Raw genomic sequence first — 70979 nt, forward strand, 5'->3', positions numbered from 1 at the left:
GTATTTAGCTTTTCTTTGATGTTAAATTTTTGCTCTCCCATGCAATTTATTTAATCGCTTTATGCTAATTGTTATTTTAATGTTGTGCACTCGTATGATCACTTCACACGTTAATGAATAGGTATAAATCAATTCAAATTGCCTAACAATTTTTTTTAAATGAACAAGATTAGGTACTAAAATGGCACTAATTGGTTAAATAATATAATCAAGTCCCCAAACCTAGGTTGTTTGGTTGCGTAGGAAGGAAGATATACTCTCATACCTTTATAGTCGACTCAATAGACTAGTGATAACTCTTTGTTACAAAATTCCTATGAATCCTCCAATGTCGCACGAGATATGGGCTTGGGAGAGCCGTCATGGGCCATGGCTTGTCTTCTAGACAATGCCCCTAAACTTATTCCTTCTCCGAGGGGTAGGTCGCAACGGGCGGTTTCAAAGCCTATGAAATATAGCCTAAGTGGCCTTCGTATTTAGGCTCGCCAGAAATCCGTAAGCTAATCCAAGACAATGTTCTTGTTGAAAATCTTGGAAGACTTATATCACAATGTCATTTCTATATTTTTAGTGAATACGATGGTTTTCTCCTCCGGTCAGATGGACTGCATACAAAATATCCATTTATTCATATCCTCTTTCTTCCCATAAAAGGAATTTCCAAAAAACTCAAATAATTTTATTGGTATTTGTTTACTTTTTATACCATTGCCATTGAGTTTTCGATAGCTAAGATGCCTCTTATAATTAGCAAAATTATTCAAGGAGAAGCCAAGTATAAATATTTTTGAGGAATGCTTAGTTGTGCAAACCACTACACGTATTAGAAAAATAGTTTTCAAGCCCAACTCAGAACATGTAAGCCTAATTTAGAACTTCATACAATTGTTTTATTTTTCAAGCCATAGATATATGTGTAACCCAATGGAGATACGTGTAAATCTTCGACGGATGCTGGAGTATCCCCAGCTTGTTCCAAATTAAATTTTTACAACACTTCTTTGTAGAATCTCAGCTTATCCTCAATAGTATTAGGAATTACAAAGGATATTGTGCCAACGCAATCAAGTTATTCCACAAGAAGCATGGCCAACAAAAGATGATCCTGTTTCTTGGGATCAATATAATGATTATCATACAACCTGTCCAACAATCGATGCTTGCTTAAGAAAATATTACGGAATGGATGCACCGAGCATTTTTGAGTCGCATTCACAAGATCAAGCTGCATTATTGCAATATCCATGGGGGACCACTGTCATAGGATCTTTTGACCATAGTAAATTACAGCTTGCACTCAGTCTAGGTGAGTCTAGGTGTCGACAGAGAAAGCCCATCACTCCAACTTGGGTATTACCCAACTCGACATTCCAACAAGTTCCATTGATGTTTCGTCAAACTCTCATTAATGCCATCTAAATTAACTACAGAAGTCGCTCCCGCAATTGAAGAAATAGAGAAGCTCCTTGAAGCACTTAGGCAATAGTATCCAGGAAAAAGCATCCCAATCCTCTTGACACTCCATCCAATTCATACTAGCTTCGAGATGATACAGAACTGGACATCTCGAAACTCTAGAGATAAAAAAATCATCTAGGAATACTAGAGGCAGAAAGATGGAGAAGACTCGGGTGATTCATATAATAGTTGCGAGGAGCCTATCCATAGGCATGATAAGTGAAAGAGCTAGAGGTTTTGCCAAGAACTTGTTCAAAACAAACCAAAAGAGTCAAAAGATTCACTAGTTTAGCTCAAAGTATTGTTTATAGTACTATAATGTACTGTTCATGTACTGTTTGGTACTGTAGCAGAAGCAAAAAAAGCAGAATAATGAATGGAAAAGTCACTATGTCAGCAGGAAACTCAATAAATGCAAATAATCTGCCTTTTTTGGCTAAACATAGTATGTAAAATTCTAGTGTATTCTTTAACCTATATAAGGTGAGGTATGTAAACATTAGGTGGTAGAGTTCACTCTCCCTAGAAATAATATTGTGTGATTTATTATGACTCCCTAAACAACTCTCCCCTCTACCTTTCTACTTGGTATCATTCTTTAAAACAAGAAGTGTTCTGATTAATCTTTGTAGTATGCTTTGCACTTGCTACAAATGTGAAATTTGTGCATCAGAATTCTACTACTCTAAAATTTTCTATAATATGAGTCAAGAATGGAAAGAAATTTGGTGACTAACAAGTAGTCCATATTCTAAAACTAAGGAAGGGCCGTATGTGTGGGACAGTATACTTGCCATAAATTCTATTTTCGTTTTCCCTAGCTCGTATAATGGACAAATTTTTTGGTTCTTTAACTTCTCTAGGAGTATGCTTAATAATATACTTAATAGAACCAATAGGTGAAAAAGAGGGTGGTTTAACAATAGCAGAATATGATTTTATAAGTAGAAGGTGAGTTTTAAAATTTTGCTATCTCCAATTGAAGTAGGAGACCTCATATAGTCAATTTTAGAGACATTAGAAGTAATGAAGTTCTAATGGAGGGCTAAGGGAAGTGGGAGCATTTACAGTAGTTGGTGTGGAAATTTTAGAGGATTCTATCATGGTATGAAAAGTCTCCTTGCTACACTGGATATTCAACTTCAAACTGAAAATGTGTTGAAGAATGCTATCTGAATTAAATACAGAAGTTGCTCTAGCAATTGAAGAAGTAGAGAAGCTCCTCTAAGCACTCAAACAACAGTATCCAGAAAAGAGGATCCTCAATTCTCCTGACATTCCATCTAGTTTATACCAGTCTCTAGATGCTACAGAAACTGAACATCTCGAAAATGTAGAGATCGAAAGAATTATTTGGAAATACCCGAGGCAAAAGATGGAGAAGACTCGGATGATTTAGACAATAATTGTGAGGAGCCTATTCATAGGCATAATAAGTGAAGAGCTTAGGGTTCTACCAAGAACTTGTTTAAGACAAACCAAAAGAGTCAAAAGATTCACGTGAAGAAGTTGAAAATTTTAGCTCAAACTATTGTTCATAGTACTTGTAGTGTACTATTTATGTACTGTTCGATATTGTAGCATACTATTCATGTACTGTTTGATACTGTAGCAGAAATAGAAAAAGTAGGATAACGAGTGAAAATGTCAATTTGTCGGCAGGAGGCTCAACCGATGCAAATAATTGGCCTTGTTGGCCAAATGGAGTCTGTAAAATTCTAGTATGTTGTTTTATGCTTATATAAGGCAAGGTATGTAAACGTTACATGGCCGAACTCACCCTCCCTAGAAATAATATTATGTGGTTTGCTATGACTCCCTAAACAGATCTCCTCTCTTCCTTTCTACTTGGTATGATTCTTTAAAACTAGAAATGTTCTAATAAATATTAATAGTATGCTCTGCATTTGAGATAAATGTGAACATGTGTATCAGAATCTGCTACTCTAAAATTTTCTATGATGTGACTCAAAGAATGAAAAGGAATTTAGTGGCTAATATATAGAACTATTTTAAGGTCGAGGAAGGGCTGTGCGTGTGAGATAGCATACTGGCCACAAATTCTGTTTTTTGTATTCCCTAGCCCGTATCATGGACAAATTTATGGTTTCATTTTAAATCCAATCTACCAAAATCATACATAAATTGAAATGAGAGTGTGGGGTGAATGAGTGCGAAATAGTGAATGTGATAAAGAATGAATAGAGGGTTATAGAGATGGGTTGGGTCCAAATAGGTTATAAACCTGTTCATAACCCAATTAACACTTATATTACGTGTAAGTTAATTTATGACCCATTTTGTTAATATAATGAGCCCACTCACATGGGTTAAAAAATAGGTCAATGACCCAATTTGATGGGTCTATAATTTAGGAATGCATCGTACATTTACTAATAGTTTAGAATACTATATTGAACAAATTAAAATTCTAAAGACGACAGTACATTGGATCAAAATTTAGAGATCATTGTGTTATTAAAGCACGTGAAATTGTCCCTAGTGTTGCACAATTTGGTCAAATGGCAGGTTTCAATCGAACGATAGAGTTCAATCCACTCTATGTATTCTTTTGATCTCGACACTCGCTTGTAACTTGTAAAGGGTCAAGGTCACCCAAACCTCCTCCGATTGGAAATGCCCCGAGGCATTCATCTCCAAGTCATTCACGAATTGGAGTACTTTTCACAGCACGCAGGCTCTATCTTCTAATGGTTAATAAAGCACATGAAAATCACCAAGCAAGAAAAGCCAAGCATATTCTCTCCAAGTTGTTGCGAAGAAAGCCCAACGTAAGATAAGAACTCAAAATAAACAACGTCTGCCAAGCAATAAACACATGGATAGGATAGGGAAGGCATATATGCGGCGTGATGGGAAAGGAAACTGGTTTTTCCTCCCGCTACAAAAGGCCTGATCTCCAGACTTTGGTTGCATCTTTTGCCTGCCCCCTCTATTTCGATCGACAAGGACCGACAGAGAAGAATGGAGATTTCGCATTTCAGCCACGAGCATCCGCTGACCCTCTGCACGGCAGAGGATGCTGGCGAGCCATGCAACGGATGCTCGAGACCCATCTTCGATCTCGGTTACGTTTGCTACGACTGTGGCTTCCTCCTCCACAAGAAGTGCGCCAAGTTGCCTCGTAAAGCCCACCACCGCCTTCATCCCAAACACCCTCTCACCCTCCTCTTCAATTCTTCGGAAACATTCCAGTGCAACGTCTGCAAGAAAACTGGCTCCGGGTTTGCCTTCCGATGCTGCGAGTGCCAGTACGTCATGGACGTGACCTGTTTCTTAAAGCATCAGCCTTATCTTGATCCCTTTCCACTAGAAGGGAAAACAAGGAAGCTACAGCATTTCAGCCACAATCACACCTGACGCTTTGCTACCTCACACAGCAGAGTAAAATGAACTGTAAAGGATGTGGACAGCAAATTTCGGGTCCAGCTTGTTGCTGCAAGGAATGCGATCAGCTCACACTCCACAAATCCTGCGCTCAATGGCCACAGCAGAAGGAACATCCTTTCCACCCGTCGCACTCCCTCACACTCTTTACAAAATCCCTTATCCTTCTGGGCGAGTATTGTGTAATGCTCTGTGGGAAGGTCGTCAGTGGTTTTGTGTACCACTGCGACAAATGTTCATTCGACCTCGACTCGGTATGCGCTTCTCTTACACCTTCGCTGAAACATGAGAAGCATAATCACCCCTTACTTTCTTTGAAGAATTGAACATTCAAGTTCCGTGTAATTCCTGCTGCAAACCGTGCAGCAACGATCTTTACCGATGCGTTACCTGCAACTTTAATGTGCACTCCACTTGTCTTCCTTTTCCAAGAACCGTTAAGCACATACACCATTGCCATTCTCTTATACTCAAAGACTCCACTCTCGAGGAGGATCCGAGTGGGATTCTCTGCGCAACATGCAAGAAGAAGATAAGCCCAACGGCCCGGGCTTATTACTGTGCAGAATGCAGCTATGGAGTTCATCTTGAACGTGTGGTCTCCGAGGTAAATTGAGCTCCCCCTACTTCTCAGATTTATATATAACAGACGTAAGGCGCCGAGCCATACAACTTAACTAGCGTGCAATCTTTCAATATACATCCGTTAGTCTCCATGCTACCAAAAAATGATTTAACTTATTTTTGCACATGTATACTAATAAAAATCTCAATATGAGGACGTAACTATAAATCATATCAAATTAAATAAAGTAATTTGATTCGTACAACTTGGCAATTGATTCGTTTTTTGATATATTAATCTTATAGTTGGCTGAAAATAGTTGGTTGTTTCGCGAAATTAATGTAAAAGGTAGTGGAAGGCGGTGGGGGCATGCGGTCTCCACAAAGGTTCATTCTCCTCTCGTTACCTGCAATGCTGCTCCTCTCTAGATATTGCTTCCATCCACACGTTATTCTTGATTTCCATAATTTCTTCCCTTCCCAATACGGCATCTTCCATCCTAGGCAAAGGCAACTAATCAGATGAAGCGACTTAATATAGCTAACTCGACCTTTTTTTTTCCGTGGACAGGAGCAGTCGGATCAAGGGAAACTCCTACAAGACATTGCAAGGGTTCGAGAAGAGCTAGACGCAATTGCCGCTCAGCTGAAACGGGACAAAAAATCAGGATCAACGAAGATACAGGCATGAGCAGGAAAACAGTCCGACATAACACAACAGCAACCTGAGCTAAGAAAAAATTGAAATACCCACCAATAAGGGAAAGTGAGATCCTATAATCTTCGCTCTGTCGAAACCATCATGCCTGAAGCCTAGTGCCACTTGCTGGAGTCAGGTTAGATATTTAGGACTCAGTACTTGTGTTATGCATCTAGATGTATTGCTATAATGTAAAAAGCCTATCCACATGTGCAAAGGAAAGATTGTCATGCTCCTAAATTATCGATAAATGATGCTACTCATAGATAGAATGCTCCCGTTACTTTGCTTCATACGGTGGTGGACTGTGACCATATAAAAAAAAATGCCAAAGGTGCGAATTTACAAAAGGATCGGTGAAGTACCCATACTATCGTAAAATTAATCATCACTGGGAGATTCTCGAAGAAATCAGCAGCCGGAGGAAAAAGCGTAGCAGCTTGAATGCAAAAAGGGACCGATAAGCATTGTAAACAATTTCAAAGAGTTTGCTTCGAGGAAATTTTCTGCGTACCCAGAATCGATAGGCGGTCTGTGATTTGTGTAGATTGCAAGAAATAAGATTTATCACCTGTCCAGCAAGAGAATGCCGCCAAGACCGCAATAAAAATCACAAATCACGTTCAACGTCGGCATACATATCCATCGTTGTAGTAACGCCACAATGCTACACTAGTTGACCGACAGTCGAATAAATTCCTATCTAGATCTCCAAAGAAAATTTACTTTGACTCCCAATCTAAAACACCCAATTCGAGACTCTCCATTAGAAAGAGTCATAACACCGGTTTTGTTCCTCAGCAACGACAAAGAAGACAGCAGCAAAGAGGGCACAATAACGGATAAAAAGGAACATCAAATGTGCACTGCAGGAAATTTTCAATTTTTCTTTTTCACATATCCAAGAATGAAGAATTTGAGCTTTTCCTACATGAAGAGAACCCGAAACAGAAGAGAAAAGCGACTACATCGATACCATCCGAAGAAACTGAAGCAAAGAGCGTAAGCTACGAACATCTGTTCTTTGGCAATCATGCCCAAGCCCCAAAAGAGAATTCATCTTCGCTATACTAAATGCGATCTTCGGCGTGAAGAATCGGTTCACGAAGCTCCCAACTTGAGAGATCCCTAGAATGGTTAATCAGGAAGCCGAGCATTGTACAGAACCCGAACCCCAAGAAGAACGGAGGCTCGTTTTGATGCTTCTCTTCGTTTGGACTTGTTTCAAGCGGAAATCTATGTATTGACTCTCATAAGATGATGGCATTTCATGTCATACCCCAAATCCTATAGGGATGAGAGAATGACATGGCCATCCTTTGCCCAAAGGACGTAGCCTCAACTATACCCAAAATATCCAGTTTCCAGAAGTTCCCAGGATGATGATCTCGCTCTTACGACCACTAACTAAAGCACCTAAAAAACATGGTAAGAAAAAGAAATGAGGTATTATGGCCTAGTAAGTAATACATTTCTTCTAAACATATTAAACAAGTACTATGCATATTTAAAATACAAACATAACTTATTTTCGCCAAATCCAAAATTTAACAAACCTTCAAAGCCAAAAACGGAATATTTAAGATAACAACAAACAAGCACCAATGGCTCAGTCCATTGGCAATACACATTAATGGTTCATTTCATTAATTAATCTTATACCACATATCAATGGTTTATCTCATATAAAACCACATGTCGATGATCCATCCATCAACCAATCCTTTGCTTAATATCAAACTATGGTCATAACACAATTGATAAGATGACCAAGATTCCTTCATTGGCAAGGTCTTCACCTATTATTAGCCGATGGCTCAGCCCATAAAAATATCTTAGACTAGTATGTACATATCCACAAGTTTCTCATTGGGCTTATGGTGATATTGAGCATAAATTGTTAACTCAATCTCCAGTAATCCACAACCAAATCCAAAATCATTTCATATATCACAATGAGTTTCCTAGAACAATTTAGAATCCATTTCATAAATTAGTTCATAACGCAAGCATTTGATATATGGATATCAAAGCACCTTTCAAAACTACATTCATAAATCATAATTTTTTCAAGATTCTTTCATAAAAGGCTTTATAAACCATTTATACGCAATCATTCAAGTTGAAAACAAAAGATGACTTCTCCTTTCAAACAACAAGACAGCAATAAAGGCTCGATCTTGTTTTATACAACAAAAGATGCTATTTATTAACTCATAGCATACTTAATCCATAATGTTTTTCAACACATAAGTTTAAAACACAAAGAAGAAATAGTATTACTCACTTGGGAAAAACCAAAAAGCAACCTATGATGGTTACTTAAGCCCACGTACTCAATTCCTAACAAATAACCCAAAAATGACATTGAAAGACCGAATAAAACGATATTTTAATGAACGACTTGATCACACTATGCCTAATCGTCAATAAAACAATCTACATGCCAACGAAAAGCTCAACCATAGCAGAAACCTTATCTTGTCTACTATGCGCAACACGCACAGTAATCTTCTTCACGCCATAACTTCCTCTACATAAGTCCATTTCAAATAAGTGTACAATCCATAGAACGCCCTTTTGATATAATATTACAACATTAACTCGGCCGTCCCAAAACATCATTGAAAACGGCTGAAATTCAGCTCAAATTTTACTGTTTGGAACCTGACTAGCATGTGCAATGAACTTCAAAAATTCATTTCGGGCAAATCGTATGCTCAAATTCAGATTTGTAAAATGTTATAGCTTCACAATGTTCTCATCTAACATTTCTTGGGATAAGTACACTAATGGTGCCAAAAGTTGTGTACGGTGCTCACTTTGGTGCCAAAAGTTTCCGTCGGATCATTTAAGTGCCAAAAATTTGAAAACGCTCACTTTGGTGCCAACTCCGACAAAATTGGCCGGAAATCCGACGTGGCCTTTTTTATTAATTTTTGACGCCGACGTGGCTCGTCGGAGAGCTGAGTCAGCATCCAAACACCAAAACGACACCGTTTGGTGTCTCCCCCAATTCAAAACCCTAATCTCCGGCCGTCGCCGTCCTTGACGGTCCTTGCGCTCGCGGCCACGGCTTCGACCCCGACCTCGACCCCAACCGCGACGATGGCCACTCAACGGCAGCGGCTCCGACCTCGACCCCGACCCCGACCCGACGATGGCCACTCGGCGGCCGTAGCTCCGACCTCGACCTCGACCCCGACCGCGACGATGGCCACTCGATGGCCGCTGCTCAAACCCCGACCCCGACCCCGACGATGGCCACTCGGCGGCCGTAGCTCCGACCTCGGCCTCGACCCCGACCGCGACGATGGCCACTCGATGGCCGCTGCTCAAACCCCGACCCGACCCGACGATGGCCACTCGACGGCCGTAGCTTCGACCCCGACCTCGACCCCCGACCTTGATGATGGCCACTCGGCGGCCGCAGCTTCAACCCCGACGACGGCCACGGCTTCGACCTCGCCGAAACCCTAATTTCTTCCCCATGTGAGCTAAACGGCGGCGTTTCCATGAAGCCATCCACGTAGGACGGCAAACGACGTCGTTTTCTTAAGGAGGATCGAAAACGACGTCATTTAAAGGCTTATCAATTTTTTTAAAAAAAAAATCATTTTGGCCGGAATCTTTCGCCGGAGGCCGGAATCTTTCGCGGTGGCACCAAAGTGAGCGTTTTTCCTCCGATTTGGCACTTAAGTGATCCGACAGAAACTTTTGGCACCAAAGTGAGCGCCGTACACAACTTTTGGCACCATTAGTGTACTTATCCCACATTTCTTTATAAACTTACCACCCAAAAACTCCCCTATCAAAAATAAGTCAGAATCTACCTAAATCCGAATTTCAAGGCCTAATTGCAATGATTCTTTCAAATAGATGATTAGAGGCTTCGATCACTTATCCGCGTTGCAAAATAGAGTTGGGTCAGCTTGGCGAGTCGTACGAATCGAGAGCGTGCCAAAATTTTCCCGTTTCTCCCTTATTTCCTTTCTCCTTGGTCGCTGGTCTTCTTCTTCTCGTTCGCTCCGCAGGCTTGAGCCTTGAGAGAACAAATATGTAGAAGAAGATTGAGGATGGGCCGGGCTTGGCTTGTTAGGCCATATTATTACATCTCAGGTGTCCATTATCGAAAAATCAGCTAGAACTTGGTGATTCAGTGCCCATCGAGAAATGTCGCATGACGACTTGGAACTCAGCGGGAAACAAACGTTGTTCGACCTTGTTCTGAGTTTGGTAATCTAATGTCATTTGAGGAACGACATATTACACAATGCCCACCACATGAGAGTTCAGCATAATGCCTACCATAGGAAAGTTCAGCATTGGCTCTAGGCTTTGCGATCCTCAGAACGTTCACTCCACAGTACCGTCTCGTTCCACAGTACCGTCTCGTGGATTTTGAAGGCAAAGCGAGATCACCAAGAAAGGGAGGTACTAAACAGGCACATGTCAGGGAGATTTTCGAACTGTCCTCCAGGATCCCACTAAGCTTCCTAATAGCATGCACCATCGCTCGATTATAGAGCTCGACAACCAGTATTTCCACAACATCCTCCAAGGCATGAGTCTCCAACCATCTGATACATGCCTTCGTCAATGACGATCATGAAGGTGCAATTTCAAGGTGTCTTGGAGAAGCTTTCTTCCACGCTTTTTATTACTCCATTGTGCAAGATGGGAAATATCAATGTGCTCACTGTGAAATGGAGATGTTGAGATAGACGTGTTAGTGTTATGTTGAGAAACATGAACGAATTGAGAAACATATATGAATCGTGTTAAATAAATTCTCACATCGAATAATTAGCATGGTATAGTGCAATTAGTATATCACAGTTGGCTTATAATTCATTGATTTAAATTTTTGAATGAAAGTGGATTTGACTAAATACGTTGATTGGTGAATATTTTAAGGATGAAATCTAGTGATGAATGATTGCACATGGAGCTTAATAATATTTGTGTGAAAAAAAAAGAAAAGATTTTGCTACCATATATACATCAGGGGCTTTAACAAAGTTTGGTTCTCTATGAAATCTAGTGACAAATGATTGCACATGGGGCTTAATAATATTTGTTTGAAAAAAATTAGATTTTGCTACCATAGATACATTAGGGGCTTTAACAAAGTTTGCTTCTCCATGATACATTGACGAAACCTTAACTTATGGTAAATATATCATATAAGTTTGAATTTCTTTTTCTTTTCTTTTTTTTTTTGAAAAAGGGCTAAAGTTGAATACAAAAATTTAATGTCGTAAATCTACTATCGTCATTTAATCACCGATAAAATATGAAGTAACTCTGTAGGAGGTAATTGAGAGAAACTAGTATCCAAGCACTTGTCAATTCCAATATTAGCAAGTTAGTCAGCAGAGCAATTTTCTTCGGGAAAGTTATATTGCACTTTTAAACTCAAAGTAAGAGTGCAACAATCTTCTGATATCTTTAATCAAAGCAGGGCCAAGATAATCAATCCTAAGCTCCGAACTAAGAAAATTAGTGATGGCTTTAGAGTCAATCTCAACAATAACCTTCTGAGATCCAAGTTTGAAATTTTTGGCGTCACATAAAAAAATTTAGGGTATATTTGTCACAATTAGCATAATTGAGGATTTTTTTATGGCTTTTTCCTTTTTTTTTTTTACTCTTCACTGCCAAACCAGTCTTTGCTTTTTTTTTTTTTTTTTTTGGTAAATACAAACCACTCTTTGTTGATCCTGATAAAAGACAAACTTAACCAAACTGATAATATAAAACTCACCCAACGTAAATTAATAAAAAAGCTGTAGAGTGCTGTTCATTGCTGCATTACATTGTGTCAAAATCTCTGGAGAGGGCCATGAATCGCCTAATTTCAAAGTAATTCTCCACGAAGTACTTAACAAGAGGTCGAGATCGTGCCACCAGACTAAACAAGTGACCGATCTTGCAAATTCTCCACAGATGGTGGCACTTCATCCCTAGACCATGGTGATCATTCGATGTCGGTCATCCGAGGTTAACTGACTTCCACTTCATCTTTCACCAACCGCCGCTTTTTTTCTTGTCATACTCTTAAATGTTTGGAACCTTGCCAGGCCTCATGGCCGGTTAATCTTGTTAAATATTGTGAAATCCAATGAGAGTACGGTAAACAGTGATAGCAACTATCTAAGAATGCAAAAGATTGCCGTCCAGAAGAAGCAGAAACTTTACCAAAAGGATTCCTACTTTAGCATCCTCAAGCAAACAGACGATCCCCTATTAACGTAACAAGCACGGGATTAAAGATGAGAGTGAAGAGATGTGACAAAAAATGGGGACTAAACAAAGATTGTAAAAGAATATAATTCTTGTCAAAGCTCACAAGTTTCTTACAACACCAAAACCTGGCAAGGCCACGGAACTGCTAGCGGTTCACGTGACAAACGTGGGTGACATTTTCAAGAGACTTCCGCATGCACGCACCTCTATTACTTCTCAATTTTTAACTTGAAAATTTCTAGCAGAAAGGGAACAAGACAAAATAATAGTGGTTTAGAGTATAATTATAGGTTGTGATAATAATACTTATTGTTGAATGAGCAGTGAATGGCTCGTCTTGCTGGTATATACATAAATAAAGGAGACTTTGGACTTAGCACGATGACTTGGAATTTAATCACCCTACCCATGGCACATACAAATGGATCGTAAAGATTTAGCATGACGACTTGGAATTCAAAGGGAAACAGACGTTATCCGACCTCGGTCTACGTTCTATTAAGCCAACGTTGTTTAAGGAACGATGTGTCACGTAATGACCCCTACACGAAAAATCGGCATTGCCTTCTGGCAACTGTTGATGGTAATCACCGAGTGAGTATGAAAATTCGTGGCGGAAGACATGTAATCCTTAGTTTTGGGCAATCTGATCAGTCATTCAGTCATGGCAACGATATTTCCATTTTGCTCTTGGAGCATCAAATGGCAGTGTTTCAATCCGCACGAGAGAGTTCAACCCATCAGCGTACTCTTTCGATCTGGACAATCCGCGTGTAATTTGTGAAGGATCAAGGTCACCCAAACCTCCTCAGATTGGAGATGCCCGAGGCTTTCATCTCCAAGTCATTCGCGAATTGAGTTTATTACACAGGAAGCAGGTTCTATCTTCTAGTGGTGAATAAAGCACATAAAACCATTCGAATTCTCCATGCAAGACAAGGCAAGAATATTCCCGCCAGGGTTTGCGGAGAAAGCCAACGTCGGATAAGAAGTCGAAATAAACAAATCGAAAAGATGGGCAAGGTATATATGCTGTGTGATGGGAAAGGAAACTGGATTTCCTGCCGCCATAAAAGGCCTGACCTCTAGGCAGCTAATCGCACCCCCTTCCCCATTCTGATTGAAAAGGGAGAGAGAGAGAGAGAGAGAGAGAGAGAGAGAGATGCAGATGCAGATTTTGCCATTTCAGCCACGAGCATCCCCTGACCCTCTGTATGATAGAGGAAACCGGTGAACATTGCAATGGATGCTCGAAACCCGTCATCGATGTTGGCTACGTTTGCCACGACTGCGGCTTCCTCCTCCACAAGAAGTGCGTCAAGTTGCCCCGGAAAGTCCTCCATCGTAATCATCAGAAACACCCTCTCACCCTCGAGTTCATTTCATCGGAAACCTTCAAGTGCGCCGTGTGCAAGAAAACTGGCTCAGGGCTCGTCTTCAAATGCGTCGATTGCAAATACAGCATGGACGTGACCTGTTTTTTAACGAATCAGCCATTTCCTGATGCCCTTCCTCAAGATGGTAAAACAAGGAAGCCACCGCATTCTACCGCGACAGTTTGTCTCCTCGCACAGCAGAGTAAAAGGAACTGCGCAGGATATGAACAGCAAATTACAGTTCCAGCTTGTTGCTGCAAGGAATGCGATCTGCTCACACTCCGCAAATCCTGTGCTCAATTGCAACGGCAGAGAGAACATCCTTGCCACCCTTCGCACTCCTTCACACCCCTTAAAGAAGCACGTGCAATCTGTGATGCCGGTCGGAAGAGCACTGGTGATTTTGTCAACCACTGCAACAAATGTTCATTTGACCTCGACTCGGTATGCAGTTGTCTCACACCTTCACTGAAACAGAAGAAGCACAATGATCTCCCTACTTGCTCCCAAGAATCGCATGGTCAAGTTTCATGTGATCCCTGCAGCACACCGTGGAGCAACAATCTTTTCCGATGCGTTAGCTGCAACTCTAATGTGCATTGCACTTGTCTTCCTCTTCCAAGCACCGTTAAGCACAAACACCATCCTCATTCTCTTACACTCAAAGAGCCCTCTCCCGAGGATGATTCAAGTAGGATTTGCTGCGCAACATGCGAGAAGAAGATATGCCCAAAGTCCCGGGCTTATTACTGTGCAGAATGCTGCTATGGAGTTCATCTTGAATGTGGTCCCCGAGGTAAACTCAGCCTTCCCTATCCCCCAGATTTATATAAAGCAGAGCTGTAAGGTGCCTGACCATACAACCTAACTAAGACGCAGTCTTTTCAATATACATCCGTCAGTCTCTGTGCTACCATAAAATGATTTTAACAGCTTCTTTTTGCTCATGTATACAAAATAAAAATTTCAATAAGAGGACTTAACTTCACTATAAATCATAACAAATTAAAATAAAGTAATTTGATTCATTCTTATTAGCAATCGACTTGTTTTTTGATAAACTAATCTTATAGTTGGCAGAAAATAGTTGGTTTGTTTCGCGAAATTAATGTAAAAAGTAATGGAAGGTGGTGGGGGGCGTGTGGCTTACCGCGAAGGTTCATTCTATTCACTTTGCTAATTCCATGATATATTGTCTCATCACCAGCATTGCTGCTAATCTCCAGATATTGTTTACATCTACACGTTATTCTTGATTTCCTCAATTTCATCCCTTCCTAATACAACATCTTCCATCCTAGGCAAAGGCAACTAACCAGATGAAGTGACTTAATATGGCTAACTTGACCTTTTTCCATGAACAGGACCAGCCGGACCGAGGGAAACTCATACAAGACATTGCAAGGGTCCGAGAAGAGCTAGAATCAATTACCGCTCAGCTGAAACAGGACAAATAGGATTGACGAAGATATAAGCATGAATAGGAAACCATTCCAACATAACACGACAGGAACCTGAGCTAAGAAAAAAGTGTGAAATACCCACCACTAAGTGAAAGTGAGACCCCATAGTCTTCGTTCTATTGAAACCATCATGCCTGAAACTCAGTAACGCTTACTGGAGTCAGGTCAGATATTTAGGACTTAGTACTTGTGTCATGCGTCTAAATGTATTACTGGAATGCACAAGCCAATCCACATGTGCAAAGGAAAGATCATCATGCTCCTAAATTATCAATAAATGATGCCACTCATAGATGGAATGCTCACGTCACTTTGTTTCAAATGACGGTGGACTGTGACTATAGAGAAAAAAAAAAAACCGCAAAAAGTACGAATTTACTGATAAGCATTGTAAACAATCCGAAAAGTTTGCTTCAAGGGAATTTTCTGCGTACTCTGAATCGATAGGCAATCTGGATTTGTGCAGATTACAAGAACTAAGATTTATCACTTGTCCAACAGAACACCAAGAAGACTGCAATAAAAATCAGAAATCACATCGGGCATCCCAGGGTGCCCAGTTAGCCTTAATAAGGATTTAACTGGGATTACGGGATAACATCCCCATTGGGCTTTCCCGCCAACCCCTCCAAAGGGAGGGGAGCTCACCTTGAATCCCCGTGAAGCCCTTCTCCTAGCATACTTAGGCTGGGTTCGGGAAATGAAAAGGCCCGGATAGCCCCCACGCGAGAGGGCTACCTGTTGGTGTAGGAACACCACGATGCTACACTAGTGGACTGACAGACGGATGAATCCGTATCTGGACCTCCTCAAGAAATTTACTTTGACTCCCAGTTTGAAAAACCCAATGGGAAACTCTCCATTGGAGAGAGTCATAACACCGGTTTAGTTCCTCAGCATGATCAACTCGACATCAGTCAGAAGTAACGAAGCAAAATTCAACAGTAAAGAGAGTACAACAACGGATAAATAGGAACATCATCTGTGCACAAGTGCAGGATATTTTCATTTATTTTTCTCACATGCCCAAGAGTGAAGAATTTAAGCTTTTCCTACATAAAGAGAACCCAAAGAAGAAGAGAAAAGCGATGACATCAATACCATCCGAATACACTGAAGAAAAGAGCGTAAGCTAAGGATGTCTGTGCTTTGGCGTTCATGCCCGAGGCCCCGAAAGAGAATTCATCTTCACTATACCAAATACGATCTTCAGCACAGAGAATCGGTTCACGAAGCTCCCCATTTGAGAGAACCCGAGGAAAATTAATCAAGAAGCCGACCCTTGTACAGATCAAAACCCGAGAAGAACAGAGGCTCGATTTGATGCTTCTCTTTGGTTGGACTTCTTTCAAACGGAAATCTATGTATTGACTCTCCATCAAATGACGGGATTTCAGGTGTCCATTATCGAAAAATCGGTTTGAACTTGGTGATTCATTGCCCATTGGAAAATGTTGCATGACTACTTGGAATTTGGCGGGAAACAAACACTGTTTGAGCTCCTTGTGATTTTGGTAATCTAATGTCATTTGAGGAACGATGTGTTACACAAGGCCCACCACATGAAAGTTCAGCATTGGCTCTAGGCTTTGCGATCCTTGGGAACATTCATTCCACTGTACGGTCTCGTGGATTTTGAAGACAAAGTGAGAGAGAATGAAAATCAAACTTAGGTATATTGAAAAGACTACGTGTTAATTAGATATACATTCGCGTACTCTTTCAATCTCTACACTCCGCATGTAATTTGTGAAGGATCAAGGTCACCCAAACCTCCTCAGATTGGAGATGCCCAAGGCTTTCATCTCCAAGTCATTCACGAATCGAGTTTACTTCGAGTTTACTTCACAAGAAGCAGATTCCATCTTCTAGTGGTTAATAAAGCACATAAAACCATTTGAATTCTTCATGCAAGACAAGGCAAGCATATTCCCATCAAGGTTTGGGAGAAGGCCAACGTCGGATAAGAACTCAAAAAAGACAGCGAAGGTATAAATGCTGTGTGATGGGAAAGGAAACTGGATATTTTTTCCGCCATAAAAGGCCTGACAAAGGAGAGAGAGAGATAAGGATGCAGATTTGCCATTTCAGCCACCAGCATCCCCTGACCCTCTGTATGATGGAGGAAACTGGCAAGCCTTGCAACAGATGCTCAAGACTTTCGCCAGTTTTGGATCCCGTAACTAAATATTTTGCACCAAGTGTTACATTTTGATTTTATTATAAGAGACTTAGATTCTGTGCTAGTATTGGATAGAGAGAGTCAAATACTAACGGAGATATATATCATAGAGTTCCGAATCTTATAAAATCGCTTAACACTCAAAGACCCTCTCTGTCCAATACCAACACAGAACCTAAGTCAATAGTAACCAATGTCGAAATCCAATCAACAGTTTGATCCTAACTCACTTTAACATACTAATGAAAGCCCATTAAAATCAAAGTGATTTGTACAATGTTGAAGCTAATTCGACAATAGTGCATATTAGCAAAAACACCTAGAAAGCACTGTTTTTAATTGAGTTTGAGGACATAACGTCAGAACCTAATTGACCATGCTAGATAGTGGAAATAACGCCTAGTAGACACTACTCTTTGGCACCCTTTTAAGCATCAACAGTTCCTACCCAAATCTTGTTGTCAATTCCATCTAAACGCTTTGCCTTCAACAGCGTCTCTTGACTTGGACACGTGACAATCAACTACTTTATCATCAAAATATATATCTCTACTTGTAGATCCACCAAAATCTAGCCCAAGGGCTCTCAAAATCCTTGGTCATCCTTCGTTTTCATGACTACCATGGGTTGGGTTGATGTAAATCACAGCCCGCACAGAATGGTGAGAATGATTTCAAAGGCTTTTATCCCTTGTGATTAGCACGTGATAGCAGAGGTATGTTTAGGTAATAACAACTATGTTTGCCACAACGCAACTTCCTCCTCCATAAGAAGTGTGCCAAGTTGCCCTAGAAAGGAAACTACAAACAGTATGAATTTACGAAAGGATTAGTGAAATACCAATACTATTGCAAAAAGCAAGCAATCGAACAATAAAATTGACAAAACAAGAAAATAAATTGGACACTAAATCTACGCAGTTTAATTGTAGCGACTTACGTCCATGGGACACTGATGAGCAGTAACGAATTTCACTAGAGATCATACAATATATGGAGATTACAATCACACTTAAGTCATTTAAATACTCTCAATATTTCCCAAGTTCCAATAACACTCAATAACTCACATAGTGTTCTACCTTACAAATACTCGTGAGATAATCTTTCAATCTCATAAAAGAATTATACACAAATTTTTATCATAAGAATTTAATCGACTTTAACACATAAGCTTTTGATGTAATTACATGAACGAAACCAATGAGATAACCCACTGCCAAGCACTCTCGGTAAAAGGCGCTCCAATATCTCTCTCCCTGATCAACTTGCAGTGAACCTATCTATTTGAAACTCAGCTGGCCGAATATTGGTTTCCAAAGTCCATGTTTTGGACTTTCCAAATTTTTCCCTTTCTTTAATGCCGACTTCAACGAGGAAACGATATTCCGTGTGGTTCGGTCAATAAATCCAAGTTAGGACTTTTCCTCTTTCTTTCCTCCTTGACCGACTTGAATATCGCTGGGCATAATTTCCGTAGATTTCAAAACAAGATTATATCCAATACAAAAGTTCAAACTCATATTACTTTCCATTCTTGACCACATCTTCAACACGAAATAATATCCGTAATCTTTAAGATGCCATTGAACTTTCATGTGTTGAGCACATGATTCAATTTGGTTAAAATCGTTTAACAAGCTCAAACTCAAGACATATTTAAATAGATACTGCCGGAAAATTAACCATCATTGAGAGGTCCTTGAAGAAAACAATCGATGGATGGAGGAAAAAGAAGAACAACTTGAATATAAAAAGAGACTGATGAGCATTAAGCAATTTCAAAAAGTTTGCTTCGAGGAAATTTTCTAAGTACTTTGCATCAATAGGCGGTCTAGTACTAATTTTATCACCTGTTCAGCGGAGAACGCTAAGAAGACTGCAATAAAAATCAGAAATCACACTCATGTCGGCACGCATATCCATCGGTGTAGTATCACCACAATGCTACACTAGTGGACTGGCAGACGGATGAATTCCGAGCAAGGCCTCCCTAAGAAAATTACTTTAGACTCCCACTCTGAAACACCCAATTTGAGAATCTCCTTTAGAGGGAGTCATAACACCAATCTCGTTCCGCAGTATGATCTACTCGACATCACTCACAAGCGATGACACAAAAGACAACAGTAAAGAGTGCACAATAACGGATAATCGGAACATCAGTTAGGCACAGCTGTAGGAAATTTTCCTCTCTTTTTTCTCCCTCACATATCCAAGAGTGAAGAATCTGATCTTGTCCTCCATGAAGAGAACCCAAAAAAAGAAGAGAAAAGCGACGGCATCAATACCATCCGACGACACTGAAGCTAAGCGCGTAAGCTAAGGACATCTGTTCTTCCACGAGTCCTAAAAAGAAAATTCATCTTCGCTATACCAAATACAATCTTCAGTGCGGCGAATCAGTTCACGAAGCTCACGACTTGAAGAACCCAAGAATGGTCCAAACCCTGAGAAGAACAGAGGCTTGATTTGATGCTTCTCTTTGGTCCTAAACATTTTCCATTAGTACTAAGTCAGTCATAAACTTTTCAATTCAACAAATTTAGTCCCAAACATTTTCACATCGGTACCAATTCAATCATTCCAGCTAATTTAAGCCAGAAATTACTTATGTGGTTGTCGGCAATCTTATGTGACGACACGTGGCAAATTTTATAATTTTTTTTATATTTTTCAGATTTTTTTTAAATTATTATTTTCATTTTTTTTTCTATTTTTCTATTTTCTATTTTCTTTTTCTTTTTCCTTTCTCTTTACCCCTTGGTCAACGAGGTCGCTAACCGACCATCGCTAGCCACAGCTGGTCGGGCAAGGTCCCCGCACCCTCACCGGCCACTGGCGAGGGCCCAAACCCATGCCACTTGGCTGACAAGGGCCACCGCGCCCTCGTCGTTGGCCACAAGCGAGGGCCTCTGCACCTTCATTAGCCATAGGCAAGGTGCGAAGGCCCATGCTCGTGGCAGGTGAGAGCCGTGACGCCTCAAGCGAGGCCATCGTAGCCCTCACCTGGATTTGGGCGAAGGCCTAATGCCCTTGCTCATGGCGGGTGAGGGTGCGGTAGCCCTCACCTAGATCTAGGTGAGGGCTACCGCACCCTCATCCACCATGAGTGAGGACCGCGGCGCCCTCACTTGTGGCCAACGAGGCATAGAGGCCCTCACCTGGATTTGAGCGAGGGCCAACGCCCTTGCTTGTGGCCAACAAGGGCACGGTAGCCCTCGCCAATGGCTGGCAAGGTCACAGGGGCCCTCGCCCCGATTAGCCTATGGTCGGTGATGGTCGGTTGATGACCTTGCTTGCCAAGGGATAAGGATAAAGGAAAAGAAAAAGACAGAGAAAAAAAAGTAAAAAAAAATTTTAAAAATCTGAAATATTATAAAATTTGTCCACGCGACGTCACATAAGACCGCCAGTGGTCATGTCAGTAATTTCCGACTTAAATTAGCTAAATAGATTGAACTGGTACCAATGTAAAAAAATTTAGGACTAAATTGGTCCGATTAAATAGTTTAGAATTGAATTGGTATCAATACAAAAAGGTTTAGGACTTTTTTTGTACTTTTCCCAAATCTATGTATTGGCTCTCCATCAAATGAAGGAATTTCAGGTCTCCATAATCGAAGAATCAGCTCGAACTTGGTGATTCAGTGCCCATCGGGAAATGTTGCATGATGACTTGGAATTCAGCGGAAACAAACGTTGTTCGAGCTCGTTCTGATTTTGGTAATCTAATGTCTTTTAAGGAAGGACATATTACACAATGCCCACCACATGAAAGTTCAGCATTGGCTCTAGGCTTTGCGATCCTCGGGAACATTCATTCCACAGTACGGTCTCGTCGATTTTGAAGGCGAAGTGAGATCACCAAGAATGGGAGGTACTTAGCAGGCACATGTTGGGGCGATTTTTGAGCTGTAGATGAGTCACGACTGTCCTTCAGAATCCCAATAAGCTTTCTAAATAGGGTGCGCCATCGCTAGATTACCTGACACCTTTCAGGTTCCGACAACCACTTCCTCAACATTCTCCAAGGGAGAGGTCTCCAACCATTTGATGAATGCCCTTGTCGTTGTCGATGACAATCTTGAAGGCGTAATTTCAAGACGTGTCTGGACTTGACGCCTCGAATGGAGAAACTTTCTTCTGCGCTTTTGAAACTCAGTTATGCAAGATAGAGAACAAAACTCAGTTGTGCAAGATAGAATGTGCTCATTGAAAGTGAATTGTATTGGGAAAATTCCACATCAAACAGTTAGTGCAATGTAGAACAATTAATATATCGTAATTAGTTCATAACTTTTAAATAAATATAAATCCAACTAGATATGTGTCTTCTAGCACCCATGTAGTTAAATTGTTCATTGACAAAACATGAAGTAACTTTACAGGAATCTGTTGTTATCTTTAAACAAAACAGGGCCGGCATTATCAATCATAAGCTCTAAGCTAAGAAGGTTAATGATGAATTTAGAAGCGATCTCAATGATGATCTTATGAAATCCAAATTTGAGATTTTTAAGGTTACAGAGAAAAATTTAAGATAAATGTACTAATGTCGGCAGAACTTGGGATTTTTTGGGATTTTTTGGAGATTTTTTGGAGATTTTTTCGCTTCTTTTATTACTATTTGCTGCCGAACCAGTATTTGTTGATTTCTATAAAGACAAACTTAACCAAATTGATAATAAAAAAAACTGACAAACTTAACCTAACTGATAATCTAATAAAAAACTTACCCAACATAAATTAACAAAATACGTGTACACTGCAGTTCATTGCTGCACTACAATGTATCGGACCTAAAAAGCTCTGGACAGGGCCATGAATCACCAAATTTCAAAGTAATTCTCCACAAAGTACTGAACAGGAGGTCGAGATCATGCCACCAGAATAAACAAGTGACCAATCTTGCAAATTCTCCATAGATGGTGGCACTTCATCCCCGGACTGTGGTGATCATTCGATGTCGCTCATCCGAGGTGATCATTAAATGTTTGTCATGGCGTGTTAATCTTGTCAAATATCGTGAAATCCAATGAGAGTACAGTAAGCAGCGATAGCAACCATCTAAGAATACAAAAGACTGCCGTCCAGAAGAAGCAAAAACTTAACCAAAAGGATTCCTATTCTATCATCCTCAAGCAAACAAACGATACCCTATAACGTAACAAGCACGGGATTAAAGATAAGAGCGAAGAGATGTGACAAAAAATGGGGACCAAACAAAGACCTGAAGAATATATAATTCTTGTCAAAGTCTTCTGATAGCACCCACAAGTTTCTTACAAGAACCAAAGCCTGGCGAGCCTGTGGAACTGCTAGCAGTTAACGTCACAAATGCGGTTGACAATTTCAAGAGACTGCCACATTCACGCACCTCTAGTATTTCTCAAATTTTAACTAGAAAATATCTAGCAGAAAGGGAACAAGACAAAATAAGAGTGGTTCATAGTTATAGATTGTGATGAGAATACTTATTGTTGAATGAGCAGTGAATGGGTCGTCTTGCTAGTATGTACATACATAAGAGGAGACTTTGGGCTTCGAGACCCACTGTGGTTAACCTGGAGTCATGGAGACTGAGGTGCTTTACAGGACTGACCTCGGCGGTTCCCTCCCCTGTCAAAAACGTCCAAGCTCTCGCGTCTGAGGGCCTGAAGGAGGTTCCATCTCGCTATCTACGGCCAGCATCTGAACTTGAAGAAGTGTGTGAGACCGAGTCTCTTGAGATTCCTGTCATAGACATGATCAAGCTCGGTGAAGATCACCCTGATCACAGAGACGAAATCAAGAAGTTCCATTTGGCTTGTAAGGAATGGGGCTTCCTCCAGGTGCACAATCTTGAATCTTTCAAATCAAACCAAATTTATTTCATATCATGTTAATGGCATATTTTCAAAAGTTTCAACTTCCCAGTACTGATATGAAATTGATTCTCATGATGACACAGTTGATAAACCATGGCATATCAGAAGAGTTCATTCATCAAGTGAAGACAAATACAGAGGATTTCTTTAAGCTGCCATTTGAAGAGAAGAATAATTACGAGCAGTTACCTAACTCCATTGAAGGCTACGGCCAAGCTTTTGTTATGTCGGAAGACCAGAAGCTTGACTGGAATGACATGCTCCTCCTTTTTGTACAACCTGCTTCCCAAAGAAACCTCAGGTTTTGGCCAAAGAACCCTGCCTCTTTCAGGTGAGTTGAAACAGATCAATCACATAGTAAAATTTCCTAGGACAGCTATGCACATACAAAGAAACGAAGTAGCAAGAACATAATAATATATCTCCATCATCCAAGAGTCAGAGAAGTACACACACAGTCGCCAAATGAGTCTAGCCAGTTCTTTTTCTTCTCTCTCTTTCTTGGGGATGAACAAAAGATAACATCAAATTCGGTTCTACATCTCAGAGCAACCCTGGAGAGTTACTCTTCAGAATTGGTACGCATTTCGCTTTTCCTCCTAAGGGCTATGGCCAAGAACTTAGGAATTTCTCCGGATGTGCTTGCAAGCATGTTTGAAGAGGGGATACAAGGGATAAGACTAAACTACTATCCACCGTGCAAGCGAGCAAAGGAGGTCCTGGGTCAAACCTCACACTCTGATGCCACCGGAATAACCCTGCTAACACAAGTGAATGATGTAGACGGATTGCAAATCAAGAAAAATGGCAAATGGCTACCTATTGAACCTGTTCCCAGGGCATTCATTGTCAATGTAGGCGATGTCATTGAGGTAGTACCATAATTTCACTACCCCTTCCCCCATGTGTAAAAGTGATCCCATGATCGATCTTCATATCTGCTGCAGATAATGAGCAATGGACAGTACAAGAGCATAGAGCATAGAGCAGTGGTGAATCCAGAAAAGGAACGCCTCTCAATTGCTGCATTTCACAGTCCAAATATAGAAGCTTCGATCTGTCCATTTCCAGATCTTGCTAGAAAGAGCGGTGCACTGTACAAAACAACAAATCACGAGGATTACATGAGGCTGGTTGTCGCGAGCAGAGTCGATGGTAAAAGCCTGTTGGACCAATTCCGACTTTGTGATGTATGAATAGCTTGTATGATGAAGATCATTTAAAACTTGTTGGTGTGTGTACCAAGTTAATCAAGAAAATGGACTGCAGTCTCATAGATGTGGAAAGAAACTAAAGGTTCTGCAATGACCATGTTTTGCTTAAAAATGATGTAAAGATATCCTCAAGCATTCAGATAGAATACAAGGTATTTTATGCAGAGCACCATAACATCAATATAAATTACTCCATCTCCAACCAAAGCATGTCAATGGTTAGATTCTCCAAAAGCATGTGAACGGACTGGTAAGATACTGCTTCTTAGTTCCCATGAACGGTAATGTTAGACCATCCTTTAGAAGTAAATCATCAGGACCAAAAAACATATACTTCTGAAGAAGCTTGCTTGATGACCATTTTAGCATTCTAGACAATTAGGTGGTTACCGAAGCAAACCTAGATCATATGTCGCCCCTTTGGATGCCTTTACCACCATGCTACAATGATCCAAGAACATCGTGAGCATACGATAAAGACATCCAAAGAAGCGTGTGACATCCAGGCTTGATCATGGTAAGAACTGAGGAAATATTGTGCGGCCAAACTATTTGAATGCTTACACTCAACAAATTCTGACGGTATAGCATAGGATGCAAATAACAGTCAAATTGTTATACTGGCAGAGCGACCGGCAAGCATTCTACTTGGGACAACTCAACAAGAGAGACAAATCGCTTTGCTTTTACACTGATTGGCTACATGCGCAACCCAAAGATCGAATTTTTATTTATCCCGACCTCATGGGAGTAGAGAGAATGAAAATCGAACTTAGGACTGTGCAAATAACCACAAGTTCGTACACCTAAGCAAGCACTTGCAGCCAAGTTACCAATGTACAGATACCAACGTAGAAACTTCTATGAAACATGGAATGCCTAACTAAGCAAAAACTGCATGATCCACGATCAGATTGACATCAAATTTATAAATTTCTTCAGGCCAAGGCTTTTGTCATAGAAGAGCACAATATCAACAATAACTACACTGTCCTCATCAATGCTGGAGTTTAGACACCCATTGTGCATTACAGGATTAAGGTTTATTACCTGTCCAGCAGAAAAACGCCAAGCAGACTGCAATAAAAATCAGAAGTCACACTTGATGCCGGCACACATATCAATCAGTTTAGTAACACCACAGTGCTACAACACGGATGAAATCCTCACAAGACCTCCCCAAAAAATTTACTTTTGACTCCCATTCTGAAACACCTAATTCCGGACTCTCTTCGAGAAAGTCACCACACCAATTCCGTTCCTCAGCATGATCTAATAGCAACAGTCAAAAGCAATGGCAAAGAAAACAGAAGTCAACATTATACAGAGAACAAAAGCAAAGAACGCACAATAACGGATAAATAGGGAGATCAGCTGCGCATAATTACGGGAAATTTTCAATTTTTTTTCCCTCATGTATGCAAAAGCGAAGAATTTGAGCTTGTCCAGCATGAAGAGAACCCAGAAAAGAAGAGAAAAGACAAAAGCGACGACACCAGCGCATGGAAGCTAAGAATATATGTGCTATGGCAATCATGCCCGATCGGCCGAAGGAGAAATCATCTTCGCCATACCAAGTTTCGTCATCAGAATCAAGAACCGATTCACGAAGCTCCGGACTTGAGAGAGACCAAGAATGGATAATCAAGAAGCCAGCCGACCCTTGTGCACATCCATCCAGACACCCAGAAGAAGAACCAAGGTTCGATCCGATTCTTCTCTTATGCATAACCATTTTGGGTTTTGCGCTGTCTGTTAATTTAATCTGGAAAAATCAATAAAAATGGTCATCGACAATTTAAAGATTTTGCACGATGACTCGGAATTCAACGGGAAACAAACACTGTTCGACCTCGGTCTAATGTTTCGATAATCCAACGTTGTTTAAGGAAAGATATGTTACGCAATGCCCACCACACGAAATATTGGCATTGCCTTCCAGCAAATGTTGATGGTAATCACCGATCGAGTATGAAATTTTGTGGCGGAAGACATGTAATCCTTAGTTTCGGCAATCTGATCGGTCATTCAATCATGGCAACAATATCTTCAGTTTGCTCTTAGAGCGTCAAATGGTAGTGTTTTAATCCGCACGAGAGAGTTCAACCCATTCACATACTCTTTCAATCTCGACACTCCGCATGTAATTTGCGAATGGTCAAGGTCACCCCAACCTCCTTAGATTGGAGATTCTTAAGGTATTCATCTCCAAGTCATTCGCAGATCGAATCTATTTCACAACAAGCAGGTTATATCTTCTGGTGGTTAGTAAAGCACATGAAACCATTCGAATTCACCAAGCAAGACAAGGCAAGCATATTCCCACCAAGTTTTGCCGAGAAAGATAAGAACTCAGAATGAAGGGAAATGACATCAATAGTCTATTAACTTTAATCTAATGTGTAATGTAATATGAATTTTTAATTTGTTTAATGTGATTTTTGAACTTTAGCTCAATATGCAATATGATTCCTGAACTTTCAATTTGTTTGATAATGTCCTTGGACTTTAGGTACTTGGAAGGCCTTACTCTCATTTCGGCTCTTGTTCAACTTAGTGCCTGAACCATATAAAATTATTCAACATAATCCCTGAATTTTTACTCAATATATAATGTAGTTCCTAAATTTTAGCTTAATATGTAATGTGATTTATGAACTTTTAATTTGTTTGATAATGTCCTTGGACTTTTGGTACATGAGAGGCCCTACTCTCATTTCAACTGTTGTTCAACTTAGTCCTTAAAAAATATAAAAATATTCAATATAGTCATTTCAATTCAAGTTTAGAGAAAACGTTAAATATTTTTATATAGTTTAGGGATTAAGTTGAATGCATACCAAAAGTCCAAAGATCATATCAAATAAATTAAAAATTCATGGATCATATTACATATTGAGCTAAAATTTAAAGATCACACTAAAAAAAATTAAAAGTTCAGTGTTTATATTATATATTGAACGAAAGAACAATTGTGTCATTGTCCCTAGATGAACATCTTTGGCAAGTAATAAAACTGAAAAGATAGGGAAGGTATAAATGCTGTGTGATGGGAAAGGAAACTGGATTTCCTTCCCACCATAAAAGGCCTGACCTCCAGGCTCCAATTCGCCCCCCTCCATTCTGATTGAGAAGGACAGAGAGAGAGAGAGAGAGAAGGATGCAGATTTGCCATTGCAGCCACGAGCATCCCCTGGCCCTCTGTATGATGGAGGACACCGGCGAGCCTTGCAAGGGACGCTCGAGACCCATCTTGGATCTCGGCCACGTCTGCCACCGCTGCGGCTTCCTCCTCCACAAGAAGTGCGAGAAGTTGCCTCGGAAAGTCCTCCTCCGGGTTCATCCCAAACACCCTCTCACCCTTCAATTTTCATCGGAAACCTTCAAGTGCGGCGTCTGCAAGAAAACTGGCTCGGGGCTCACCTTCCAATGCGGCGAGTGCAAATACAACGTGGACGTGACCTGTTTCTTAACAAATTTCCCATGTACTGATTTCCCTCCTCAAGAATGTAAAACAAGGAAGCTACCGCGTTCCACCGCGACACTTTGTCTCTGCGCACAGCAGAGTAAAAGGAAATGTACAGGATGTGAACAGCAAATTTCGGGTTCAGCTTGTTGCTGCAAGGAATGCGATCTGCTCACACTCCACAAATACTGTGCTCAATTACCACGGCAGAGAGAAAATCCTTGCTGCCTTTCGCACTCCCGCGCGCTTCTTAAAGAAACATGTGCAATCTGTGATGCCTGTCGGAAGATCAATGGTGGCTCTGTGTACCATTGCGACAAATGTTCGTTCGACCTCGACTTGGTATGCACTTGTCTCGCACCTTCACTGAAACTGGAGAAGTGTAATGACTTCCCTTCTTGCTTCAAAGAATCGCGTGGTCAAGTTTCATGTAATTCCTGCAGCACTCCGTGGAGCAACAATCTTTACCGATGCGTTAGCTGCAACTTTAATGTGCACTGCACTTGTCTTCCTCTTCCAAGCACCGTTAAGCACAAACACCATCCCCATTCTCTTACGCTCAAAGAACCTACTCCCAAGGATGATTCAAGTAGGATTTGCTGCGCAGCATGCAAGATGAAGATATGCCCAAAGGACCGGGCTTATTACTGTGCAGAATGCTGCTATGGAGTTCATCTTGAATGTGTGGTCCCCGAGGTAAACTCAGCCTTCCCTATCCCTCAGATTTATATAAAACGGAGATGGAAGGTGCCTAACCATACAACCTAACTAAGACGCAGTCTTTTCAATATACATCCGTCAGTCTCTGTGCTACCATAAAATGATTTTAACAGCTTCTTTTTGCTCGTGTATACAAAATAAAAATTTCAATAAGAGGACTTTACTATAAATCATATCAAACTAAAATAAAGTTATTGATTCATACCCATTAGCAGTCGAATCGTTTTTTTATATACTAATCTTATAATTGGCAGAAAAAAGCGTGCGGCTTACCACAAAGGTTCATTCTATCTACTTTGCTAATTAAATGATATATCCTCTCATCACCTACACATTATTCTTGATTTCCTCAATTTCTTCCCTTCCTAATACAACATCTTCCATCCTAGGCAAAGGCAACTAATCAGATGAAGTGACTTAATATAGCTAATTCGATCTTGTTCCATGAATAGGAGCAGCCGGACCGAGGGAAACTCGCGGAAGACATCGCAAGGGTCCTAGAAGCGCTAAATGCAATTGCTGCTCAGCTGTAACGGGACAAAGAATCCGGATAGACGAAGATACAAGCGTGAGTAGGAAAATATTCCAACATAACACAACAGCAACCTGAGCTAATAAAAAAAATGAAATGCCGACAAATAAGTGAAAGTGAGATTCTATGATCTTCGCTCTGTCGATACCATTGTGTCTAAAACTTAGTGACACTTACTTGAATCAAGTAAGATAGTTAGGACTTAGTACTTGTGTCATGCATCTAAATGTTTTACTATAATGTAAAAGCCTATCCACATGTGCAAAGGAAAGATCGTCATGCTCCTAAATTATCCATAAATGATGCTACTCATAGATAGAATGCTCACGTTACTTCGTTTCATACGGTGGTGGACTATGACCATAAAAAAGAAATTACAAAAAGTACAAATTTACAAAAGGATCGGTGAAATACTCATACTATCGTAAAATTAACCATCATCTGGAAATCCTCGAAGAGAACAATCAGCAGATGGACAAAAAAGCAGAACAACTCGAATGCGAAAAGAGACTAATAAGCATTGTAAAAAATTCCAAAAAGTTTGCTTCAAGGAAATTTTCTGAGAACTTTGAATTGATAGGCGATCTGTGATCTGTGCATATTACAAAAACTAATATTTATCACCTGTCCAGTAGAGAATGCTAAGAAGACTACAATTAAAAAATCCGAAATCACATTCAATGTTGTAAGCATACTTATCGAAGTAGTAACACCACAATGCCCACTAGTGGATTAGCAGACGGATGAATTCCTATCAAGGCCTCCCTAAGAAAATTACTTTTGACTCCCAATCTAAAACACCCAATTTGAGATTCTCCATTGGAGAGTCATAACACCAATCTTGTTCCTTAGCATTATCTACTCGACGTTAGTCAAAAGCAACAACACAAAGTAAAGGGAGCAAAATAACGGATAAATGGGAACATCAACTGTGCACAGTTGCAGGAATTTTATTTTTTCCCCTCGCATATCCAAGAGTGAAAATTTGAGCTTGTCCTCCATGAAGAGGACCCAAAAGGAAGAGAAAAGCGACGGCATTAACACCATCCGGCGACACAAAAGCAAAGAGCGTAACCTAAGAACATATGCTCTTTCCCGAGCTCCAAAAAGAAAATTCATCTTCGCTATACCAAATACGATCTTCAGCGCGGAGAAACAGTTCACGAGGCTCCCGACTTGAGCGAACCCAAGAATGGTTCAAGAAGCCCACCCTTGTGCAGATCCAAACCTCGAGAAGAACAGAGGCTTGATTTGATGCTTCTCTTTGGTTGGACTTGTTTCAGGTGGAAATCTGTGTATTGACTTGACTCTCCATCAAATGATGGAATTTCGGGTGCCCATTATCAAAAAATCAGCTCGAACTCGGTGATTCAATGCCCATCAAAAAATGTTGCACAGCGACTTGGAATTCAGCGGGACACAAACGTTGTGGGACATTGTTCTGGGTTTGGTAATCTAATGTCATTTGAGGAACGACACATTACACAATGCCCACCACATGAAAGTTCAGCATTGGCTCTAGGCTTTGCGATCCTCGAGAACATTCATTCCACAATACAGTCTCGTGGAATTTGAAGGCAAAGTGAGATTACCAAGAAGGGAGGTACTTAGCAGGCACATGCTAGGGCGATTTTTGAATTGTAGATGAGTCATGGGCATCCTCCGGAATCCCACTAAGCTTTCTAAATATCGTGCACAATCGCTTGATTACATGACCCTTTCGAGTTCGACAACCACTACCTCCTCAACATCCTCCAAGGCAGGGGGTCTCCTACCATCTGATAAATGCCTTCATCGATGACTATAATGAAGGTGTAATTTTAAGGCATGTCTGGACTTACGCCTTCGGGGAAGAAGCTTTTTCCGCTATTTTTGAAACTCCGTTGTGTGAGATCGGGAACATCAATGTGCTCACCAAAAATGAAATGGAGATGTTGGGATACACAAGTGTTACGCTGAGAAATATGCATGAATTGTCTTCAAGAGGACCTACATCAAACAATGAGTACGGTGTGGATAAGTTAATATATCATAATTAACCCATAACTCAATAGCTTAATTTTTTAGTGAAGTGAGTCAATTGGATATGTTGACAGGGTCGGACTTAGGCGTGAATATCTCAAGGAAAAATGATTATCCATGGGGCTTCCAATCAGATTTTGCCAATGGTTTGCTACCAAAGATACATTAAGGGCTTTAACAAGGATGTCCCTCCTCTAGAATGTGAAACAAGGAAGCTACCGCATTCCACCGTGACAATTTGTCAACTCACACGGCAGGGTAAAAGGAGTTGTGCCGGATGTGAACAGCAAATTCCGGGTCTAGCTTGTTGCTGCAAGAAATGCGATATGCTCACGCTTCACAAATCTTGTGCTCATTTGCCACCGCAGAGAGAACATCCTTGCCACCCTTCGCACTCGTTGGCACTCCTTAAAAAAGCGCGTTTAATCTGTGATGCCTGTCGGAAGATCACCAGTGGTTTTGTGTACCACTGCGACAAATGTTCGTTCGACCTCGACTCGGCGTGCACTTGTCTCCTACCTTCATTAAAACAGGAGAAGCATAATGACCTCCCTACTCGCTTCGAAGAATCGAACGGTCGAGTTCCATGCAATTCCTGTGGCACAGCGTTCAGCAACAACCTTTGCCAAGGCGTAAAGAAGCAAAAGGAGGAGAAGGTAGAAGGCGAGGGCTTAGTCCTCGCCACCACCTCTTTGCCATCACCGACCCTTCTAGCAATGATGGGGGAGGGTCGATCGAGCTCTTCTGTACTAGCCAGGGTCCAACAACCTCTATCGACTAATGGTGAGGACCTGTGAGCCTTCACTAAGATCTAAAGCAAGGGTTGTGACCCTTCCCCAAATCCGGCATGGGTCGTTAGCCCTCGCCCGGTCAAGCCAAGGGCTGTCGCTAGGCCGGGCTAGACCGGCCAAGGCCCAACGACCCCAATCGACACTCCCCCACCATCGTCGGCCCTTCCGACGAGGGCACGGAGGCAGCGATGAGGGCTCAGCCCTCAGCCACCTGCAATCTTTGTCTTCTTCCTTTTTTAAAAATATTTAATTACTATATAAATAAATTTAGTTTTAAATTTAATCTAATTAGTATTTATATTAATTATTTAGCCACGTCAGCAAAATGATGTAGTTTTTGCACTTATCTAGTCATGTCAGCATGCAAAACGATCGTTTTGCACTTATCTCGCTAGAAAATTGCCATGTCAGCATTTTGGCCAGATTTTCTCACTGTTGGTACCTAACTGATCTATTTTGCTCTAATTTTAATACTTAAGTATTATTTTTGTAACTTTTGGCATTTAAGTATCCTCTTATGTCATGTTTTGACACTCTAGATGTTCTTTTGCCAACGAAAAAAACAACAATGAAAAGAGCACAATAACGGATAAATAAGAACATCACTATGCATAATTATAAGAATTTTTTTTTTTTCAATACCATGAAAAACCCAAAATTAATACATTTATAATGAATTTATTCAAACTAATTTTTAGCCATGAAAAACCCCAAACCGGTACATCTATAACAAATTTACCTCAAATGACCACGAAAAAACCCAAACTGATACACTTGTGATAAATTTATCACAAACTATTTTTTTTACCTCAAAAACCTTAAATTAGTATATTTGAGATAAATATATCATCTGTTAAATTATATTCATACGACGAAAAATCACAAAATTAGTACAACTGTGATAAACGAAGAGTAAAATCTTAAATTAGTACATTAGCCAACTATCATGTATTATCAAATTCAGTAATTTGACAGCAAAACTTAACGAAAACTAATAGATCAAAAATTTATCACAAGTATACAAGTTTGGGATTAATAAATTTGTCAAAAGTGTATTAATTTTGAATCTAATGATCAAAAATTAATTTTCGGTAAATTTATCACAAGTATATCGGTTTAGGATTTTTATGGTATTAACCCTCGTTTTCCTCACATTTCCAAGAGTGAAGAATTTGAGCTTGTCCAACATGAAGAGAACGCAATTAAACAAAAAAGGATAAAAGCCACGGAATCAATACCATCTAAACACATTGAAGCAAAGATCATAAGCTAAGAAAACTTGTGCTTTGGCACTCATTCCCTTGCCACAAAAGAGAATTTATCTTCGGATTAATACAATGAAAAATCTCAAACCGGTACACAATAAATTTATCTTAAACTAATTTTTTGACTACAAGAAGCCCAAACTATTACATTTGTGAAAATTTATTTATATTAGTTTCTATAAAATTTTACCTAATTTTAGATTATGCATGACAATTGATGAATGTATCAATTTGAGGTTTCACCCTCCATTCATCGTAGATATACCAAATTGTCATTTTTGGTGATATTAATCTAATTTAACATAAACTCAAGAAAAGTAAATTTATCTACTAGTTTGGGATTTTTAATTGTCAATAAATTAATCTGAGGCAAATTTATCCTAAAAAACTCAAAATTGGTACATGTGTAATAAATTTATCATAAACTATTTTTTTTTATCATGAAAAACACCAAATTAGTACACTTGTGACAAATTTATCCCGACCACCATAAAAACTATAAACTGGTATATTTATGAAAAATTTACCTCAAACTAATTTATTCGATCTCCAAAATCTCAAACCGGTACATTTGTAACAAATATACCTCATGTTAAATTGGTTTAATACCATAAAAAAATTTTAAAAAAAATTATAAACTGTGACAAATGGAGAGTAAAATTTCAAATTTGTACACCAGTCAACTATCACATCCAATTTAATTTAATAATTGACAATAAAATTTAATAGAAACTAACAGAGAGTAAATTTACCACAAGTGTACTAGTTTTTGGTAAATTTGTTACATATATATATCAGTTTTTGGTTTTTAAGGGCATTAACCCATTTATTAAAGACGTTTCAATTTGAAATTTTTCGTGATATTTAACCATTTATCCTCGTTATACCAAATACGATCATCATCACTGAGAATCGGTTCACGAAGCTCCCGACTTAAGAGAGCCCAAGAATGGATAATCAAGAAGCTTGACCCTTGTCCAGGTCCAAACACCAAAAAGAAGAACAGAGCGCTTGCTTTCACCTTTTCTCCCTTTTATTCTCGTAATTATATTTCGACGATATCCCAGATTCAACGGGAAACAAAAGTTGTTCGACCTTGGTCTGCGTTTTCATAATCTAACGTCATTTAAGGAACCACATGTTATGCAATGCTCGCTACACGAAAAAAATCAGCATTGTCTCCAGGCAAATGTTAATGTGATATTTGAAAACATTAGGTTTGCAGGACATCTTCCTGCTCGTCCTATTTTTTCAGCGTGACTGTAATTTTTATTTATACAAATTTACAGATGAATTGCTTTTATCCTTCAGAATTCCACTAACTTTCCAGGCCGATGAGAATATAAATTACGTGTACTGTACAAAATGAATTGTTCGAAAATCCATAATTTACTAACATGTTTACTGAGTTACTAGCGAAATAAAAAAATCTGCGTGAAATTACCGGACGCAAAACTAGAAGTTACCCTTATCTCTCAAAAATCACCTACCGCATATGAAATTGGAAAAATCACATAATGATTTCCAAATTTTAATCAAATATGCAATACCGTCCCTGAACTTTTTATTTATTTAATATGGTCTATGAACTTTTAAACATTTTCTTATAGTCTATGAATTACCTCAAACATTATCGACAGTTCTAAGACCATATTAAATGAATTAAAAGTCTAAATACAATAGTGCACATTTGGCTAAAGTAAAAACCAAGTTGCATAAATTAAAAGTTTCGAGACCACTGGACTAGTGTTTATAGATCAATTGTGCAATTATCCTACGGAAATTTTGTGGCAAAAGCTACGTTATCCTTAGTTTCACGCAATATGATCAGGCATTCAATCATGGCAGTAACATTCTCACTCTACTATTGGAGCGCCAAATGGCAATATTCCAATCAGAACAAGAGAGTTCAACCTATTCACTTAGGGCGTGCATGGAAACGTTTCTAAGAAACGTTTCCGGCACACTTTTGTACGGAAAGTGTGCCCGGGAACAAAAAAGGAACAGAAACGCGTTTGGTTGCGTTTTTGTTCCTTTTTTGTTTTTTTGTTTCTGGAACGAAATAGGAACAGAAAAAAGAAACAAAAAAAAGTTGTTTCTCCAGAAAAGAAACACTTCTCGGAAGAACAAAAGAACAAAACGACTCTTCTCTCTCTTCTTCTTCTCTTCTTCTTTTCTTCTTTTTTTCTTATTTTTCTTTTTTGGTCATTTTCGCCGAGGCCGAGCGTCGCCGCCCCCCGAGGCTCCGTCGCCGGCGTGGGCGAGGCCGAGCGTCGCCGGCCCCCGGCGAGGCTCGGGCTCACCGGATCAGGCGAGCTCGAGCCGCCCGGCCATGGCGAGCTCGGGCTCGCCGGATGCTGGCGAGCCCGAGCTCGCCCGGCCCAAGGCGAGGCTCGGCGTTGCCGCGCCGGCGAGGCCGAGCCTCGCCTTGGCCGGGCGAGCTCGGGCTCGCCCGGATCCGGCGAGCCCGAGCCTCGCCATGGCCGGGGCGAGCTCGAGCTCGCCCGATCCGGCGAGCTTGAGCTCGCCCGCCAAGGCGAGGCCGAGCCTCGCCCAACCACGGCCGGGCTCGGCCTCGCCGTGGGCCGGCGAGCCTCGCCGTGGCCGGGCGAGGCTGTCGGCCCCATCGGCCTAAGCATGGAGGGCCGGTGACCGGCCGAAAAAAAAAAAAAAAATAAAAAGAAAGGAAAAAATAAAAAATAATAAAAATGTTTAAAAATTAAAAGAAACAAAAAAATAATAAAATTTAACCAAACGTGTTTTACATTTTTTATTCCCTGACCAAACGTTACCAAACGCGTTCTTTTGTTCAAAAATTGTTCCCCGGAACAGAAATACTTTTTTTTGTTTCTGTTCCCAGGAACAAAAAAAGCACAGAAATAAATCCATGCGCACCCTTATTCTTCTCGACCCTCCGCATATAATTCGTGAAGGGTCGAGGTCACCCAAACCTCTACAAATTGGAAATGCCCGAGGCATTCGTCTCCAAGTAATTCGTGAATTGAGTCTATTTCACAGCAAACAGGTTCTATCTTCTTGTGGTTGGTAAAGCACATTAAACCATTCGAACTCACCAAACAAGACAAGCCAAGCATATTCCCACCAAGTTTTGCTGCCAAGAAAGCCCGATGTTGGATAAGAACTCAAAATGACTACGCCTGTGAAGCAATAAACAAATCGAAAGTATAGGGAAGGAATATATGCTGTGCGATGGGAAAGGAAACTGGATTTCCTTACCGCCATAAAAGGCCTGACCTCCAGACTTAGGCAGAGATTCACACCCCTCCATTTAGCTCCAATATTATTGAAACGGACAGAGAGAGAAGAATGGAGATTTGCCATTTCAGCCACAAGCATTGGCTGACCCTCTCTGCGATGGACGACGCCGGCAAGCCTTGCAGGGCTTGCTCGAGACCCATCTTCGATTTCGGCTACGTTTGCCACGACTGCAACTTCCACCTCCATAAGAAGTGCGCCAAGTTGCCTCAGAGCATCCACCACTGTCTTCATCCCAAACACCCTCTCACCCTCCACTTCAATCAATCAGAGACCTTCGAGTGCAGCGTCTGCAAGGAAACTGACTCCGGGTTCACCTTCCGATGCTGCGAGTGCGACTTCAACATGGACGTGACCTGTTTCTTAAGGAACCAGCCTTGTCTTAATCTCCCTCCTCGAGAAGAAAAAACGAGGAAGCTACTGCATTTCAGCCACAACCACCCCCTGACACTTTGTTTCCTCACAAAGAAGGATTATGTGAGATGTTCCGGATGTGAACGGCAAATTTGTGGTCCAGCTTATCGCTGCAAGGTATGCTGCCAACGGTTCACACTCGACAAATGCTGTGCTCAATTGCCATGCCTGAAGGAACATCCTTTCCACCCTTTGCACACCTTGACACTCTGTAAAAAATCGCCTTATGGTGATACACGAGCGGTCTGTGATGCCTGTAAGAAGACCATCTGTGGTTTTGTGTACCACTGCGACATATGTCAGTTTGACCTCGACGTGGTATGCGCTTCTCTTACACCTTCACTGAAACATGAGAAGCATGACGGTTGCCTCGCTTTCTTCAAGAAATAAATGGTCAAGTTCCGTGTAATCTTTGCGGCAAATCGTGCAGCAACAATCTTTACCGATGCATTAGCTGCAACTTTAACGTGCACTCCACTTGTCTTCAATTTGCAAGCACCGTTAAGCACAAATACCATCCCCATTTTCTTACACTCAAAGGCTCTACTCCTCCCAAGAATGATCCAAGTGGGATTCTCTGCGCAACATGCGATAAGAAGATAAGCCCAAAGGCCCGGGCTTATTACTGTGGAGAATGCAGCTATGGAGTTCATCTTGAATGTGTGGTCTCCGAGGTAAACTCAGCCTCCCTGTTCCTCAGATTTATATAAAACAGAGATGTAAAGTGCCTAACCACACAACCTAACTAACGCGCAATCTTTTCAATATACATCGATTAGTCTTTATGCTACCTAAAAATGATTAACAATTTCTTTTATATATATTTCAATAAGAAGACTTCACTATAAATCATATCAAATTAAATAAAGTAATTAGGTTCATACACATTAGCAATTGATTAGGTTTTTTGACATACCGATCTTACAGTTGGCAGAAATAGCTTGTTTATTTTGCAAAATTAATGTAAAAGGTAGTGGAAGGTGGTGGAGGCATGCAGCTTACCACAAAGGTTCATTCTATCCACTTTGCTAATTCAATGATATATTGTCTCATTACCTGCATTGCCGTTGCTCTCTAGATGCTGCTTCCATCTACACGTTATTCTTCCCTTCATTGTACTCACAAGATCTTCCAGCCTAGACACAGGCAACTGATCGGATGGAGTGACTTAACAGAATTAAATTGCCTTTTTTCCGTGACCAGGACCAGGCTGACCTAGGGAAACTTCTTGTAGACGTGACAAGGGTCCAAGATGACATAGATGCAATTACCACTGGCTTGAAACCATGTTCGAGACGACCTAGATGCAATTGCCACTCAGTTGGAACGCAACTGAGAATTAGTATCGACGAAGATACGGGAATGAGTAGGAACGTTTTCCAACATTGCCACAGCACCTGAGCTCCAGGATGGGATGAAGAAAGAAAGTTGATTAGATTAATTCGAAAACTTCACAGCCCAAAACTAGTCTGAGTACCTGTGCCATGCATCTAGATATATGCTTATAATGTAAATGCTACCAGTAGACACAATGCTCACGTTACTCTGTTTCATATGGCAGTGGACTGTGGCCATTAAAAACACTGCAAATAGTACTAATTTACAAAAGGATCATTAAAATACTGATATTGCCATTAAATTAACCATGATCCAGAGATTCTTGAAGAAAACAATCAGCAGCTGGAGGAAAAACCAGAACAACTTGAATGCAAAAGGAGACTGATAAGCATTGTAAACAATTTCTAAAATTTTGCACCGGGAAATGATGTTGTTTTCTAAGTACTCTTCATCAATAGTCAATCTGGATCGGTGCACCTCTTTAACACACCTGGCCACCAATTCTAACAAAAATTTAACCGTACACTCAAAGGAAAGATGCTCAGAAGAACCATTGGAGGTGTATGATCCAAAACCTTCTTAAACCTTTTCTTCATTCAGACCCAGTAGCGAAATATCCTCACTAAACCATCTGCTCAATCACCTGTATGAGAAGATGGATCAACACATCTTCTCACGTTCCTTGCAGCACAGAAAAGAACACACCTAAATGGTGTAATGTGCATTCGTTAATGGTTTCATTGACGAGAAATGGGCTAGTTCATATCTGTTTGAGTTCATTGCACAGCTAAGACAATAAATATTCCCTTTGCTATATGCGAGGGATATCAGAAATCAACTCCTACCATATATACATACATGAAGCAAAAGGAAGTACGAGGTCCACAATTCTAAGTTGTCTAGAGTCATGAGGATGCAGACTTGATAGCTCTTTGGAGTTCACTCTCCAAACTGCTCAACTGATTCAAAGACTGATTCGGTTCTTTGCCATTTTCTTCCCTCCCACTCTTCTTACTCTTCCACATTTCAAAACCACCCCTTCTCGCTCCCGAATCCATCGAATCTCTATTGCCAATTCCTATCTTTTTGCCAGGACCCTCCCTTGTCCCCATTCCTAATCTCATAGCCTCCAAAGATAGCTTCATCTCACTATTCTCCCTCTGCATCTCTTCCAAATCCTTCCTCATCCATAAAAACATTCCCTTCAACAACTCGGGATCACCGAAATTACTCTCTCCCTTCCTCTCATTCGCTCCCTTCGCTTCCTCGATGGTCTCGAACTCAATTTTACTCACCATCAAGAACGGCATTCCGGTCCCAGAATCAGCCGCCGGCAGATTCACCCCCCAGCGGATATTCACCCTCGCACGCTTCGTGATGGGCAACATCGTCATCGCACTCACTCCAGTTCCAGAGAACAATTTCAGATTGCCACTCTTCCCATCGCTTGTAGAACTCAGTGGCGTAACATTACCATACTCCGCACCATCAGAGCTCCTAAACAGCTCTTTCCCACGACAAGGCTCCAACTTCACCTCCTCCCAAGTCGACGAGCCCCCATCGAAAACCCACCCCAGTTCCCAACTCAGAACCCAAACCATCACTTACACCAGCAAGCGCGATCTCGTCTTTCCCCTGACGAGGCTCGACAAATCTCTCCACGTCCAAATCCCGGCCCGAACTGGGGTTTGAAGAGGTGGACTTGCGGAAAGCGAAGTGGCCGAGCTGCGGCCGGAAGTGGAGAGAGAAGACGGGCGAATTAGGGGCGGGGCTCGAGAGCGAGAGAGGGAAATGAGCCGAGAAGACGAGAGGCGAGTCGTTGGGCGAGCCGAAGAGGCCGATGCCGGATTTGAGAGTGAGAGCGAAGGGAGAGCCGGCGGACGACCCGGCGGCGGGAGAGTAGGAGAACTTGAGGGAAGGGAAGGAAGGGAAGTTGGTGGAGAGGGAGAAGGCGAAGTACGTCGAAGTTGCGGCTGCGGCGTTGGTGGCGACGGCGGCGGCGGCGATGGTGGAGGTGAATGGGTGGTTCAGGATGGTGAGAGGCAGCTTGGCTTTAAGGATTGGGTGGTGGTTGGAGGTTGGGTCGCCGCCTTGGTGGCGGCGGCGGCGGCGGTCGTCGTCGGGGAGTATGAGGGAGAACTTCATGGGTTCGCCTCGACCTCCGACGGGGGGCTTGGAAGGGAAGACGACGCCGACGGTGGCTATGTGAGTGGCTGCTGTGGCTCTGTCGGACAACACGTTTTCATGGATATACTATAAACAACGTTTGAAAATTCTAATATAAATGGAAAGAAAATTCCCATTTCTTCATAAGTTTCTTTTCATCCTATGTTTTAATTAATTGTCGTTTCGTTTCTTTTCTTTTTTTGTCATTTTGTGTATGTTTTCACCATTCTCTTTTACGCCCCTTTTAAACTTGAAATAAAAATTAACGAAGGAAAAAGAATTGATCGATTCGAACGCGATTTTACTAAGATATTGATTAAAAGCCTCTACACCGGCACTACACTTTCGAGCACGTTTTGTTCAATTGAATGAGAAAATCTTTTAAGCGAGAAGTTCAATACGACGAAGCCTTGAATGTCCCCTTCATTCCATAGGTACATAATGGAGCTTAGCGCCATTTTTTACTTAATTTTGTCTCATCTTTGGTATAATTTTGGGTACAACAAAACGCGTATGTGTAAATTTATGTATTATGTGATGAGATGATTCATTACTGGTTTTTCAAAAGATAGCATCCATTCAAAGACCCAATTAGGTAGAAAGAATTGTAACTAACCATTCGTGCGAAAAAGTCTAGAGCCACAAGCTCCACAGCTCTCCTCCACGCCGCTTGCCGTCTCCCCCTGCAAGGTCGCGGGGTTCGGATTTCTCTTTTAAGCCTTCTTGATCGGATCAAGAAACACAAGCTCTGGTAATGCACCCACCTTTTCCAAGTCCTTGTCAACTCTCCGAAATTCACGTTCCAATCTTTCCCTAATAATGCCGCGACTTAATGTGGTTCATGCTATCTTTACTTGGCCATAGAATGATGTCCATGCATGGGTGCGCAAAAGATAATGTGCAAAAGAGTAAACTCGGTACAAATGGGACGAAGAATACTCATGTCCTCGTTGTTGAGGTCCAAAATGGGATTCCATGAACTTAGTTAAAAAAACAAAGCCTAATTTTAACTGAAGAGGACTATCAATTCCAAAACATTATTTCTCAAAAAAAAAAAAAAAAAAAAAAAAAAAAAACGAAGCTTGGCTTAACATCAGTCGCACCATATGAGACCGATAAAATCCACGTTAGTAATTTTCGACTAAAATTGATCGGCTAAACGCATCAGTCTTCATCCAACAAATGTAGAAACTTCAACTACTTTCAACATATGCCCATAATTGCTCAAATGTGATATCACGAATCTCAATCACAAATTGAAGTTTCATCCACTAAAAACGAAGTCTTCTTCTTCCTTTTGCGTTGGAACTCCCCCTCATCACTATTCATCATTTATTTGCATAGACTCACTTCATCGGTGTTCACACTAGGGGAATGCATGATCCGGGGGAGCGATTCCCAGCCTAGAACCGAGAACTGCTCACTAAGAACCGGTTTCAAAAATTTGGACTGGGAACCACCCATTAGTTATATGGATCCACTTGAGAACCAAACTACTGGTCCAGTCTGGTTCCCGAGTGGATCCATGGAACCGGTCTCATCAATAATAATATTGTTTTCCAAATCCCGCTGTGAGTACTTTTCATATAAATTAATATTTTTCTTTAAATTAAACTGGCTTAATTAAGGGTACTATTTTTCTTTATTTTATTGGAAAACACTACCAAAGAAGAGAAATAGGTTTTTTTCTTGTTTTTTAATCATTTCAGTTGAATCTAAAATATTCTTTAAGTTCAAAGTTCTGGATGATTGTCTTTTCCTTTATCCCCTACAATGCTTAATCTCTTACAAACTTTGTTTTACTGAATTCTTTTGTAAAAACAATTCCACCGAAACTTCACATTTTCTTGAATACAGTGTCCTATGTGAGTCCCGAAAGTATCCTTTGAAGGAACCAATTGTTGAGTTGCTGAAAAGCAACCTATACACTATACTAAATTCTTATAAAAACATGGAAACCATGAGAGGAGATAGAGTCCTAAAATTTAGGTTTGCTAATTAGTAATTTAGAAATTAAATAATATATTATTATAATATAATCGGTTTGGTCCAGGTGGACGGACCCGCCCATGGAACTAGGAACCAGACCGGTTCCCATAAATTGAAATCGGGAACCAGACTGGTTCCCTCAAGAACCACCGGTTCCGCGTGGTTTCGATCCAGTTTCGGGCGAGTCCTGATTCTTTTGCACACCCTTAGTTCACATCGCCACCCACGCCTCCAACTTTGCACGACAACCTCTAACTACCCCTCTGCAATGGTTGACAATCAAATCATGTCCGACAAGCTTGGTCGATAACCCTATTTTGGGTTTCAATTTTTTCAAGCTTTCAAGAAGCCATGTTTATTGGTCACCACCTGTGCTAACTATTAAGTGTATGCCCTAAAGCAACCATATAATAATTACATGTTAGATATTATTTAATGACAAATAAGTATTTCATTAATCATCTAGTTTATATAAATGAAGTCCATAAGATCAGTTATGACTGAACATATTCTTAAGGTGTTAAGAATATGTATAACAGGTTACAGTTATACTGAATTTTTAAACAGTTCTCGATCGATGGATCATTGAGAGGATGTTGATGATCCTATTGAGATCGATGTGTTCTTGAATTTCACCATTCAAGTATTGGATACTTGATGGGATGATGACTCACAAGTCATTGGATATTATGATATTCGAGCTAGAACACGGGTGATTGTCTTAGACAAGTTCATTGAACATGACATACATAGAATAATTGGCGATATGAAAGCTTTTAGTAGGGTCAATGTCTGATAGGTGTAAGATCCTTAAACCTAAAGCATGATGCTGACTCGTATGTTGAATGGTTGTGGTTCACAAGTGCGCATATTGATGCTTCATTGAACCGTCTCTATATTTGATGGTCATAGTTTGTTTACATACGAAGGCACATGCGTGCGCAATATGGAATCTATTTTCTTGTTATATATGGATATACGAGATTGATGTCCTATGCGATCATTGTATTAAAATCTTCAGCTAGGTTGTAATTGAGAATGAATGGTTCATATATCGAAGAAATATATGTCAATTAGATTTGTGCATATGATCAAATTGGTGACTTGACCAATAATTTCATGGCCTTTGTTCGATTGGGACATGGTGAGACAGAAGAATCAAATTACATGATCGCTAAAGCTAATAGGTTCATTATGTTCTGAAAATATTTTCACATTGTCTGGGTAGCCATGATATTGCTAGATGTTATTCATGGTTTGCAAGAACAAGAAATTGATATGGACAGTTAGTTCTCTTGGTTGTGCTAATGTGTAGGGGTGATCGGGTCCAGGGTGGGTAGGGTCTAGACCTGGACCCTGTTCCCGACCCTGTTATAATCGGTTTTCTTTTTTTGGACCCTGTACCCGACCTTGTTTGCATTGGACCCTGTTCCCGACCCATCCTCTTTTTCCGATCTGGGAATAGGGTTAACCCTGTTTATATTAGAACCTGTTTTGCATAAAAATTACTGTACAACACTCATATGTAAGATAAAACGTTTAACACTCATATGTAAGATAAAGCGTTTACAATCTCGATCAGTATAAGTTTCACTGGAACTCTTAAAAAGTCAAGTGAATACAAGTTTCAAGCCTTGGCAAAATCCACTACATGTTCCCTCCCAAGCAACCAAAAATGCATAAGCTCATGCAGCATCATATAAGTTCAGCCTCCCAATTTTGTGCTGGGAGCTATTTTTCCCACTTGATAGAAAGCATTAAGTGACACAGACACATAATCTCCGGTAGGCTTTAGATTGGCACGATCAAGGCGGAAGAGAAATAAACTCAAAGGTTCCATGAAAAACAATAGAGTCCTCAATATCCAAATTCTCAACTAGTCGAAAAGCCTCAAATGATTAATATGAAAATGAAGTGTAAGGTGTGGAGTGTAATCATTTCTGCAAAGATGAAAGCATATATATACCTTTATATCCCTTAGACTGTACCCGTTTTTGCATCCTTTCCACAGCATCAATGCATATTATATCCGTAACCCCGTCTTCATAGAGATTTTCACATAGCTGCAAGTTTCGGTACCAAGCTCCATAACCTTCATTACAAAGTTTCCTCATTAGAAAGACCCACAATTAAATAAAATCCTCGAACCAATAACAGTAATTGGAATCCAAGAAAATCTAAAAAGAGGGTAAACATGCCCACAACAAAAATGGAAACAAGATCACTGGACAATTCAACATTCACCCATCTACTTCCACAGAAAATTCAGGACCAACATGAAAACTTAAGTAATTCTTATACGATAGCCAAAATACAAACAAGCCCGCAACGCCAAACTAGTCACATCAGCATATCTATCAATGCCAGCATGCGAAATAAACCATAGAAGACCGCAACGCCAATTTCTTGAACTGAGCTTAGACAACACCAGGTCCAAGACCGATACGAGCATCGGGAATTGAAAAGGCATTGAAAGGACGCGGTGCTCACGAAAGAACCGGGCTTGACATTCTGCTGCATCAGGTGGCGGAAATGAGAGTAGTCCTTGAACCACTTGTAGTGCTCCTCGTGAGAGAACCTCTCGTCCCTAAAGCAATATCGATGACAACAACATGAGAACTGCAATGGACTGTAATCGGGTGCCCCCTTCGACAAGCGGAGATGGCGAAACGCGATTCTGGCGAGTGCACGTACCAGTAGGACAGATCGAGGTAATCCAGGGCCGTGAAGGGAGCAACATCTCTCTTCTCTGTTTGGTTCGATCCCTCCGACGCCGGGCGTCAGCGAGGGGGCTAGGCTAGATCGCGAGCAGAGCAGGGGGGCGTCGTTCGGGCGGTGGTAGATCGGCAGCAGGGGAGCTCAGGATCGGCGGAGGGCTACTATGGGTTGCTCGGACTCGAAGATGCAACAAGGTGGAACGGCGAGATCGAACGGAGGTGGCGAGATCTGTACTTATCGGCGAGGCAACAACAGTAGGTGGAACGGCGAGATCGAATAGAGGCGACGTCGGCGCTCGGGTGTGAGCTCGACGGGGGTGGTGCGAGCGCGAGGGGTGCGACGAGAGCAACGTCGGCTTCGCGATTTCGGGAGGTAAAGATAGAAAGAAGTACAAAGGAGAAACATATTAGGTTTTGCGTTTGGGGGGGGGCTTCAAACTGGTTCTCCAACTAGTTCTCAAACCGGTCCGGTCGATCTGGTTCCTAGACTGGTTTATACAAGGTCTGGTTTTTGGGAACCGGTTCCCGGACCGGTTTCAATCGGAATCGGTTCTCGACCCTGTTTTCCGGGTGGGCCGATCTGGGAACCAGGTTGACCCGGACCGGTTGCACACCCCTACTAATGTGTTAATACAAGTCATGTAGCCAGCTCAATGAAGAACCTAGGGATGTTACACACCATAACTAATTAGAATGATGTTTGAACGAGAGAGAATATTGCAAATGTGTTTGCAATTGAGCTAATCAGATTAAGTCGGACTAGAAATAAAAGTTCTGATGAAGGGGCTTCAAAGTTTATAAAGTTTGAAGTGGGCTTCAGACTCTACGACTGAATCAAAGATCTAAAGCATGTTTAGATTCTGTGACCGAATTAATAATCTGAAGTGAGTTCACAATTAATAGTTGCGTTAGTAATCTGAAATGAGTTCAAAATCAATCGCATCATTAATGATCTGAAGTGAGTTCAAATCAATAGCCAAATTAATGATCCGAAACAGTTTCGGATTTAATGGTTACATTAAAGATTTGAAACGATTTTAGATTTAACGGTCACATTAAATTCTGAAATGATTTCAAAACGTAATGGTCACATTAATGATCTGAAACAGTTTAAATGAGCAATTTAATGATTCGAAACAATTTCAGATTTAAATGACTAATTAATAGTTTCAAAAGTAATGGTCAAATTAAATATTTGTGACAATTATAAAGTTAATACCAAGAATAAAGACTTATAATAGTTACAAATAAATGTCTAGAATGGTGCTATGTAATAATTATAGAGTTAATGTCCAAATTAGTATCTGAAATGGTATTAGAACTGACGTCCGCCAGAAGTTACAACTGAATTAATTCTAAAACGATTTTAGAGTTAATGTGCTGATTTAAATGTGTCTACACTGGTTATAAACGGTAATACAAAGAGTAGATTACCAGATGATTGACGATTGATGATTGATGATTGACAATTGACAATCGACAATTGATAATTGAGAGTACTGACATTAATCAACAAAATTACTCACACAAGACCAATTACTAGCACAATTGTAGTTATGAGATCTTTCAAATTCTCTCTTCTATTCAACGTGAGAATTGGTGGTGTGTTTGAACTAGAGACCTAACACTTGTGGGGCTGGATCTGAAGAATGTCAGAGCCTACAAAGAGATCAGACATTTTGTATTTGAAGAATGTTAGAATCAGTATTATTGGAAGGCGTTAGACATTCGTGGTCAAGAATCCAAGAACGTTAGAACTGGTATTACCAGAAGGAGTCATATGTTTATGGTCAAAGTCTGAAGAATGTCAGAACTATTGTTGTGAGGACATCATACGTTCGTGCTCAGAACCCGAAGAAACTTCTGAACCAAATTTGGAGCACGATACAAGGTTAATATGATTAGTCCATCTAACTCTTCTATGCGCATTTGTTAAAATGCACGAAAATGTTTTGGAAACATGTGTATAAGCATTTTTACTTCCGCTGCGATCAGACTTTTGATCTTAATTTACTTATGCACGTATGTTTGTTTATTGAAACAAACACCAACACTAACATCCCTAAAGCTTTGTATTTCATGCCCGAGAGACGATAAAAAGTACATGAAACACCTAAGACAACTGTCACCTCCTCCTCGCCCTAATCTAGGCAAGGCTACCTCGCTCACAATTGTGATGGCCTTGCCCACTAAGTGAGATCGAGCAAGGGCCACAACCCTCACATGCAGTTGGCGACTGGTGAGGTCCAATGAAAGGATAAGAGAAAAAAGGAAAAAAAAATTAAAATATTATTAAAAATTATCCATGTCAATGCAAGTTATGACATATAGGATCGCCGGCATCTATGTTATTTTTTGATTAAAATTGACTAAATAAACTTAATTGCCAAAACGCATAAAGGGTTAAGACTCAGTTGGCATAATTAAAGGGTTTAAAATTGAATCAACAAAAATATAATGAGTTTAGGACTTTTAAAATAATTTTCCTTCCCTATGAGCTAAGTTAAAAAAATAAAGCCTAATTTTGGATAAAAAGGAATATTAAAAAATTGAAGCTTGGCTGAACAAGTTTTCTGTCAATGCAAGAAATCTTACTTTTGATAACAAAAAAGGCTACTAAGCCTTTTTTTTTTTTTTTTTTTTGTATTATATATCAGAAACTGCTATTTTTGTATATTAGAAATTGCTTTTTTTTTTTATTATATAATAGAAATTGCTATTTTATTGTTGTATTAGAAATATTATTAACCAAGTTTAAAAGTTTACTTTCTATAAAAACTTATCATCAAATTACCGCATCTGCATGTGCATTCAATGAGGCTCATTGTATCTCCGCCCTTGACTAGGTGTTTGGCAAAATTTAGCAATGCCTAATCCTCAGCTCTATGTTAGACTTAGTGGTTTTGACGGTTTCAGAGTTGCCTTTCACTAAACAAGAATGCTATATATATATAATTAGCAATCTCATAGGAGAAAGATTACTTTTTCAATGGAAAAAGTTATGATTGATGTGAAAATTTCACTCCATTTCTCTCTCTCTCTCACTCAGTGGGTGGGTCAAAGTTCACTCTATTGGTCCTCGGCATGACCTTAAACTGCAGCGCTTCAGGGGGGACAACCCCGATAACAAGGCCCCCGAGCACGGGTTGGTACATGCCAGGTGTTTGGCAAAATTTAGCAATGCCTAATCCCCAGCTCTATGTTAGAATTAGTGGTTTTTGACGGTTTTAGAGTTGCCTTTCACTAAACAAGAATGCTATATATATAAAATTAGCAATCTCATAGGAGAAAGCTTACTTTTTCAATGGAAAAAGTTATGATTGATGTGAAAATTTCACTCCATCTCTCTCTCTCTCTCTCGGTGGGTGGGTCAAAGTTCACTCTATTTGATCGGCCACAAGTTATTTGTTGTGCACGAAAAGTTATGAACCTTGTTTGAAAGCCATTCTATGTTGAAAGTTACTATTCTATAATAATGAAAAAATGTAGGAGAAACTAAAAGTGCAATTTCAATTATATTTTAGAAGGAAAAAAATGAATTGCAATTGCCATAGGAGGAGAAAAGGTATCATTTGGATTTAGAATCTTTGAAATATTTAATCGAGTCAGAAAATTTATTTAAATGGCTATAGGGTGAAAAGGAATCGAACACAAAATCGATATGTGAAAAATATGAAATAATATTTCAAATTGAGGTAAAATTACACCGTTTACTAGAACTATATACAAATCTACCATGCAGGGGCTTTAATGTAATTTTACATTCATAAAAAGCTTGAGATTCAAATTTTACCTCCGAATCTTCCCAACTATAGAGAGGTTGAAAAAAATTCACGAGGATGTCAGAATTTATTGACTTTTGAGTTACTAAAACGTGATAAAATTGTTGATTAAGGATAGGAGAGAACTGGATTTCTTAACAAGAGATATTTACCAAGCCCTGTAAAAATGTTTATAGAGGTTTCATCGTCTCCGGCCCGGAACTAGCACCCGCGGCCAAAATCGGACAATGACAATCTAGTGAGGAGATCTTATGTGCGCACGACCACCACCGTGCGGGCAGTGACGGACGAGCACTGGTGGAGCTGTGGCCGAGCAATTGAAGAGCGTGACCGGAAAGCGCAAGGTGAAGAAGATGAACAGGCCAAAAGAAAGGGGATAGAAAAAGGAAAAATAAAGATAAGAAAATCAGAAAATGTGATATGGTAGTCTAATCAAACCCTCATCGTTACAAACTAAGTAGCATTGATATTGACATGCGACATGCGACACGATACGCCGACATATTATTTCTAAAAATATATATAATTTTAATACATTGGGACACGTTATATATTAAATATATACTTTTATATACATAATAAATTATCATTTTTATGATTATTTCAATCAAATTAATTTGAATCAAATTCATAAATAATTAAATAATTAAAAATCCTATAATGAATTTACACTAAAAACATTTATCCACCATTTATTAATATTATTCATCGTTTCAATTTGACAAAGTAATTCATAAAATTTGGAGGAAAAACAAGCAATTTATATTATGAACTCGCATGTTAGATATGTTGGAAGATGAGGAAAAACTTAAGAGGTGAATTGTGTATCATAGAAAGTGGGAATCAGAAGAGAAGAGAATACTAGGTTTTTTTTCTTTCTCTAATTATTATTTTTATTATTGTGTTTTATATTTTCACACACACACACACACATTGACATTTCATTTATTAAATTTTTAAAATTGACCTCAATATCGAAATCGCATGTTATAAATTCGTATATCAGAATTCTAACTCGAGTGTTGAAAAATGTTGAGAAAGTTAACCAGGCGTCGGATTTTTTGACACGTGTTGACCGAGTGTTCGAGAGTGTCGGAGAGTGTCGAACACGTGTTGAAGTGTCCGACACGACACGAAAGCTTTTGGAGAGTGTTGATGCTTCATAGGTTACAAGTACAACAGCTTGCAATGATTGAGCTATCGTATTGACATTTTTGGGTAGGAAAAAAACATAATTGCATTTGTACTCGAAAATTTAGGATTACATTAATTCAACCGAAATACTTGGAATTGAAAAATCCATACAATAAATTTATGATTGAAATTGTAATTCTCCCTTCATACAAGTGAAGTGCATCGAGCCTACAACAATGGAATGACTAAATACCAAAAAAAATGCTTGAACTTATTCCAACAAGACAAAATATCCCAAAATTTCAAACAATTGGAAAAAAGAATACATGAATTTTCAACTCACGAGGAAAAATAATTACCCACTCTTAAGTTTTCTGTCCATCTATCACTAATGAAATCACTTGAAGTTGTCAATCTGGATAAGAGATTTTCAATTTCGGCCAAATAGGACTTCGGTTAAAAAAACTTTTATTTTGGGCTTGCCTGTTTGCCCATCCTTTCTTGCCAAAAAGGATGGGTCCTTGACTCGAAAGACGAAAACATGAAATCACTTCATTGGTAAGAATGTTGTTATAATTTTGCCTTTCGTAATAAGTCACATCGTTAGAAATGCCAAAAGTTGTGTACGATACTCATTTCAGTACTAAATGTTCTTCACCAGCTCACTTAAGTGACAAATCTAAGAGAAACACTCATTTACGTACCTCCAGCAAGAAAGTCCAACAATAATAAATATGTGGCATTTATAAATTTTAATTTTAATATAAGTTGGCATTTAAAAGAAATCGGTCCATTTGGCATTTCTATGTGTATATTTCTCCATTCTCTTCCCCACATCATTTTTCCTCTCTTTTCTCCCTTATGCGCCCTCGTTAGTTTACATTGTTCATGAGCACAAACTACTTAGCCATAGCCTCACCAGTAGGGGTGTGTATCGGGAACCCCCAAATCAGGAACCGCTCGGACCAAACTGGACCGGTTGGTTTTGGGTAATTCCTGAAGAGGGCAGTTCGGTTCCCAACTCTCACTTTTGGAGATGGTTGCCGGTTGGTCTGGTTCCCGGTTCCAAGGTGAGAATAGGAATGACCGAACCGGATCGGTTAATTTTACATATATATATATATATAATATTTTTAAATTTCTTAAAAAACAAATCTTAATTCCTCTTAATTTCTCCCATTTTTCATTTTATTTTTGGCATAAAATAGAAATTTACTAGTTCCACCAAACCGATCAGTTGGTCCGACTCTCAATTTCAAGACCGATCGGTCCAGTTCTCAATCTCAAAATTTGGGAACCAAATCTTTCCTGTTCGATTCCCGGTTCCACCTCGAAATCGGAAGGGACCGAACTAGGAACCGATCAGTCATACTCACCAGTGTTCACCCATCACCACCTAGACCTACAAGTTGTGCCACAACCTCAACAAAAAACGTGAGGTCCTCTCCTTGCATTCTTGCGTTTACGCTCACATGCTCTCTCCATAAACATACACACAAGAAACACTCATTTCACAAGCTCTCTTCTCTAGGTACAGAACCTCTGTCTTGGGTCTTTCATGTTCACCGAACTTGATCCTAGCCCTTCTCGGACGCCATTTTCGTTGTGCGAATCACTAGTTGTCCTGCCTAAACGAAAGAGAGCAAAATAGAGTAGGATGAGGTTGAGGCTATTCAAGGCAAGACTTGACCATTCTAAGAGGCTTCGCTGTGCGCACGAGCGTCATCAAGGATAAGGGTGCGAGGACAAAGCATTGCTATGCAGTAATTTATCAATGAAATACCCAAAATCAAAGAAAAATGCCAAAACAAGGGTCTCTCGAGTCCTTCCCGTGGCAATGGGGTCGTCACCAATGAAATCGAAGGGGGAAGAGGGTCGGGATATGGGGAGGAGAAGGAGGCCGCGGAGGACTTGGTGCAGTAGAGGCGGATGCGGTGGGAGGCGGAGAAAGCGACAAGGGTATGAGCAGGCCGGAACTACCCGTTGGTCTAGAGAAGGATATTGGATAGGTTGGAAAGAGAGGACGAGGTATGACATGGTTCACATCCATGAGAGGAGTGTTGTTCAATTGATGTCACTTGGTTTTATCTCATGTTGCACGGCCTAATCGAAGAAATCGAAGGGAGGGGGAGAGAAAGAGGAATTACGTCGTCTACTAAAAAAATGATTTTTTTTTTGTCGAAAGATATCATTTCTGACTTTTCATATCTATTGAAATTTCTAACAAATCATATCAATAAAAATATATTAGAATGTCACATTAGGTTTTCAATGACTTATATCAAAGTTGATATTTAAGTTATTATTTAAAAAAACTAATATTTAAATGATCAAAAACAATTGCATTAAAATAAATATCGTACATAACTTTTAATAGTTTTGGTGTCCTTCGCCAGTTATAACTTATAGCCGTTAGCCACGTAAAATACAACCGAAAAAACCTGACGGCGGGTATTTTTTATCACATGAAACTTTTTTGATATTTCTGTAATGCCAATTCTGCTTGGCCTTCTTTCCCTGTGGACCCCAGGCAACGGACGTCAGACACGTGTCTTCAATCGAGCGGTTGCGACCGTCCGTCGTCGATCCCAACCCCTGATTTCCATCACATGCCCCGCCGTACTTCGATGCGGACGATGCGCGTGTTCGGCTGTGGGCCCCCCGGTCCCGTCGATACGCCCGATACGCACGAGGCTGAGAGGGATATTCTTGCACGTCTCTTTCACCCCCCCTGGCGCAATGACCGTTTTGCCCCGCACGTGACTCGATGGAAAACTCCTCGCTTTGCCGACAGGCCGTACCAATGCCGTTGACCGACCCGAGGCTAACTCGGGAAATAAGGGACCAGAAAACGACGGCGTGTCGGCGTCAACAACATTACGGGGCCAAAATGAAAAATAGAGCGAAATCGAAGGCCATACGTGCAGAGATATTCGGAGCGATATTTTCTCATCACCCGAATTGATAGGCATGCTTTGATGGAAATGGAAAGGAGATGGACAGTTGGCGATGATTCTAATGACGGTGCCGTGATGTCCTAACGAGCGAAGATTGCCCCCCCCACTCGCCTCATCGGGCGTTTGCACAACACCTTCCCAGAAAAAAGAAAAGAAAAAAAAAGAAAGACATTTCATCAATCGCGCCGCCATGAGTTTTATTGCGGTAAGGATCTCGTCTGTAGGCAGGCACCTGTTAAGCAGCTTAACAAATAAAGCTGGTGGACGAGGGCTCCGCTCATTTTACACGTGTGTCTCCTTTATGCTCAGAATGATGGGCTTACTAGTAAAAATAGTTAATATTACAAAAAAAAATTCATCCAATATATCCGTGATAAATTTACCTCTCAATTTAATATACTTGCAAAGCGTTTACACTTTCTGAACTGAATGACACATGGTACTAATTAATTTGACATGACAAATCCACATGGTATATTGATTTTGGATATTTTATGAGATTTATGATAATTAAGTAGTTAGTTTTTGGTAAATTTGCATCAGTTTGATATTTTTTTTCCGATGTTAACCCTAATTTGGTCCATCTCCTCGATGCTTGGACTTGAGATGCATCACACTACACCAACCCCTTTGCGTGAATGACTTAGGCTTCTATGCAAAATGGTCCCGTGCCCTATCAGCCGATACGCTAGTGCTATACACGACAGGACAACGGAGGGAACTCCTCGTACATCACAAGTGGCGCAGTACCATATTCTTGGCCAAACTACTCCTCGTGCGATAGGTCTTTCCAACCCCCAACCCCCTCGGTGTCGTGATCGCTTGCCATCTTATAGAAAACTCAACACGGTCGCAGCCGATGATCCACCTGATCGTTAGCATTTCCTAAAGCTATCGGCGGGTTTTCATAACTAGCGTGTCTCGCTGTTCTTTTTTTTTTTTCCATGAGCGAATGAATTTTCTTACCCACCGCGCATCATAAGCTAAATCGTGGAGTACATCATGTGCCAATAATGCTTGTTTGACATGATTCAATTTAAAATATGGTTAATACCACATAAAATCTTAAATTGATATGTTTGTGGCGAATTTAACTCAATTTAATTTTTTTTGACCACTAAAAACCACAAACTGATATACACGTGACAAATTCATCATCGATTGTAAATTGATTCATAATTTTTTTGTAATATTAATTCAATTTTATAAAAACTAACGGAGAATAGATTTATTACAAACATACCCATTAAGGATTTTTAGTGATTCCGAATTTGGAAAATATGAGAATCGAGATTATCATGGACATATCAATTCAGGCTTTTTTTTTTTTTTTTTGCAGTATTTTGAAACATGGAAAGCTCGACAGCGTCGATGTGTGATGGGATTTAAACGTGAAGTCGCATGTTTAATTGTATTTTCTTTTGGTTGCCGAACGAGGTAAGAAAAGAAAAGAAATTGTCGAAAAAAGGGGCGCAAAAGAGGAGAAAAGAAGATACATAAAAAGAAAAAAAGAAGAAGAAGGAAACTTTGAATTTCGGAAGCTGATTGGCGAGAGGGGGGACCGAGCGTGTAGCAGAGCGGCGCTCTGTCCCGCGAGTCCAGCCCTAACGCCTCCTTCCTTCTCTCTCTCTCTCCTCGTGTCCTCGTGTTTTTCGTTTTTCCCTCTCCTCCTCCTCCTCCCGTAATATTAACCCCACGCCAACACGGCCTGACAAGCTCCCCCATTCTCTCTCTAGCTTCCCTCTGCTCTGTTCTCCTCAGGAGCTCCGCCCGTCCCCCTCTCTCTCTCTCTCTCTCTCCCCGCAGCTCGCGGGGGCGCAATGGCGACGATCAACCTCCCTTCGAGAATGTCCCTCCCCAGCCCCGAGGGGGCCGCCGCCGACCGCCTCTCCTCCGCCCGGAGCCCCTGCGACCTCCTCCTCCTCCCGCAGCCGAGGTGCCGGAGCTGGAGCCGGAGGAGCCGCGCCGGCGCCGGCAGGGGGCCGCCGGGCCGCCGCCTCGCCGCCGTCAGATCGGTCAAGGTCGCTCCCGAGAGCCAGGGGCGCCCGCTCGCCGTGCAGAACGGGCCTCTCACCGTCGTGAGTCGTCTTGTCTCCCCTGTTCCGCGTGATTCGCGTGGCTAGGTTTCTCGGTTTCTGCTTGATTGGGTGGATATTGAGATTGCTGGCGGGAGTGCTATGGGAAGTGGAGATGGGGAGAGTGGTTCGGCGGGCGTTGTGACTTTTTTTTTTTTTTTTTAAATTGTTTGTTGAGTGCGCGTGCGCGGGGTTCTGTTTCTCGTGCGATCGGCCGGTTGATTCGTTCTCTGCAAGAGTGCTCTGCTTGAATGAGAGGAAAAGGTGGCGATGGTAGTTTTCTGTTTGCTGTAGGGGCTGCAAAACTTATGAAGAATTAGAGAGCTTGAGCTTGAGCTTGAGCTTGAGCTTGAGCTTGAGCTTGGGCTTGGGCTGTTATTGAAAAAAATTTAAGTCTGTTGAATGGAGCATTGAGAGATGATTAAATGTCTGCAATAATAAGCGACGTTAGGTGGCACAGGATACGCGAGCTTAATGAACGTCTCCGGCACATTTTTAGTCGACTTCGCTGTTGAAGAAAGAAATCGGTTGTATGGATTTTGTTACCCCCCTTTTTCTTTTCCAAAATAAGGTGGGGAAGAGACAAGAAAATGAGAATCGGACTTTGTAGTGTATGGAAAAGAGTGGGTTTTATCAACTGACCCTGCCTCGATCCCAAGTGAAGGTTTTTAGTTATGAATAATTATTTGCAAATGAAAGCATTAATGGACCGGATTGTCATTATCTATTTTTGTTGCTTGAATGATTTAAGCCTGCTTTTTATTAAATTCAGAGACAATACTCAGTTTCCATTTTTTTTTTCTGTGTCTTATAAATAGATTTTTGGTTTGTTTCTCCGAAACAAGCGTATGACAAGCTTTCTTCAGGGAAAATTCCTATGCCTCAATCAACGTTAATGATGGTATTTCATTATTTGACAATGATAATTTCCTTTTTAATGTGTCATTTTGTGGTCCTCTGTGTCATAGTCTCTCTTCCATAAAAATTTCCCTAATAGTATGTCGCAGGGTATGTTGTTGTTGGAGTCTGTAGATCTAAAGGTTTGTCAATCGATAAATTGCTTTTTCTTTATTCCTTTGGAGTTTTCTTCATTTGCTTGGATCCTTTGGAAAATGAAATCTCTTGGCTTCAAAAGCCAAAATGTAGCTGGTAACCTGGCAAAGTTCAAAATCATACTTTCTATTTCCTACAGGAGAGAGGCACATGGAGAAGTAATTCAGGATCGACCATCTTGTGAATATTCACTTTCCTTTGATTATGAATAAAAGCATCAGTAATAAACATTCATTGCTCAAGAGATGACTGTGCAGCAGACTCATGAACTGATTTACTAAAGTTAGACTTGCTTGTGCTCTTTTAGTGGTTCTTATTAGAACTTCTGAAGACACAAACTTTGTTGCGGGGTCAGAAGCTTTTTGCCTCGTGAAACTTCCATACTGTCTAATTTGTAGGGCACTGTAGTTTTATAGTCTTAGAAGGAAGATGCTGGATGATTGACAATATATCTGTAACTTATCGTACCTTCTCATCCCGCACTGTCCAAACGTTCATCTTCATTTATGGTAGGTAATTTGAGTATTTTTTGTCAGGATACGTCAAACTCTCCTTTTGAGGTTCAACCTGATGACTATGAAGTGAGCAAGGCTAGAGTAAGTGTGAATGGATTGAGAAAGACAAAGATAGTCTGTACCATTGGTCCATCCACCAGCAGTCGTGAAATGATATGGAAACTTGCCGAAAGTGGAATGAATGTGGCCCGTCTTAATATGTCGCATGGTGATCATGCCTCACATCAGAAAACTATAGATCTGGTCAAAGAATACAATGCTCAATTTCAAGACAAGGTGGTCGCCATTATGTTGGACACCAAGGTATGAACATTTTCTCAAAAGTAGTTTGTTTCTTCTCCAAGTAGAGAAACCATAGTAGTGTGAGTTAGTACTATTACTCGTGCTGCACTGAATTCGTTGATTTGCCACATAACTAGATTTTGATTCTCCAATTTATTGTTTTAAATTTCCCTTACATTGACTTTGGGGTTATAATTGGCATTATATACCCATCATCTTAATGATTGCAGGGGCCGGAAGTGAGAAGTGGCGATGTACCTCAGCCAATAATGCTTAAAGAAGGACAAGAATTTAATTTTACTATCAAACGAGGAGTGAGCACAGAGGATACTGTTAGTGTTAATTATGATGACTTCATTAATGATGTTGAAGTAGGCGACATATTGTTGGTAGACGGTATGTATGGGATCATCTCAATTCTCTCAAGAGTGCTTTCATCAAGTTCACTTACTTTCTGATTGTTAGTTTGGAATCATCTGCTATAATTGCAAAAAATTGTGATTGATGCTTCAAGAGTAGAGGATTTACTTATTTTTTTTATTTTTTTTCATCGGAATAGATTTTGGGTTCATGGATGGAATTTTAGTTCTGCGTATTTTACTTTTTTCGCCTTTCGGTGGAAGTTTTTGATCCTTTTTCCGGATCCTTTTGCAAAGTAATCGGGTTTTTAGATTGACTAGGTGGTCTTATTTTTCCATGTCTCGACCCTAATTCACAGATAAACTTGTTCTTCATCGTGAGAAAGAACTATAATGGTATGGGGTTCCTTCCAAGGAGCTGATTTTTAATGTTGGAAGATGAGAATAGTTCTACTGGATTCCTTTCAGTTACTTTCAAAGTTGGCATCAAATTTCTCATGTAATTTGCGCAGACAGCTGCTTCTGCAGAGGCTTTTATTTTGTTACTAGTGTATTCCTCCCTTCAGTACAATGAGAAAAGGGGAGCCTAAGAAAATGCGTGTCCAGACATCAGGATTGCAGTTTTAGATATTTCTTCTTAGTCTTGGGTCTTATGAATCAGAGACAGGCTTATTATAACAAGCTATATTCTGTATCATAAGGACATAAAGTTAAAACATACTCCAACCTTCGATCACGTTCGTATAAGGTACTTATGATTTGTTTTTGTCTTGCTAGGTGGAATGATGTCATTCGCTGTGAAGTCAAAGACGACGGATTTAGTGAAATGTGTTGTAGTCGATGGTGGAGAATTAAAGTCAAGGCGTCATTTGAATGTGAGAGGCAAAAGTGCTACTCTTCCTTCAATAACAGGTCATATGTCGTAATCATTTTGCTTCCTTGCTTTTGTTCATATCAGAACAGAAGAAACTGATATCGGTTGCCAATTATATATTGTTAGTGAAATACTGAGTGGCATCTGCTTGATCTTGCAGATAAAGACTGGGAAGATATTAAGTTTGGGGTGGACAACCAAGTTGATTTTTATGCTGTCTCATTTGTTAAGGATGCTAAGGTGGTCCTTGAGCTGAAAGAATATCTCAAAAGTAATTTTTCTCTTCCTTATCTTATCAATTGATTGCTCTACAGCTCTATTACTCTTTACATTACCTGTCTGTTTCCCTTACAAGGCTAATGGCCATCATCCTTCTGCAGGTTGCAATGCAGACATTCATGTGATTGTAAAAATCGAAAGTGCTGATTCTATCCCAAATCTCCATTCGATTATTTCCGCTTCTGATGGGGTTAGTTCTTATCTGTTGGATCTTTCTTTATGTCTTTACCATCAACATTTATAAGACAGGAAGCTTTATATTGAAGTGTTCGGTAACATTATGCATTAGATTGCAATGCTTGACTTTAATCTTTCAAAGTTTCTCAATTCTTGTTTCTTTTCAGGCAATGGTTGCCCGTGGAGACCTTGGAGCTGAACTTCCAATCGAAGAAGTTCCTCTATTGCAGGTCAGTTGGTTAGAAGTGTCTCTGGTTGATTGTGCAAATTATTTGACAGTCTTCTGTCTCCCCATTGACAGTTTTCATAAACCTTGAAAAATCTCAGAAATTCTGATGTCAATCAAGGGATTTGGGAGAATCATAGCAATGGTCACTATCTCACTGTATTAACTCAAATTTTGCAACTAATAAAATGACAAGGAAGTAGGTATATCTTTCACGCAATCGAGTTTACCTTGTCTATCTTTATTTTCGCAAAATGTATTGATAAATATGTATTGTGTTACTGTTTAAGTAAATGCAGCAGGAAATCTATCTTGCTTATGAGAAGCAAATAAAAGAGACCACGCTGTGATTAGATTAACCGCTGGATGCAGAATCTCATTTCTGTGAAATGTTTGAGAAGATTCGTTTGCCAGTTTGTTTTCTGGTGCTTTGAGAGAAATTTGTAGATGTGGCAATTCTGATGCATGTCTTAGGTAAAATTTTTATGAAGGGATAATCCTTTCCGATGGTGCAGCTGCATCTGTGATCTTTGTGGTTTATACACTATCGTGACATCTTTACTTCTTTCATATGATCCCATGAGTAAATTCTGAAATAATACAACAATTATCTTTTGGACAGGAAGACATCATCAGAAGGTGTCACAGTATGCAGAAACCAGTAATTGTTGCTACAAACATGCTAGAAAGCATGATCGATCATCCCACACCGACAAGGGCAGAGGTTTCTGATATTGCAATTGCAGTACGTCAGGGTGCTGATTCAGTAATGCTTTCTGGAGAAACTGCTCATGGAAAGTAAGTTGAGGCGACCCAGTTTTGGTTCACGGAAGTTTATGTTGTCTTTCCCCTTTGCTTTTACTCATGCTCAAGCCTCTTTGATCAGTCCTTTTTCTAATGGCAATGGATAGTTTTTCCATGATTTATCTATGGCATCTAGAATACTGAAGCTGTATGCGGCAATGGATAGCATTTCTTCAATTGTCTGTTGAATTAGGAGATTGATTTTGTACACGGAAGAATTTGCAAATTCCACCAGACAGATGTACAATGATCTCAAGCGAAGACAGTTCCTCTTTGACTATCTTATTCTGAAATCAATCCGTCACTTTCTATGATATTCGCCCATTAGGTCTCTACTAAGAGTGATGCTACAACTGGTTTAGTATCCTTTTGGCTTCTTGTAAGGCACTTGCGCATTTCCTAGCGTGTATGCAACGTTCTTTTTTTCCAAAGGATTCAATCCCTGTACCATTTCTCAATTTCTTTATATATGGTTTATTCTTCATTGCTGATTGTTTCGAAATGATTATGCATATGAAAAGGTACCCACTGAAGGCTGTTAAGGTGATGCACACTGTAGCTTTGAGAACCGAATCAAGTCCTAAGACATCTGCCACACCTAAGGTTCAGTTTGGCGCCTTTAAGGTATATCCTTATAAACTTGATGTTGCGGTGCCACGCCGATGCACTCTTAGATGACCCTGGCTTTGTTCACTATCCTTTTAGACTCATATCCAAGCATCATGATTAACAAATTTTTGCCTACATCAACATGCAAAATAATGTTTCTGGGCATTTGACAGAGTCACATGGGCGACATGTTTGCTTTCCACGCCACTACCATGGCCAATACCCTTAATCTGCCAATCATTGTATTTACAAGAACTGGATCTATGGCTATTCTTCTTAGCCATTATCAGCCTTCATCAATTATCTTTGCCTTCACAAATGAGTAAGTCTTAGCAGCGTACACTTTTATGGCATTTCGTTTTTCCATTTCTTTGATGCACGCTAACATTGACAAGCTGTGATTATGCTCTAAGGAAGGTAAGGATATTTTTTCAAATTCTTTAATGAGCCAAGTAAAATAAAGATTAAGTGCCAACTTGCTCCATAGATCGGATTGAGAAACCGTGATTTGTGCTGAACTTTTCTGAACGTTTGTTCTTCTGTTTTTGTGGTTGGGAAATAATTGAAATAGCTCTTCCATAAAAAAATAGGTTGAGATCTTGTGCTGCCTCTATGTTTAGATTTTCATTTTTGTCTGGTTGGCCCATTTACATTGTCAGGGGCAAACATTTATCTTAGAACTATCCTGCCAATGAAAAGTTATGAATGACTAAATTTACACCAAACTTCAGTACTTCTATGGTTTCCCATCTAATTTATTGCTGTTTTTAATATTCACAAGCTTTTACAATCCTTTTTAGTTATTAACTGATGATGATGAAATATCTAATTCATGTCGTATCATGATGCTGGCAGAGAGAGGATCAAGCAGAGGTTAGCACTTTATCATGGTGTCAGGCCCGTATATATGCAGTTCTCTGATGATTCAGAAGAGACCTTTTCTCGAGCACTCAAGTTATCAGTGGTCAGTAAACTTTCAGTGTCCTCTATTTTTCATTATTTTCCTTTGCGTCATACTAGAGTTAAAGAGTTTGATGCCAAGAACTTTCTTCATTGATTGCAAAATGGTATTGTTTTAGAGCAATGGCCTGCTGAAGGAAGGGGAGTACGTCACTCTAGTTCAAAGTGGTGCACAACCGATATGGCGCCACGAATCTACTCACCACATCCAAGTTCGTAAGGTCCAAGGATGATTTTGCACTTTAAAGAAGCTCACATGTAGAATATTGTGATCGCTGGATTAGTTACGGGTATTTTTGTACCATCTTAAATTAACCACGGGCAACTTTCAATATGTTTGAGCAGGAATGAACTACCAATAATTTAATGAAATTTGAGAATCAGATCTTTCTCTCTGTTCCTCTTCACTGATTGAGTTTTGGAAATTTTTTAGCATCACGGGTGGTAAGAAACAGCTGTATGCATTTCTAACTTTATGAACAGTGATAATATTCGATTGTTCATCCTGAATTTCCGAGCATTCTCTTTAAGATTGAGATGGTTGTATTGATTACGTAAGCTTAGCTTCCCCTAGTCAAGCTGATCTCCTTAGTTCATAATTGACTGCTCTCGGTGCTTCCCGTTGTTTTGCTCATTTTACCTAATTTGCCTTGGCCAATCAACTTTGAGGATGTTGCAGTTCACTTCCCAGGAGATTACAATATATCGACTGATGCAAAGACATTTAACAATAAAATTTAGTTGAAAGGAAAATGAGATAGCAAAACGGTGTTTATTTTTTCTCCGGGAAATTGAGTATTAGTGCCATCAACTATGGACATTGAAGGTGCTTATTGTTTTGGTTTTGGTTAATGTCTGAGGATAGGACTTGAAGGTTTGAGCGGATGGTTCGATTAGGAGATAAATAGTTTATTGATTGCCTGCTGGGATTTAATCATCCTTCATGGCAGAGGCGTCGAAACACTGTTTCTGAAAGTGATGAGTTTCTGTAGATTGCTTTGATGGGGCCAAATAATAAAAGGCAAGGTTACTTGGAAATGGCCGTACACAGTCGGAAACTCTCACTTCAGTGGGGGTTAAAAAGAAGTTGGTCAATTGGCTTTTCCTTTGCTTATTCTGCAACTGGTCCTGCGTAATCAGTTCGGCATGTCACGGCAGATGAGCTCCGAATCATTCCAAACCTTTTGAGGACTGTCTCTTCTTTTGGTTTTGTTTGTAGAGTGTCGCAACTTGCAATGTATTTTGGCCGTCGTGAACATGAGCCCGCTTGAACATGGACTTGGTACTGAAATCGTACATGTAGAGAATGGGCAAGTTTATTATTTGGGAGAGACCAGATTTAATGCAATAATACATTCACAAACCAAGATACTATCGATCTCTCTTAGGACAAGTTAATATTTCGCTAGCAGTACAACCGACAAGCAGGGTAGAGGTCGGGGAAGATCTAAGTGACCTCAGATAAAAGCAAACCCGCCTCTCCCGGACACACTTACAATCTTAGTTAGGAACACAAATTGGTTGGGTTCTGCAATTATAAGTAATAGAAAGGGGTGTTAGTCGAGCTGTTAAAAAAAGGGCTTCTCTTTCTTTAGCACCCCCCTTTTAGGAAGCAATTCTGCCCAAATGTTTGCACCTTCACCATCTTCCCTTCTTATTTATGCAAGTTGGGATAGTACCGGTTGCCCGGTGATGTAGTGTCGCCTGTATTAGACGTCATAGTTATCTCTCTCGTCGTCTTCTCCGCATTTTCCTTCCAGTTTGATATTCCTGTACCACTTTGCACAAGCTATGTACACCATCAAATCTACAACTGTTAGGGCAGCTAGGAGGAAGTAAAATCTGTCCAGATGACCCTTGTTTAGATTCCCTGGGATCCATCCTGGCATGTGGTCCTCGGTCGAGATCTTCATGACCATACTCACAAGCAAGCTGCTAACGTAGTTTCCTAGTGAGATCGATGTCATGCAAAGGGCACTCCCGAAGCTCTTCAAGCCATCTGGGGCTTGTGCGTTGAAGAATTCCAGTTGACCCACGTACATGAAAACTTCTGAAGCTCCAATCAGTGCATACTGAGGGACCTGCCATAATATGCTCAAGGTGCTCGAGCCCTCGCAGCGCGTGCAGTCTTTGCGAGCATACTTCAGTCTGTAGCACTCCACGATTCCTGCAGAGACCATGGCCAGAACCGCGATAACCAGCCCGATGCCCATTCGCTGCAACTCTGTGAGCCCTCGCGAATGTGTCTTCCTTATTCTCCCCACTACTGGGTCAATAACCCTTCGGTAGAGGAAAATGAAAACCGCGACACTTACTATGTCGAAGCTGGACATGCTAGCCGGAGGGATTCTGAAGTGCGAAACGGTCGTTTTCATGGCTGCTCCTTGCTCCACGAACAACGAGGCCATCTGCGTGAAGACCACGGAATAGACGATGGTGCAAAGCCAGATTGGTAGGAGTCTCAGTATGCACTTGACTTCTTCCACTTGAGTAATCGGGCAGAGGCGCCACTTGTTGTATCGACCCTGCTTCTGGTCTTCGAGATCTCTTGATGTGATATAAGCTGCTCTATCCAAAAACCTGTATCATTGGGGTTAGGATTGTTTTGCGATGCTCTTTTTCTTACGATAAATTTGAATGGTTCGCAGCTATGAGAAGGTGCAGGAGTGTTTTGACGTCTTTTGCGCAAATTATGTGAACTAATAGTATCAGATATACATGGACTTACTTGAATCCATGAGTGTGGAGGATGTTTCTTCTGCTACTGTCAGAGCAGTCCATGCCTTCCGCCTCATACAAGTCATCTCCGCCGGGCGCCATCTCGACCCTCCATTTCTTCGATGCAGCTACCATCACCTGGCAGAAGCGGGAAATTGGGTTTCCAGTTGGCTTGAAGTGCCTATACATCGGGGATCCACCCAGAAATAGGAGCAGGCCCGCTAAGGCAGAGCCTGCTGATAACCAAAATCCTAGAGCCCACATTCCTTCATCCTCGAAGTACCCCAAAATGGTATTGGAGAAGAGGGAGCCCAAGTTCAGTGCCAGGTAGAAGTAGCTGAAGAAGGCCACCTTGGAACGTCCTTCTCTAGGATCCTCTTCATCGAATTGGTCGGCACCGAATGTAGCTATGTTAGGTTGATACCCTCCATTCCCTAGGGCAACAAGGTAGATGGAGAGGTAGAACAGTGTGATCTCCATGCTCGAATGCGATCCACACGGAGTCTGCTGATCCCCGCAACCTTTAGGTCGGACCAGAAACAGATAGGATGACAGCGATAGCGATGCCAAACCCTGCCAAGGACATGCAAAAAATAGCCGAAATTAGATTCACCGACCAAACTTTACTTTGCACTGGAATTCCTTTCCTACCCACTGACCAAGGGTAACCCAGCTGCAACATCGAGATACTTACGATGACGAAGATGACTTGAAAGACAGCACAGGTTTTGTATCTTCCCCAGTAGGAGTCACTCAAAAATGCTCCAACCAGCGAGAAGATGTAGACAGTGCCAGTCCATTTGCTCACACTGTTGGCAGCATCAGCATTGTTTTGTCCCAGCACCCTTGTCAGGAATAGCACCAGATTCACTCCCACTCCAAAGAAGGCTAAGGTTGCCAGTCCTTGGTTCACTGTTTGATTAAGACAACGCTGTCAGCAAGCAAAGAGGAATTCTATTTACCCGAAACAAAATATTCACGTCTTAAAGTAATAAATCGGGTCGTCATCACCATCCAGGCGATCTCCCACAAATCTTCAGATCTTCAATGTTAACAGTCGCATAACATAGCAAGCAACCAACGTGCAAGAAGATGGGGGTGAAAGAGGGTGCGATTTTTTCCATTTCGGATGCAAATCGTATAGGTCGCTTCATCTTATCTCAGTAGTGTTTCACGTGCAATGTCCTTTGATTGATCAAACATCAAAAGATAGGCTACGATATGCATACGATATCGCCACCTTATCAGACATGCACATCACTTTCCAAAATATGTGCACTCACGTTATATGCATATTTAGCAAACTTGACAAGTAAATCCCAGAAGTGGACAGTTCTTCCTCCCTCCACAAATGATTGTGAACCATGATCTAAGAAAAGGGTAAATTATAAAAATAATACCTCAGCGGTATTATTGGTGGTTCGACATGGATCATATTGTGAGACGAAAATGATGTTTCCTCATAAAGGCTCTTTTTTCTATTATTTATAATTAAGAAAAAAAAACTACCATGATGATCATGACTAAAGTTAAAGCAAGTGCATAACTAGTGGCCAATTAGGGAAAAGGACCTTATCAAAAACAATTTTTTCGAGTTTAATATTTCTCGAAGCTAATTTTGGTAGGTTGATGCAGACAGCCCTTGAGTGCAACCTTGGTTTATGTCCATTTTCTGTTCTATTTTCCTTGATTTCTATCAAAGCCTTAATAAGCGAGGAAAGCTATTCAACTTGGGCACCCTGACTTTTTTATGCCCATTTCTTCTGATTTACAGCTAATTCCAAATAAATAAATAAAAATGAAAAGGGACAAATAAAAGAGAAAGTAGCAAAGAGAAGCCAGCCAACATATTCGAACCAAAACATGTTCACACTTCCTTCTCTTGTAGTCCACACAAGCATGCAATAAGTCCTTTTTGTTCCATCTTAGAACCTAGGGGACAACAAGATACCCCAATTTTTTCCAAGTTTGAATGAGACAATATTGATAATCGAACTTGACTCACTTTGCTAATTTAGTTTCTCAACCATATAAGACCAGCGGAAATGTCACTATTTGATACCTACCTTCGAATAATTATTAAATGAATATTCGGTTATCAAAATTTGCTAATATCATAAGCTAGATTGCACGTGGAATTAACACTAGATGCTCCTGCTAAAAACAGCCACTTTCGCACAACTTCTGATGTGAAGTCACAGGGAAAAGCTATGCTTTAAACCATGCTTATGGAACGCCCCAAATGCATTTGTTATCTATTAGGTGGAGTCATTCTACATCGAGCGGCTCGACATCATAACCACAACTCATCACATCTTGCCGAGGAATCGATGCAAGAGCCACATTTCAACGAGCGGATGTTCTTTAACTGTGCCCAATATTCTTGTCAAATCAGTAAATCTTTTTTTTTTTTTTTTGACTAAGTTACGCGATCTTATTCTAGGGTGACGGTACTTTGGCATCAACATGAAATCCTACGAAGATACAAGAGGGTAGTTAGATCCTAATGGACATACACCGCACCTGATTCGGCTTTTGGTTCGCTTAGCTAGTTTGGCATTTTACAGTTGTGTGAATTTTGGACGGTCCACACGTGGCAGGAACCTAGGTAATGCAACAGGGGGAGTGCACTTATTACGTGTCTTACTCTTCTTCCTCCCCAGCTGCATCGCTTGCTATTTCTCCTCTACTGTCCTTCTCAACGGGACCTCTGAACACGCCAAGACAGTCTCTCTCTCTCTCTCTCTCTCTCTCTCTCTCCCTCCCCACCGTTTTTTAAGCAGGCTAAAGTCAACATGTATGCATGGGACGGGGGTTGATAAAACACTTGTGGGTCGTCTCTGTGAAAAGCCTACACGTTGGTGCAACAGCTGATGCATACGGTGAGAGCCTGGCTGCAACCTTGTTTAAAAGTGATAGCTTATCTCGGAAAAGACCAAAAGCATGACGCTAGCAATACGCACGACACAAAATTAACTACTTCAAGATAACATCGTCCTACCCGGTATCTGAAGCTTTTGACTCGATTAGTCCCGATGAGTGCAACCGGGAAGTCCGTCGAAATAGTTTTTGAATAAGGACAATCCCTATGAACACCGTTCTTGCGGTGAAAATCTAAGGTAATAGAAAGAAATATAGTGAGCATGTTCGATATGTGGTGTGTTCTTTCTTCGACTTACACAAAATGATGGTTCCGGCGCACCACTGTCCGCTTTTAGCTTTAATTGCTGGACGGCCTTCCCAATCCACGGTCCCATCGAGCGTGTGTTCCTCTTTCTCCTCTCTGTAGTTGCCCTGCAAATTTTTTCACAGATTTTTCCTCAGAACGAAGATAACTTTATCGGTTGAACTCTTGCATATACAATAAGAACAATCTCAGTAACAGAAAAGCCAAAAAATGATGGTAAAAAACAAAGCTCTTTTGTGTTAAATGGAGTTAACTTGCACGCACGGCAAGAATGGCCGAAAAGATCAGCAAAATAATCAAAACTTGGATGGCCCGATAAGGAAAAAAAAAAAAAAAACAGAACTTGGATTTAAGGTATTGTTCATTCCCCTTTTTCCTTCTGTAAGTGCTCTCTCTTGGCAACTCTTGGGGAGAGAAGAAAACACATATGGTACAAGCGAATGACTAACCTCCTTACACACTTCCAAGCAGGCCATTGCAGATGAAGTGGGTCGCTTGGAGTATACCAAGGTGTCGACTTTTGTAGCAGCTGTTTCTGATACTGTGCTCAGAAGTGGAAGGTGGCAACTCCTTCTCACGGGGAGAGCTTCTCAGGGGGAGAGAGGATCGCGAAACTCAAAGTTCGGAAGCTCTTGAGGACGAAGAAGAGGAGGGAACGAGGGATGTATAAATAGAGGGCGGAGGCCGGGGTCGGACGGTGCAGATTTCATCAACCGAGGGTGGGGTTACTCCCACGTGGCGAGATCTTCCAAGACAAGATTTCGACTTTTGTTTGGACGGAGGGAAGTGACGTCTCGATTACCTGGTGTCCATATTTCCCCCCATTTCTTCATTCACTTTTGTTACAAATAGTATCCAGCTATTTCTTAAAGGACGGGTTGTCATTTCACCCTCTTATCTGTAGGATCTCCGCGCTGCCTCTTTCATTGGCTTTGGCCCTTGGATGGTGACATAGTCCTCCTTCAAATGATATCAAGAAATGCAAGGTTACTGGCGTTTCTTTATCTCGACAATGTCGTCTCCACAAGCTCTGGATGGCAAAGCATTGCACGAAGAGCATATTATTCCCTGTTTATTCCCATTCGCTTTCGATTTTCTTTCCACGTTATCCATGGTTCCACAAATCATGTTCTAATTCACTCAAACATATGGTCATTATTCATCCATGGGTGTATGGTTCTCGCTGCACCGTTTCCCAGGAATAACACGAAGCCTTTGTCATTCGTTTCTCATTCTAAAACAGTGTCTAGGAATCATCTAGAGATAACAAACTTTGCGCGATCTGGGTACGTTAACATTGCGTAATATGAATAGGAATATCACCACACGTGCTATGCATCGCACATATGGGATTTGATTAAATATATTTCACGTGTAATCTCGCCCTTTCCCTGTATTTAATTTGTCAAAAGCAAATCGAAGACGTTTAAAAAGAAGCTTGTTAAAGAACAAATCTCATATCAGAATAGCATACGGGAATGAGGATGATTCCAACCGGCGGTTGAATTATTAGACGGAATAAATGAGATGGGGTTTATCTAAAATCTTACGTTTTGATATGCATCTTTTGCTAGCTCAATTATTTCGAAGGATAGGATTCCATTAAAACATATGCTCATTTCATCTTGATGACACAAACGACATGTAGTTTAACAGTTTCCTCCCTTAGTGGAAACAAATGGCATATTACACCTTTAGACAAAAAAATTGAATTATTAGCAAATAATGCTCTTCTTTAAGGGTTTATACCTCAAGTTGTTGAGACATTCCCCGGCCCAAATTCGATATGCCGATAAACTTTTTCTAATTTCCCCCCCAAAAAGATGCTATCACAAGCATGCGAATTTCTCGCATTCTTTTCCTTCGGTGAAGGTATTGTGTGTTTTTTCCACCTTACCTTAGTAGACCGCCTCTAAGTTAGAGAGTTTAAATGTGGATTCATTTAAATATTTCAATTTTTTATTCAATACTAAACACCCAGCCCCGCCTGCGGTGCGGGGTTGGGGGAGGGGGTTCACATGTGAGATCATATAACTTAAAATATACTTTCTTTTTTAAATAGAATATTTTATTTTTTATTTTTTGCCATAACTTTGAATAAATACCTCTTAAGTTCCGAATAAGGTGAGACAAATGCATCTAAGGTTTATCTTGGATTTTCAAGTTCGAATCAGAAAAGGAAATGCTTTTGACTTTTAACATGTAAAAAGAAAGTATTCCGACCTAAATTAGGCGGCTATATGCATCATGGTCTTTAGTTTTACATCATGTCCGTAGTGCATTATACTTGAGAACAAAAAAGAAAAGGGTTCTAGATTCCCCTCAAAAGGAAGAATTTATTATAGAGTACTCGATCGATAAGTTAAATTACATGCAGGTCGAATTTGTAACCAGATAGTGATATCTTTCAAGATAATTCGTTAATTTATGGACTTTTGCCTTGGATAATATTCCAGGGTAAACAGACAATGGACATGTTCCTTAATAAAGCTTTCAACCTGACACCCACTGGAATATTTCCGCTTCTATTTTTTGCGCCTCATAAACTGCTCAACACGAGATGCACGCTCTTCTTCTTTTATTATTATTATTTTATTATTTTTTATTTTTAATAATTGAGGAATCTGCCTGAGCCCTCTTGCGGGGTTACAAGGCCCTACAGCGCATGGAACGCCTAGTACCGACGACTGTACCTCGGGAGTGATTAGCACAGAACCTCAATATCATGGCCCTCCACTTACAATGCATTAGCAACCACAAGTTTCAAACTCTCAACCTCGGCTGTGAAAAAGAGATTCTCAACCAACGCAGTTGCTAGCGGTTGGGTCACGCTCTTCTTCGTTGTCTGCTTTTATTTGGAATAAATTAAAAGAACGAGTAGAAAATAAAGGAATATAGACCTTTTAAAAGTAGAATATCTCTTTTTATTGTTTTTTTCTCAAGGAATGTTAACTAAAATTAGATGTTGGCGAAATTAATTTGTAGCTGCATCGCGTGGCATTCTGACGTGGTATCGCCAATCCCATTTCATGTCCGATTCTTAATGGTGTACTATTAGTTTGGTGACATTTGATATCAGAAAAATTAGAAGAAAAGCGAACGGTGAAGATTTTAGTGGTCTATTATATCAGCATGGTCTTGTTTAGCAGAAATAGCATATACTCTCACAAGATGTTTGCTGTTGAATAATGTGGAAACCAAAAGATCTTGTAATCCAAGCATAACGTGAGAAGAAGAAATTACCATAGAAAACTCCTAAAATTACATGGTTCGGCTTGAGCGTTGGAACCTATTCCATGGAGAGAGGCAGCCGCCAAGAAACCCACTACAAATCTGGTAAACATGGAATTTATAGCTTAATCACTTCCATGTTAGTTAGTACTAGATTACACCCAAAGCAAAAGTCACAAGTGTTGTCTTACAATCTCGCTCAGAAAACTTAGAGAGAGAAAACTCTAACACTCTTTTTGTCTGTGCTAATGCGTAATATCTTAGTAGAATTCAGTTGTCGTATATTCTTATGTGACTTGCAGACTCAAATTCGAAATCCAACTCTAACACAGAAAGTATTTGAATGACTAGCTGCTTGTTCATACATCAAACCACAAATTCTATTTAGATTTAGAAATTCTACTTGGGTCGGGTGTTTTTTTTTTTTCTCAGCATCAAATTTAATACCTAAATGAACGACTTTAACTCTTCAGTACGTATCTGTCAATTTTATCAAATTGATTTTGTCAGCTCGCTCCACACAACAAATGACAGACAGAGGAATTTTTGTTTTGTCATGCTATTTCCTAACCTTCTT

At 40.4% G+C, this 70979-nt stretch overlaps 6 protein-coding genes and 1 non-coding gene across 9 annotated transcripts; 6 read left to right on the forward strand and 1 right to left on the reverse strand.

Annotated features, from left to right (window-relative positions):
* Nucleotides 1–4412: 4412 nt before the first annotated feature.
* Nucleotides 4413–6395, forward strand: LOC104441990. Its single transcript, XM_039310903.1, has 4 exons — nucleotides 4413–4827; nucleotides 4971–5120; nucleotides 5174–5473; nucleotides 6002–6395. The coding sequence occupies exons 1-4, from the start codon at nucleotides 4444–4446 to the stop codon at nucleotides 6119–6121; spliced, it is 954 nt and encodes a 317-aa protein (XP_039166837.1). The 5' UTR covers nucleotides 4413–4443; the 3' UTR covers nucleotides 6122–6395.
* A 7167-nt stretch (nucleotides 6396–13562) lies between these two features.
* Nucleotides 13563–14601, forward strand: LOC120292627. The gene has a single exon (XM_039310904.1). It carries the CDS (start codon nucleotides 13594–13596, stop codon nucleotides 14599–14601), a length of 1008 nt encoding a protein of 335 aa, XP_039166838.1. The 5' UTR covers nucleotides 13563–13593.
* An 8172-nt stretch (nucleotides 14602–22773) lies between these two features.
* LOC120292800 (S-norcoclaurine synthase 1-like) lies at nucleotides 22774–24630 on the forward strand. Of its 2 annotated transcripts, none has more exons than XM_039311236.1 (4): nucleotides 22774–23234; nucleotides 23354–23601; nucleotides 23818–24124; nucleotides 24218–24630. In XM_039311236.1, exons 1-4 carry the CDS (start codon nucleotides 22899–22901, stop codon nucleotides 24464–24466), a joined length of 1140 nt encoding a protein of 379 aa, XP_039167170.1. In that variant the 5' UTR covers nucleotides 22774–22898; the 3' UTR covers nucleotides 24467–24630. The 2 variants fall into 2 exon arrangements, with proteins under 2 accessions (XP_039167170.1, XP_039167169.1); XM_039311235.1 differs by having other exon boundaries at nucleotides 22801–23234; nucleotides 23818–24142.
* Nucleotides 24631–27609: 2979 nt separating this feature from the next.
* On the forward strand, nucleotides 27610–29491 carry LOC104441993. 2 transcript variants are annotated; one of them, XM_010055276.3, is made up of 2 exons: nucleotides 27610–28646; nucleotides 29123–29491. In XM_010055276.3, the coding sequence occupies exons 1-2, from the start codon at nucleotides 27645–27647 to the stop codon at nucleotides 29201–29203; spliced, it is 1083 nt and encodes a 360-aa protein (XP_010053578.2). In that variant the 5' UTR covers nucleotides 27610–27644; the 3' UTR covers nucleotides 29204–29491. The 2 variants fall into 2 exon arrangements, with proteins under 2 accessions (XP_010053578.2, XP_010053579.2); XM_010055277.3 differs by having other exon boundaries at nucleotides 29129–29491.
* Nucleotides 29492–36492: 7001 nt separating this feature from the next.
* LOC104441996 lies at nucleotides 36493–38586 on the forward strand. The gene is made up of 2 exons (XR_005550604.1): nucleotides 36493–37644; nucleotides 38174–38586. It is a non-coding gene; the product is annotated as an uncharacterized LOC104441996 (transcript).
* A 16126-nt stretch (nucleotides 38587–54712) lies between these two features.
* Nucleotides 54713–61737, forward strand: LOC104441998 (pyruvate kinase isozyme G, chloroplastic). Its single transcript, XM_010055280.3, has 12 exons — nucleotides 54713–55131; nucleotides 56718–56999; nucleotides 57209–57374; nucleotides 58115–58249; nucleotides 58372–58482; nucleotides 58592–58680; nucleotides 58835–58897; nucleotides 59516–59691; nucleotides 60219–60321; nucleotides 60480–60628; nucleotides 61162–61270; nucleotides 61386–61737. Exons 1-12 carry the CDS (start codon nucleotides 54874–54876, stop codon nucleotides 61497–61499), a joined length of 1755 nt encoding a protein of 584 aa, XP_010053582.1. The 5' UTR covers nucleotides 54713–54873; the 3' UTR covers nucleotides 61500–61737.
* Nucleotides 61738–62566: 829 nt separating this feature from the next.
* Nucleotides 62567–67800, reverse strand: LOC104441999 (protein NRT1/ PTR FAMILY 7.3). Its single transcript, XM_010055282.2, has 5 exons — nucleotides 67621–67800; nucleotides 67164–67278; nucleotides 64679–64896; nucleotides 63995–64557; nucleotides 62567–63846 (listed from the first exon to the last, which is right to left on the reverse strand). Exons 1-5 carry the CDS (start codon nucleotides 67645–67647, stop codon nucleotides 62976–62978), a joined length of 1794 nt encoding a protein of 597 aa, XP_010053584.1. The 5' UTR covers nucleotides 67648–67800; the 3' UTR covers nucleotides 62567–62975.
* Between the last annotated feature and the right edge of the window lie 3179 nt (nucleotides 67801–70979).

This window comes from Eucalyptus grandis, chromosome 4 (assembly GCF_016545825.1).
Source record: "Eucalyptus grandis isolate ANBG69807.140 chromosome 4, ASM1654582v1, whole genome shotgun sequence".
Taxonomy (NCBI): Eukaryota; Viridiplantae; Streptophyta; class Magnoliopsida; order Myrtales; family Myrtaceae; genus Eucalyptus; species Eucalyptus grandis.

Bases quoted from the DNA above. Each gene is read 5' to 3' on its own strand.
- LOC104441990 (XM_039310903.1), top strand. From the start codon at position 4,444: ATGGAGATTTCGCATTTCAGCCACGAGCATCCGCTGACCCTCTGCACG. The intron at 4,828-4,970 runs AATCACACCTGA...CAATGGCCACAG, and splicing joins AGCTACAGCATTTCAGCCAC to CAGAAGGAACATCCTTTCCA. The intron at 5,121-5,173 runs GTATGCGCTTCT...TAATCACCCCTT, and splicing joins GTTCATTCGACCTCGACTCG to ACTTTCTTTGAAGAATTGAA.
- LOC104441993 (XM_010055276.3), top strand. From the start codon at position 27,645: ATGCAGATTTGCCATTGCAGCCACGAGCATCCCCTGGCCCTCTGTATG. The intron at 28,647-29,122 runs GTAAACTCAGCC...TTCCATGAATAG, and splicing joins TTGAATGTGTGGTCCCCGAG to GAGCAGCCGGACCGAGGGAA.
- LOC120292627 (XM_039310904.1), top strand. From the start codon at position 13,594: ATGATAGAGGAAACCGGTGAACATTGCAATGGATGCTCGAAACCCGTC.
- LOC104441998 (XM_010055280.3), top strand. From the start codon at position 54,874: ATGGCGACGATCAACCTCCCTTCGAGAATGTCCCTCCCCAGCCCCGAG. The intron at 59,692-60,218 runs GTAAGTTGAGGC...GCATATGAAAAG, and splicing joins GGAGAAACTGCTCATGGAAA to GTACCCACTGAAGGCTGTTA. The intron at 60,629-61,161 runs GTAAGTCTTAGC...TGATGCTGGCAG, and splicing joins ATCTTTGCCTTCACAAATGA to AGAGAGGATCAAGCAGAGGT.
- LOC104441999 (XM_010055282.2), bottom strand. From the start codon at position 67,647: ATGGCCTGCTTGGAAGTGTGTAAGGAG. The intron at 67,279-67,620 runs GTTAGTCATTCG...AAAAATTTGCAG, and splicing joins GCTTGGAAGTGTGTAAGGAG to GGCAACTACAGAGAGGAGAA. The intron at 63,847-63,994 runs GTAAGTCCATGT...CCAATGATACAG, and splicing joins CTCCACACTCATGGATTCAA to GTTTTTGGATAGAGCAGCTT.
- LOC120292800 (XM_039311235.1), top strand. From the start codon at position 22,899: ATGGGTCGTCTTGCTAGTATGTACATACATAAGAGGAGACTTTGGGCT. The intron at 23,602-23,817 runs GTGAGTTGAAAC...TCTACATCTCAG, and splicing joins AAGAACCCTGCCTCTTTCAG to AGCAACCCTGGAGAGTTACT. The intron at 24,143-24,217 runs GTAGTACCATAA...TATCTGCTGCAG, and splicing joins ATGTAGGCGATGTCATTGAG to ATAATGAGCAATGGACAGTA.